Source organism: Nuphar pumila, chromosome 6, assembly GCF_984573655.1.
Source record: "Nuphar pumila chromosome 6, dmNupPumi1.hap1.1, whole genome shotgun sequence".
Classification (NCBI taxonomy): domain Eukaryota; kingdom Viridiplantae; phylum Streptophyta; class Magnoliopsida; order Nymphaeales; family Nymphaeaceae; genus Nuphar; species Nuphar pumila.
This window is the reverse complement of record NC_143254.1, coordinates 27773075-27845163: the sequence shown is the minus strand read 5'-3', so window position 1 is coordinate 27845163 and position 72089 is coordinate 27773075. Positions and strand designations below refer to the sequence as shown.

The 72089-nt window shown below is 37.7% G+C and overlaps 3 protein-coding genes and 1 non-coding gene across 4 annotated transcripts; 1 reads left to right on the top strand and 3 right to left on the bottom strand.

Annotated features, from left to right (window-relative positions):
• Positions 1 to 17043: 17043 nt before the first annotated feature.
• On the bottom strand, positions 17044 to 19122 carry LOC149834480 (uncharacterized). The gene is made up of 2 exons (XM_090010143.1): positions 18815 to 19122; positions 17044 to 17706 (listed from the first exon to the last, which is right to left on the bottom strand). The coding sequence occupies exons 1-2, from the start codon at positions 19010 to 19012 to the stop codon at positions 17212 to 17214; spliced, it is 693 nt and encodes a 230-aa protein (XP_089866269.1). The 5' UTR covers positions 19013 to 19122; the 3' UTR covers positions 17044 to 17211.
• Positions 19123 to 24245: 5123 nt separating this feature from the next.
• LOC149834479 (uncharacterized) lies at positions 24246 to 24929 on the bottom strand. Its single transcript, XM_090009374.1, has one exon. The coding sequence runs from the start codon at positions 24927 to 24929 to the stop codon at positions 24246 to 24248; it is 684 nt and encodes a 227-aa protein (XP_089865500.1).
• Positions 24930 to 54619: 29690 nt separating this feature from the next.
• Positions 54620 to 54692, bottom strand: TRNAR-CCU (transfer RNA arginine (anticodon CCU)). The gene has a single exon. It is a non-coding gene; the product is annotated as a tRNA-Arg (tRNA).
• Positions 54693 to 54899: 207 nt separating this feature from the next.
• On the top strand, positions 54900 to 58218 carry LOC149834477 (ubiquitin-NEDD8-like protein RUB1). The gene is made up of 3 exons (XM_090011435.1): positions 54900 to 55079; positions 55559 to 55818; positions 57979 to 58218. Exons 1-3 carry the CDS (start codon positions 54987 to 54989, stop codon positions 58088 to 58090), a joined length of 465 nt encoding a protein of 154 aa, XP_089867561.1. The 5' UTR covers positions 54900 to 54986; the 3' UTR covers positions 58091 to 58218.
• Positions 58219 to 72089: the final 13871 nt, after the last annotated feature.

Below are 72089 nucleotides of genomic sequence, written 5' to 3'. Positions count from 1 at the left end.
CAATGCTAGCATGATATCTATTATTATATGTGAACTCTGCTAAGCTGATATGAAAATCTCATTTCCCTTTCTAATCCAGCATGTATGCTCAAAGCATGTCCTCTAAGGTCTGGATAGTATGTTCAGACTGCCCGTCAATATGAGAATGAAAAGCGGTACTAAATTTCAACTTTGTGCCCAAAACCAGCTGAAGTTGTCCCCAAAACTTTGAGGTAAACCTTGAGGTAAACCTCAGATCACGGTCGGATATAATAGAGACTGGAACCCCATGCAGTCTCATGATCTCTCAAACATACAGGTCTGCCAAGTTGTTCAGCGACTGACCGAGACAAAAAGGCAGGAAATGTGTCAATTTTGTGAGTCTATCAACGATCACCCAAATTGCATCGTGCTTTCTCCGCGTCTTTGGCAAACCGACAATGAAATTCATGGTGATGTCCTCCCACTTTCACTATGGGATCTCTATCTGCTGCATCACCCCACTCGATCTCTGGTGCTCAATCTTGACCTATTGACATATTAAACACTCCGAGACGTACTTAGTCATATCTTGCCTCATGCTGCTCCACCAATAACATTGTTGCAGTTCTTTGAACATTTTGGTGCCTCCCGGGTGGATAGTGTACTTGGACTTATAGACTTTGGCTAGAATTTCAACCTTCAAAGTAGGGTCATTAGGAACCCAAAAGCAATCTTTGAGCCATATGCTATCTTCCTTCTCCAAATAGAAGGGAGTATCATTCTGCAATGCTTGGGCTCTCAACCCCTCGTAATGCAAGTCACCCTTTTATTTGGAAATAATCCTCACAAGTAATTCTGGTCAAACCACTAGATTCGACAAACAAATCGAGCTTGGTGATAAAGCAATTGGTTTCCAGGAAACCAACTCTTCAATTAACTTCCACCCCGCAAATAATATGTTGACCAATGCTTTGAATGACTTAAGGTTGAGGGTGTCTGCCACCACGTTCGCCTTTCTCAGGTGGTAGGAGAGAGTGAAGTCATAGACTTTAAGGAACTTAATCCACCAACGTTGTCACATGTTCAGCTCCTTCTGAGAGAAAAGGTACTTGAGGCTCTTATGGTTAGTAAAGGCCTCGAACTGCTCCTCGTACAAGTAGTATCATCATATCTTCAATGTGAAGACTATTTCGGCCAACTCTAAATTGTTTGTCAGATAATTCCTCTCATGAGGCTTGAGCTGGAGCGAGGCATATGCTATCACCCTTCCATTTTGCATAAGCACACCACCTAAGCCAGACCCCAAGGCATCGGTGAAGATTATAAACCCACCTTGGCCAGAAGGCAAGGCTAGAATAGGAGCAATTATAAGTCATTCCTTCAACAGCTGAAAACTAGCCTCACACTTGTCATCCCAAACAAACTTGGCATCTTTCTTCAGCAATTTCATCATACACTACAAGAAAAATGTTAATTAGCGACGAAAATTTATGATAGAAATAATCTGTCACAAATTTGTGATGGATTAGATAGAGAAAACTAGTTGTCTCTAAAATTAGAATTAGTTGCAGAATTACTACTCCGTCGCTAATTGGCGATGGATTATGAGACGAATTTTTTTATCACTAATCCGTCACTAATTTCCCCCGTAAAACCCTAATGTGAGCCCCTTTCTTTCCCTTTTTTTTCATTCCTCGCACGCAGTCGCCTCTCGCTGTCCTCCGCCCATCGGCCGAGTTCTTTTCTTTTGTCGCCCGTCGCTCGAGTAACTTCTTCCCTCACTTCATCTCTCTCACCGTCGTGTGCCGCCGCCGACCACCGACCCTGAACCCTCACTCACCTTCCAAGAAACCTCTCTCCTTCCACCGATCATCGTGTGCCACCATTGACCATCGTGTGCCGCCGCCGACCACCGACCTCCATGTTACTTCTTCCCTCACTTCATCTCTCTCGCTGTCGTGTGCCGCCGCCGACCACCGACCCTAAACCCTCACTCACCTTCCCCGAACCCTCTCTCCTTCTGTCGATCGTCGTGTGCCACCGCCGACCATCGACCATCGTGTTACTTCTTCCCTCACTTACATTGTCGAACCCTCTCCCTCGCTCGACTCTCATAGTCGAACCCTCATTCACCTCTCTAGATAACCTCCCACCCCCTCTCTCTTTCTCCTGTGTCTTCTTTTTTTTTTCCTTCTGTTTCTTTTCTGTCGACCGGTAGGGGCATGTCGTTCTTCCTTGCCGACAAACCTTGGCCGGCCAGCAGAGGCTAAAGCCTCTGCCAGTTTTTCTGACAGGTCAGCAGGGTAGACACCCCTTGCCGCCTATGAAAAAAAAATAACAGGGGCTTTGGCCCCTACCTGGTTTTTCTTGGGTTTGAGGGAGGGGCTCCACCCCTTCCCGTTTCTCCTTATTCATAAGGGAAGGGCCGAGACCCCCTTCCTATTGCTTGAGTTACGAGGGATGGATTCGGCCCCTCCCCCGCACCTTCTTTATTTTCATTCGGTCGACAGGGAGCAGAGCTCCCTGTCCTTGGTTCCTTCAATCAGTAGGGTGCGGAGCCCCTCCGCCTCCGGTCCACTTTGTTTCTCTGGCTAGCTGTTGTCTTTTCTCATCGGGCACTAAGGGTGAAGCCCCTACCTGAGTGGTTCTTCTGCCGATAGGGTGAGAGAGCTCTACCTCCTGTCGTGTTCTCCTTTCGTTAGGCAGGGCGTGGCGAAGTTCACTGCATGTGTCTTTATCTTTGGCTAGTAGTCTTTGTCATTGCAAGTGCATAGCAGAGCAAAATGCATAATGCTTAATGCTAAGCATCGCATGCGGCTTAAAATGTCATGCAAAAAGAAAGAAGAAAAATGCAAATACAAAAGCATGCAAATCGGGTAAATACCCATGGTGAGTAAGTGATGCATGCACATCACTTGTTATTTACTTTCTTGGATGCAACACTTTTCTGCTCACACACTCACTTAGTTGTGGATATTTAGGACTATTTTGCTGAAGTTTGGATTTTATGCTAGGCATGATAGTAGTTAGCGAGATATTGGAGTGTGTTTGCTGTAGATACATGTTCGACATTGTTGTGATATGAATGATTGAATGTATTGCAATGTTTGATGTGACTGTATACATGCTTGCATGAAGTTATTTTGGATTTGATTATGCATTCCATGTAAAATTGTATCATGAAAATATGCTTAAATTGAATGTATCACGTTTGTGAATGTGATTTCATCTTTCTAAATATCCTTGTAATTTGTATAGATATGATGTGATGGTGTTATACACGAAAATATTGAATTATCAATGCATGCATAAAAGTTCATGGAATTACATTTTATGCTAAACATGTTTGTGGTAGAGAGGGAAAGAAAATTTGTGCATTAATTGAAACAAAAAAATTGTTCACCAACAATCAGCAAACAAGAATTTTTAATAGATTCGTAAACCACATAGCATTCTTATGATTCTCTTTTAACTGGTTAGGATAATATCTGTAACATCATACGACAAAATGGATGCAAATCGTGAATGGATGTACCATAGGATAGTTGATAATGAGGTATCACTTGAATATATGGATGGTGTTGACAGTTTTATTGAATTTGCAATGACAAGTGTCAGTACAGTGGATCCCACAGGTCGGATCAGGTGCCCTTACATGATGTGTAAGAATGATCAATTTATAGAACCTCATGGCGTTAGACATCACCTATATATGAAGGGTTTTGTGAGTGATTATCAGAATTGGACGCTTTATGGTGAAGAATTTTGGAATAATTTTGATGCACTTATGGATGTGGTGCATGATAATCTATATGTGGATTTGATATTTGATGTCGCAGGACCAGAACTGGGTTCTGCTATAGGTCCTAGTGATGTACCAACTGGAATAGAGGAAGAAGCAACAAACGATGCAGTTAGTAGATTTTATGACTTACTTAGAGATGCTGATGAGCCACTTTGGAATGGTTGTGAGAGTCACACTATCTCGTCTGCAGTTTTTCAACTACTTAATTTGAAGTTAGAGTATAATTTGAGTCAATCATGTTTTGACCGTCCGTACTCTATTGTAAAGAGTATATTGCCCAAAAATGAGAAATTGTCATAAAACTTCTATCGTGTGAAGGTTATGGTCAACGCTCTAGGTATAGGGTATCAAAAGATAGATGCTTGTCCAAATCACAATATGTTGTATTTCAAAGATCAAGAAAATAACAGATCATGTCCATCATATGGGCACGGGCACCTTGGTTCAAGCCAAAGGCAAGAGGCAATGCTAGCACGAGGTCAAAAGAAGTGTCATACAAGTCGCTTTGCTACTTCCCTCTTACCTCTAAATTGCAACGATTGTATATGTCTTCGAGGACAGTTAAACACATGAGATGGCATGCAAATAAAGTTCGACATGATAAAGACAAGATCACACATCCTGTTGATGTAAAAGCTTGAAGGCACTTTGATTGTACTCATCAGACCTTCACAATGGAATTAAGAAATGTTTGGCTCGATTTATGTACAGATGGATTCAGTCTATTTAGGGGTAGATCAACTTCATACTTGTGTTGGCCGGTATTTATCACCCCATACAACCTTTCTCCAAGCTTGTGTATGAAGCATCAAAAATTTTTCTTATCTCTATTGATTCTTGGTCTGACGTCTCCGAGTCAAAATCTTGATGTATATTTAAGGTCATAGATTGATGAACTGAAAATAATGTGTGATGATGATGTTTTCATGTACGATGCCCACAAAAAATAAAACTTTATTATGAAGGCTATTGTTCTGTGGACAATTAGTGACTTCCCTGCGTATGGTATGCTATCTGGTTGGAGCACACATGGGAGGTTGGCATGTTTGTACTATATAGAGGATACATAATCTTTTAGATTGACGCATGGAAGGAAGCCATGTTGGTTTGATTGTCACTGTCAATTTCTACCCAGTAACCATCCGTTCTAACGACAAAGGAATGTGTTCTGAGCAGGCATAACTAAAATAGAAGGTCCACCTACACGGTTGCATGGCACAGAGATCTTAAGACGATTGTGATACTTTTCAAATGGACTGACAGTTGCCCGTAGTGTGATGCTCTTCCTTGGATTTGAGAAAGATCATAATTAGACAAAGAAATCTATATTTTAGGAACTACCATATTGGTCGACCTTATTGAAACAACATAATTTGGATGTGATGCATGTGGAGAAAAATGTGTTCGATAATGTATTCAATACGGTAATGAATGTCAAAGAAAAAATGAAGGATAATCTGAAGGCCCGTATTGATTTAAAAGTAATATGTAAAAGACCAGAATTGGAACTCTAAGAGTACAATGGCAAAGTACCGAAACCAAAGGCAAGGTACATGTTTGGACCAGATCAAGTAAAGCAGGTATGTTAGTGGTTGAGACAATTGAGATTTCAAGATGAATACGTCTCTAACATTGATCGAGCTGTGAAAATAGATGAGGGACAATTATATGGGTTGAAGAGCCATGATTGTCATGTCATCATGCAACAGTTGATTTCCCTAGCATTTCATGATATATTAGATAAACCTATATGGATGGTATTATCCGAGTTGAGTCAATTTTTTAAAATATTGTGTGCATCGAAAGTTATAGTAACTGAGGTAAAGAATTTCAAGAATTTTGTCATCACTATTATTTGTCAGCTAGAGAAGATATTTTCGCCAGCATTTTTCGATGTTATGGAACATGTGATGATTCACTTGCCATACGAACTTAGGGTTCGTGGTCTTGTTCAATATCGATGGATGTACCCATTTGAAAGATATATTTTTATTTATATTTTTCTATCTAATGCTATTGAGAATTTATTGTATTACGAGATATATATTGTTGACAGATGCATGTTTGACCTCAAAAAAAAGGTTCAGAATAAAGCAAAAGTGGAGGGTTCAATTTGTGAGGCATACACTTTAGAAAAAATTTCAAATTTCTCGTCTATATACTTTAAACCTCATATTCCAACATGTTACACTTGCCCATCTTGTAATGACGATGGAGAACAAGTTACTGTGGCTGACAAACTATCGATATTTAAACCACTTGGGCATGCCTTTGGCAGTTGCCGGTCAAGACTCTTGGAAGATCGAGAGTAGGACATAGCATAAATCTATATCGTTTTTAATTGCTCAGCGATCGACCCCTACATCAAGTATACTTAATATGTAACACTAAGTTCTCTACGTGCGTACATGGTTCAGTAATATAGATATTTGTTAAGTACAAACAATTTGATATGGAGTTGCGAAGAGAACTTTCACATCTCACTAATTCAGAAGTACAGAAAGAACGTGAAAATAAGTTTTTGGCATGGTTCAAAGAGTTGGTAAGGATAATGACATGCATTCTTTTTGTGTAAACAACAATATGTTACTTAATTGGTCGTGATTACAGTCATTGTTTATGTTTGTAGGTCCGCCATAGCGATGTTAATGATCAAGGAATATGTGATTTACAAAATGGTTCAACCAAAGTTGTGAAATGTTATAACAGGTACATCATAAATGGTTATTGATTCCATACAAAAGATTACAGTGTAAACAAGTCAACGATGAATAGTGGCGTGTGTCAAGGGTAGCAGTTATGATGAAAATGAACTTGACTACTACAGTGTTAGTAAAGAAATAATGGAGTTGACTAACTTAGGCATAAATAACACTAACTTTATTCAAGTGTTATTGGTTTGATCCCACAACAACAAGAGTCAACAAAGCCTCAGGCATTGTGGAGGTGAATCATAAATCAATGTTTGGAACATATGAACCATTCATATTAGCCTCGCAAGTTCAACAAGTTTACTATACTTCATATCTGAATACAAAGAAGTCGGATAGAAATGAATGGTGAGCGGTTTACAATGTGAAGTCTAAACTATACCCCGAGTATGATCAGTTATAGCAAGACAAGATTGCTAAAGAGGGTGATTAATATCAATCAAATGATATGTATGACTTCTCTTATGGTCACGATGTCACACATGGTCTGCATGTTACATCTCCATTGTCCGATGGCACACATATGGAAGAATGTGATCCAAATGATATACCAAGTGGATGAGCGCCCAATGAAGAAGAAGATGAAGAGGAGGAGGAGGAAGAAGAAGAATATGAAAGTCAAACAAGTGATGAGGAACCATATTCGAACTAGTGAAATACATCTTGTAATACATACCACATCACTTTCTCATATGCTCTTATGTTTGTATTTCGGAGACCATGCTAGTCATAGTTGTAGTTAGCGGGATATTGGAGTGTGTTTGTTGCAGGTACACGTTTGACATCGTTGTGATATGAATGATTTGAATGTATTATAATGTTTTATGTGACTGTATGCATGCTTGCATGAAGTTATTTTCGATTTGATTATGTATCCATGTTCATATAATTGCATATCATGTTACATTCTATGCATACTTAGCATGTACATGCATAGTTCATGCATAATTATAAAACGGATTCATGTAGGACCTTTAAATTTTTACATTTCATGCATATGTCATGTTCATGATAAGATCAAGAGTAATACAACTGATCCAAATAACATTTTTATTTGTTAGAATATGGTTCATGGAGGTCACAGTGGTCGAGCACCCAATGGTAGCCAGTCTCAGCCTTCGTCTTCACGGGCTGCTTCTATAGGTATATCACTTAACTAATTGTATACTTGATTAGTTTAAATGTGCATTGTGTGAATTTCTAACTCATTGTTTTGTAGATGATGTTTCCTCTGCACATGACCCACCTACACCAGTTACTCATACACATCATGAGACAACGCTGAATGTATGGTCTTCTTAGTCTGACACATGATGACTCATTCAAATATTGTATATCGATAGTCGCCCGTAAGTATTTGATTGTCACTTGTCCAATACTTATCTTATAAATAGTGTATATCGATAGTCGATTGTTAATGTGTATCAATTCATATACAACGCGAGGTTCGAGCCACAAGAAGTAATACAAGAAATTAAGAAGTCACTACTTCAACATCTACCAGTACCGATCGCTTAATGAAAAGAGTACCCAAAGGAGGTATTGAAAAGATTATGATCCTCATTCATGATATACAATCGTTTATCATAGCTAATGTGTTTCATATTTAATTTTTTATTATAGTCATATATACTAACTTTCTGAAATTATTTATAGGCTTCGAATCACTTCATGACTGCGAAGGAGGAGCAGGACGTGAGGCAGGTATGGCAGAAGGTGCCTGTCAGTCGATTTGCCGACATGCTGCACAATATGAAGACTGCATCAATAAAAGCATCTGGTGGGATAGATGATCCATTGCAGTGGAAGGGTCATGGCCCTTCTACTATTAGGACAGATTATTGGGATGCAATATGTGACAAGTGAGTGAGCCATGAATTTTGAAACCGCTCAGCAAAGGCTGCACAAAGTTGAGCGAAGGTGCCCGATGCTCATCTACACATAGGTGGATCTAGGATTTTTGGAAGCCACCAGAAGAAAATGGTAACTCATCAATATATATTGGCAAATTTATAAGTATTTCTGCTTACTTTTTAATTAATTTTTTTTATCATTTAACCTTGTAAGAAGCCGAAAAAGGAGGCATGGTGCTTTACAAGGACGTATTTGTTGAAACACATAAACGTAAGAGCACGGGAGTGTTTGTATAAAAAAAGGTGAGAGCGACAATGATATGTATTTATTGTATTAATAAATATTATAATATACAAGTTACCATGAATTACATTATCATAAACATTGTAATTCTTAATTTTTAATTCATACTGTAATCATTATTTTGTAGGAGTCATACGAGCAACAGATGGTAGAGCAATATGGCAATGACTCCACTCAGCATCCGCCGTTTGATCCTGCAGCATGGGTGAGTGCAACTGGTGAACCCAAAAAGGGTCGTATGTTCGGGTTTGGGAGTAACATGAACACCACACCAGTCGTTGCCTCCTGCAGTAAGGACTCTCAGAGTTCTCCCGCCAGCATCAACTCTCATCGTCTGATTAACCATGTTGTTTCTTGGGATGGTGTCTGCCAGCTTCTTCAAGACACAATGCATAACTTTTTACATGAAATCATTCCCAACCTTGTCCATAATGAGTTGTGCAACTTTTTTCGGGACAGGGGAACTTTGTCTGCTTTCAACATGAGCTATGGTGCCCATCTGGTATAAAGTTTTATGTCATTTGTTTCATGTCATTAGATTTTAAGCTAGTATATGCATGATTGAATACATATATGCACGATTGAATCACTATGAATTTTTATTGATAGCATTATAACGCATGTATGCATGATTGAATCACTATGAAAGTTTTTTGACAACCTTAGAACACATATATGCATGATTTCATCACTATGAAAGTTATTTGACTACCTTATAACACATATATGCATGATTGAATCACTATGAAAGTTTTTTGACAACCTTAGAACACATATAAGCATGCTTTCATCACTATGAAAGTTATTTAATTACCTTATAACACATATATGCATGATTGAATCACTATGAAAGTTTTTTGACAACCTTAGAACATATATAAGCACGATTGCATCACTATGAAAGTTATTTTACTGCCTTATAGCATATATATGCATGATTGAATCACTATGAAAGTTTTTTGACAACCTTAGAACACATATAAGCATGATTTCATCATTATGAAAGTTATTTGACTGTCTTATAACACATATATACATGATTGAATCACTATGAGAGTTTTTTTATAACTTTAGAACATATATATGCATGATTGAATCACTATGAAAGTTATTTGACTATCTTATAACACATATATGCATGATTGAATTACTCTGAAAGTTTTTTGACAACCTTAGGACATATATAAGCATGATTGCATCACTATGAAAGTTATTTGACTGCCTTATAACACATATATGTATGATTGAATCACTATGAAAGTTTTTGACAACCTTAGAACACATATAAGTATGATTTCATCACTATGAATGTTATTTGACTGCCTTATAACACATATATGCATGATTGAATCACTACGAATTTTTTTTGACAACCTTAGAACACATATAAGCATGATTGCATCACTATGAAAGTTATTTGACTGCCTTATAACACATATATGCATGATTGAATCACTATGAAAGTTTTTTGACAACCTTAGAACACATATAAGCATGATTGCATCACTATAAAAGTTATTTGACTGCCTTATAACACATATATGCATGATTGAATCACTATGAAAGTTTTTTAACAACCTTAGAACATATATAAGCATGATTGCATCACTATGAAAGTTATTTGACTGCCTTATAACACATATATGCATGATTGAATCACTATGAAAGTTTTTTGACAACCTTAGAACACATATAAGCAAGATTGCATCACTATGAAAGTTATTTGACTGCCTTATAACACATATATGTATGATTGAATCACTATAAAAAAAAATTGACAACCTTAGAACACATGTAAGAATGATTTTATCACGATGAAAGTTATTTGACTGCCTTATAACACATATATACATGATTAAATCACTATGAAGGTTTTTTGACAACCTTAGAACACATATAAGCATGATTTCATCACTATGAAAGTTATTTGACTGCCTTATAACACATATATGCATGATTGAATCACTATGAAAGTTTTTTGACAACCTTAGAACACATATAAGCAAGATTGCATCACTATGAAAGTTATTTGACTGTCTTATAACACATATATGTATGATTGAATCACTATAAAAAAGTTTTGACAACCTTAGAACACATGTAAGAATGATTTCATCACTATAAAAGTTATTTGACTACCTTATAACACATATATACATGATTAAATCACTATGAAAGTTTTTTGACAACCTTAGAACACATATAAGCATGATTTCATCACTATGAAAGTTATTTGACTGCCTTATGGCACATATATGCATGATTGAATCACTATGAAAGTTTTTTGACAACCTTAGAATACATATAAGCATGCTTACATCACTATAAAAGTTATTGCTAGTCTATGTGTCATTCAGCCATGTTACTTTGATTGCCTTATATTATGTGCATTGCATATTATTTATTTCATTATATTTTGTTTATCAATACTAATATTTCGATTCTCTTGTAGGATGCTGGAGATGATTAGCGTAGAGGAGCTAATAGAGGCATGGATGAAGGGGACAGATCGAGACAATGAAGAGGATGATATTCTGAATCTTGGCGATGATTAAATTCATGTGTTGAATTTGTTTCACGTACTTGTTGTTTCAAACAAAATTCTTTGTTTATATTCACTTGTAACTAATTAGAACTTGACGAGGATTATAGTGGGTTGTTAAATTTGTTTCACTTATAACTTGTGTTAAATTTGTTTGACCTGCATTGTATATGTATTTTTCATGTGTACTTTATTTTTTATACACAGGTTATATAAATTGTATAACGAGAAAATTTTTCTCAATATTTATATTTTAAATAAATTTTTTTATTTTTTTTTTATTTTTGCAACGGATTAGCGACGGATAATATCTGTCACTAATATCCATCGCCAATTTAGCGATGGATTAGTGACGGATATTTATCTATCTCAAAAACTGAATCAGTCGATGTTTTGCGATGAAATGTAATCCATCGCAAATCTGTCGATAAATTGGCGATGAAATTTAGCGATGGATATGTATTTGTTGTTAAATTTTAGCGACGAATTATCAACGGATATGTATCTGTCGATAATCCAAATCAGTCCTTATTTAGTGATGGATTAGTGACGGGTCATGGCATTTGTTAATCCATCGTGAATTAGCGATGAAAGTAGCGACAAATGAGTTCTATCGCTAATTAGCGACCAAGAAATTATGATGGATTCTATCCATCGGTAAGCCGTCATCAATCCGTCACTAAACGGATTTATGATGGATTATTGTCGGATAGAGTCCGTCGCTAGTCCGCAGAATTCTTATAGTGATAGGTAGAGCAATCTTGGAGAAATAGTGGATAAACCTTCAGTAATATCCAACTAGTCCAAGGAAACTCTTGATATCGCAAACATTCCTTGGTTGTTATTAATTCATCACAATATCGACCTTAGCAAGATCAACGAACACTCCTTCCTTAGAAATGATGTGTCCAAAAAATATCACCTTCTCAAGCCAAAACTCACATTTGGACAACTTGGCATACAGATGTTCCCTTTGCAGGGTCTTTAAGATAATGCTCAAGTGTTCTCGATGTTGTTCATAACTTTTTAAGTATATCAGAATATCGTCGATAAATACGATCACGAAAGTGTTCAAGAATGACTTGAACACCTTGTTCATGTGGTCCATGAAAGTTGCGAGAGCGTTTGTGAGTTCAAAGGGCATGACAGTAAACTCATAGTGCCCATATCTGGTCTGAAAGGTCGTCTTTAAAATATCACTTTGATTCTAAGTTGATAGTATCCAGATCTAAGGTCGATTTTTGAAAAAATCTTGACCTTCTGTAACTGGCCGAAAAGATCCTTATAGTTGATGCACAGCGATAGGTATTTATTCTTGATCGTGGCTTGGTTGATTATCTTATAGTCGATGCACAACTTCAAGGATTTGTCCTTATTCTCATGATGTATCCGATAATATCGTGATAGAAAGTAAAACTTAGTTGGAAGAGAGACGGATTTGTTTAGTTAAAATTCACAAGGCTATCCTTGTAATCCTTCCCAGCACCCAAAATTTACACGAAGCAGGCTTAAATTTCACTAATTTCATCTTTCTTAACTTAAAAAGGACAACTAAACTTAATACCGATAAATTAACTTTCAGCCTATTAATCCAGAAAATAAGAAGAAATCCACGTGGCAGGTCAGCAATTAATGGGGTCTAAGCAGTTAGGCTCGTTATCGTCGTCGGGTTCTAATGAGCGTTTTCCGCGATTCAATGCAGGCATTAAATGGGCGTGGGGCCCACGCTAAAAGCTTCAGTTAATGCCAGACTTGGACCGGAGCATTGATTTGGGGATGGATCCACGACGAGGCATTTAATGCTCCACCAGGGAGAGGGGCATTTTTGAAAACACTGATGGTTGCAAGGGTTTTTCTCAAGGTTCCAGCACTTGTCGTCACGAGGCATCAGAGGAGACGTCATCTCAGAGTCATTAATGGCCGTCGGATGATTACGTGCCCAGCAGGGCGGCCGTCAAAATCCAGTGTCCAACGAAACAATTATGGTAACGAATCGGGATATGGAGTTTGGACTTCGGGTGCACCTTAGGTCAGACTTCAGAGAGTTAGGGGCAAGAACGGATCGGATAAGGTCCGGATTATGTGTGACCAAAACAGAATTTACGGAAACAGGCCAGAAGCTGGATCTGAATGGGGTACAACTTGGTAGAGTCGAACATGGATCCGAATTTTATGGGGTGATAATGGTCCTAGTAAATGGCTGTAGAAAAGCAAATTACATGCCCAGGAGTCCGGTTCATATATGAATCTGCAATGTTCCAACTTCCAACCACATGAGTCTAAGGTCGACCCAAATCCATGAAAATGTACTGGATCTAGATTGGAGGTCTCATCGAATCCAAAATTGTTTGTCATAGTGTGTTTCGATGACTTCAACCGACATCTACAAAGGCGAAGACTCTTTTAGGGTTGGAGTTTTTGTGCCTCGGTTAGTCGGTACTAGGGCTGCAAACGAATTGGATATGGTCGGATATCCAACAAACTTTTTAAGAAAAAACTGAATATGGATTTGGATTTATTCAATCGGACACTTTCTGATCAATATTTTAAGTTGGATCTGATATTGATCCAAATTACAATCAGACCCAACTGCAATTTCTACATATAGATAGCTAGCTTGTCTTGTTTTAGTTTTTCAAGGATCCAGTATTACTATTACCCTATGTATTTTGGATTCAGATTCAATCTAACCTTCGGGGATATGATTCAGATTCAAATCCAAATTCATATCTACTGTTTGCATTTTGAATTCAGATTAGGATCTGACAAGATCCGGCCTGAATGAGACCAGTTTTCACCCCTGCTTGGTGGGCAAGAGATCATCGGAGTATAGCACCAGATCATGTTTAATTTCTTGCTGCCATGGGGTCAATCTGTGAACAAGGTAAACCCAATGTAATGAGAACCAAAAAAACAAACAGGTGGGTAGGCAGAAGTCGATCCAAAAAAAGCGAAGGCTCACCTTCACTTCCAAGTTCGGGGGTGAAATAAGGTATGATAGACTGGACCTGAGCATCTTCCAAGGTCCATGCCCAACGGGATTTGAATCCTAGTTCTTTATCTTGATCTCTAGGGAGCAGGAGTCATCTTATGATCATTGCCCTAGATTTTTAGGCCTGCCCGATAAGCATTCTTCGGTTGAGATCTGATCTCGCATACGATCGATTTCGAATAAGATGCATGCAGATCGCTTTTCAGAGTTTTGGATGAGATTGATGGATTTCTGAAGGTAGGGAATGAGGTCGCTGATGCGGCCGACGAGGTCATTCTTCAGTGCTCCAGCAAAAAAAGTTGAAAAATTGGGCAAGGATGATATGAGTAAGTTGTTCATGAATTATGTTAAATTTGATATTTTTTTATCTTTAATTCCTATTATCGATGTTTTCTCAATTATTTATTTTGAAGAATAGCCTTAGTTATCTTCTTGCGTTCAAGGAATTGTTTTTCACAAAGTATGCCTGAAAATCTCACATTTTTGTGTTATTTCTATGACCAATCCAACTCCCATGATTTTGAGTTCGGAGAAATGGATTCTTAGAAAAGATGCATCGCTAGTTTGCAAAAAGTAATTGTAGATACTTCGAAATGAGTTATTGCTAACTAAAAGTTATGTTAATCAAAGCATTGTGTCAAGGATCTTGATGATCGTACTAATTTGTTTTCTAAGGATCATATGATCATGGATCGAATCAAATAAAATTGACACATTTCAGAGGAAATTTTGTTATATTAGAACAAATTAGCTCTAAAAGTTTAGACTTATTTTGGTAAATGTAAGCGCAGACTTCAGTGGGTTATATTCTACTCTAAACGTGATTATTGTTTAGTTTCAATTAAGGTTCTTAATTATGAATATGATACGTCATATAAATTATATTTTTTTACTGTTCATTTGTGCCCATCCCAGCTTAAATTCTTGGCTCTGCCACCGTATCCATGTATGGCAATAAGGACATAAAAAGTACCAGCCATGAGCCATTCCTTATCAACTAAGTTTGGGGAATGTTGACAAATATCTAACCAGACCCGGTGGACTTCAGTTTAGTCACCTTCTAAATTATGTGGGTTGGCTTTGAAACTTTATTTGTCCGAACCAATGTTGTCAGTATCGGTGCGGCCTTTATCGATCCATGCATATAGTAATTAATGGCAGAAAACATATATAATTAGGCCCACTAGGTGACCCGGTTCTCGGTGAAGGTTTCTTGTCATGGACAAAAAAAAAGAAAAAAATTTATATATATATATATATATATCATCTCAACCGATCAAAACCTGATCAAAATATCCGGTCATGATTGTGCCACGGCCATTACCTGGAGTCCTGGACACAGAGGAAACCTTGAAACTGTATTCGGACCCTAGCAAACTTGATCCGGGCCAACTGCAACTTAATGAGTAATGACAGACGAAGGGATAAAAGGTGAACACCACACACACAGACCCAGGCTATCTACTACGACCGAGTGTAGTGAGTAGTGGTCAACTTCGGATCTGGTTCTGGGGCACAGACTGCTAGTTCCATCAGACCCGAGACTTTTGACTACGACGAGTTGTGTCAGGGATACGGCGTACCATCCCCCTCTGACTACGCCGTATGAATTGGATTCACGCTCGCCGGACGCCATCTTCCTCGAAATCCGACGGTCAGAGCACTGCGATGTTCAGAGCCCTTGGTACGAATCTTATCATTAATCAAATACTCAATGAAGTAATTAATCCACCAAATTACGACTATACCCATACTTTTCCTCTTTATGTACACAATAATCAATCTTGCCTTTATTATGGTGCATGTAGATTTATTACGGATTGCAACTTGTTTATTATATGACAATTAATTATGATTTTTAATAGATGGTGATAATTAATAAATGAAAACGATGCAGATGAGATGAATACGGTGTGTGTTCTTAGTTAAATGTAGATTGATTAATGCAATTAATGTAGTGTAAATGTGTACTTTTAGTATGCAGCAAAGATGCAATTAATTTTGGGGAGAGCTTTTTAATTATGGTAAATGTGAAGTTTTAGATGATGCAATTAATGAGAAAAGAGAGGTTCAACGGTAGGGGCGTTTTCCATGTGATGACATTGAGTTCAGAGAGTCTACACTACACTTCACTACTTGGCTCAAAGGTCAAGTACTCAAGTCACATGTTTGGTGGACCCCCATTTAAGTATGGGGTTGGGACCATGGCTGGAGCCTAAAAGTAGGCATTTTGATAGGTTAGAAGCCCAAGAGAATATAGGGATGTCAGTGGATCTGGGTCGGGATAAGGTCTTAACCTCTTCCCCGTCTCAAAATCCTGCCTTCCATCCTTATCTCCCCTCTCCACCTAGCTTCATCCCCCTTTCATGTCTTCCATCTCCAATTCAAACGGGGCGAGGCATGATGGGCTCCATTTTCTATCGATCCATTGCCATCCTTAAAGAAAGATTGGGAACAGGACAGAACAGGACGTGGTGTGGTGTGATGTTCCACGCAATAACTCATCATACATTTTCCATAAACAGGTTTGGTGTGACTCAACCAACCAAAGCAAAGCAAGTAGGTTCGTGTCAAAATCGAAAAGTGCCTCATTGAAATAGACCAGTCAAGTTTTTCCACACAACAAAACCAACGGGGCTCAGCTTGTCTGGTAGGAGCAGCTAGTGCACGTCACCTTTGTTGGGATGTTTCAGGTTCAAAACCCAATGGCATAATTGTATAACTGGTAGGGGGCTGCCTAACCCCAGCTTGCCTTTCAAAAAACAAAAAAGCCCACGCAACAACCCCAACTTCAACCAAAAATAGAAATAAATAAACAAATCCAGAAATTTCTGATACATAAAAGGAGTGATATTGCACTATGAAGAACAATATATACACAATAAGAATACATATTCCCATTTTACTATCATTTAACTAAATGTTTATCACAAAACGCAATGGCATCAATTTCCCATAACAAAATCAAGAACCAAAAATTAATTCCTATGTTTTATCATTTTTTTGGGGTTTGGAGAGAGAGAGAGAGAGAGTTTTTAGTTGTTTAGATTACAGAAGAGTTGAGGTCCAAGCGAGGCTTCTTGGTGGCGGAGGAGGAGGGCAAGGGCACGACGGCGTCGCAGCGAGGACACTTTGGGTTCCGGCCGGAGATGAGGACGTAGAGTAGGCAGCTGGGACACCCCGCCGCGAACATAGCGCCGCCGGAGGTTGGCTCCTCTGCTTTCTTCTCGCCGAATTTCTCCGAGGAGGCGGAGGAGGGAGATGATGCCGGAGAGGGCGAGCCCTCCGGCCGTTTCAGGTTGCGCTCGACCCGCTCCAAGGCCGACCTGACCTTCTCGAGGGTGCAGACGCTGTGGTTGCGGGGGACGGAGGGGAGGTTGAGCGTCAGGTCCAGGGTCCCCGCCGGTAGGCACTCGGGGCCGTCCGGCTTCGACGATGAGGAGGAGGGCGTCGGTGGGGGAAAGTTGAGGTCCTGCTGCACCTTCTTGTTGCTCTCGATGACGAGGGGCGCGCACCTCTGAAGGTAGACTTCACCAGACTGTGTACAAAAAGAGAGAGAGGAAAAGAACGCCATTACTTTGTGAACCAGAGGAATTAAAAATACGTTCTTTATGTATCTTTTTCTCCCATAAAGGGAGTCTGATACCCCGAAAACAAACAAAAAATTATGAAAATTTTGAGATGCGAAGAGAAGGAATACTTTAAAAAAATATTTAATGTAAGAACTCGGAAGGGAATTGGGCGACACGGGAACAAGGAATTTAGCTTTAGATGATCATGAAGGGAATCAGGTTTCTTCAATTTTGAAATGAATTACGGCTCAAAAGTGTAGAATTCCACGAAAAAATCATGAAAGGGATTGAGATTTTCGGAATTTTAAAATTTTCAAATTCTGGGATTTAGTAAAAATACTATTTCTTTTTTGGATATAAGATCAAAACGAGGAGCGACATAGATAATTCACACAGTACTCTGATCACTCTTCGTATTATACAGAAATTCTTCTGTAAAGGTTGCGATTTTCAGCTTCGATTATCAGGAAGAGGAACACTGGGAACTAATGCGCTTGCTCTTTGTGAAATTCTCGAGAAACACGGGATTTTCCTAATAGAACAGACAGAATCAGGGATTTCTCGAAATCCGGGAACTTCCTGTTCTTTTGGGTAAATGCGTGGAAGGGATTTTTTTTTTTGCTGAAATTGCCCAGATAAAGCGAAATTTGTATTGGCAATAATAACTATTAAAAAAATCTTCCCTGAATTCATTGAAACAGTCACCACACATACAGATATTAAAAAAAGCATTTGGGCAAATTTTTAAAAATCACAAAACAATATAATAACAGCAAAGAAATCATTTTTTTTTATTAAATTCCATGGAAGGACAAAAGAAAATCCTCAACATCACTGCCCGTTTTCACTGACTGCACTATCAGTATTCAGTAAAACCATATAAAATATTCACAAAAGGAAACTGACTGGGCTATCAGTAACCAGAAAAACTGAATAAAAAATAAAATTCCAATCTTCTTCTTCTTAAAACTGTTAGAATTCGATGAAGAGCTTCCCCTCTCTCTCTCAGAGACGAAAAAGCCACAACCAAAAGAAAAGGAATTACTGGAGAAAAGAAAAAAGGGGAGGACATACCGCCATATCGAGCCGCTTCTCCCAGCCAAAAGGCACCTTTAAATCCAGATCCAATTCCTTGGACACAATCTGAGAAGAGCAACCCCCGAGCAGATCCCTGGTGACCAGAGAATGAGATCCACCAGCCGCCTTGACCGCCTCCTCCTTCCCGTTCTTACTCATCATCATCCGCAGCACATAGCTCACCTCCGCCGCCATTCTCGGTCGATCTGCGTCTCCTTCACAAACCGCTAACGGACTAGGAGAGAGAGAGAGAGAGAGAGGCAATCAATCGCAGCTATTGGGGTTCAGAAGAAGAGAGAGAGAGAGGGTTCGAACTTTGAAAAGGAGCAATAATTACAAAGGGAAGAGCTTTTAAATGAAATCCGTTAGGAAGGGGGGGAGTAGACAAATAAGGGCTGTGTGTTGGCTTTTGTGTGTGCGTGAGAGAGCGAGAGAGTCGTGATGGTGCAATTAATGACCCATTTAATGCCCCCATCGTTGCTGATAATGGTTCTTCTGTGTGAAATGGCCATTTTGGTCCTAGTAGTAAGGATGTCAATGGGTCGGGTTTGACCCGGATCCGACCCTTATCAAAACCTTATAAAGTCTGGTGATAAATAAGAAGGTACAATTAGAATATGGGTAGGACCTGGAAGGTCCTATTAATATATGGATCCGGTGTGATTTATAAACTTTTATACCAGACCTGAAACCGACCCAAGTTACAACAAAGATTAGGTATTTTTTAATGTAAAAAGGATAAAAAACTTTATTTTATTGGGTATGGTTCGGGTTTAGTTCATGTACTCTTTATAGGATCAGGGTATGGTTTCCGTTATAGTGAGTTTGATTGGACCTGGGTAGGGACCCTGTACTAGCATCTCAAATCAAGTTTGGGTCTGATTTTACTTGGATCTAAACCAAACCCGATCCATTGACACCCCTACCTAGTAGTAGGTGGAAGGGCTGCACAACGAGCCAAGCTAGCTGGAGCTCGGCTTGGGCTCGACTCGTTTAAACCCGACTTGGACTCGTCCGAGTAAGTAAATGAGCCGAGCTTGATCGGGCATTTAAGCTTGATTAAGTTTGATTAGCTTGATTAAGCTCGTCTAATTGTGTTATATGGCGACTAATTTTAGGACATGTATTGTTTTTGTTGATTTATAATTACAAAACCTGCTTTTAGATATGTATACCTTGAATGCATGAGATCTTGGACTAAAATCCTGCCATTTATGCAATTGTTTTTTAAGTGTAAGTTAATGCGGCTTGAGCCAAGTCGAGCCAGACACAAGCTGAGTTTGTACACAACTTCTCAAGTTCGGCTCAATTCGAGCTAGGCTTTTTTAGATCGAGAATGGCTTGTGTGCATCCCTAGTAGGCAGTAGTCATCTGTTCTTCTTTGCTACGCATTCGTCCTTGGAAAATTACTCGACGAAGTTCAGACTCTGGTGCTAGCTAAGTTTTGGTCGAAACCTGTTGATCTAGTTCCATGTGAGCCATAAACGGGGCCAAAGCCATATCCAACTGAATCCGAGCCAGTTTAGTTGGACTCAGTAAGCAAAACCAAATCTAAATGATAATTGGACTCAAATTTGATTTAAGCCTTTTCTCATTCGAGTACAAATATGAAAATAGTAGAAGAGTGGATTTGACGCACTCAGTTATGGTGCACAGAAAAACTACATTGTATTTTCACTAATGGTGAATCATTAAATACATGTGTTTTATATACAGTAACAGAACAATAACTATACACTGGTTTTAACTAACTTGTTTTTCCTGGTTTGTAGGCTTTACTTGTGAACCGACTCAAACTCGAATTTGAATTCAAGTTTGAATTCAAATTCGATTTATTCTCTGTAGGCTGACTTGATTTGTTTCCCTGATTCGTAGGCTGAATTTGTGAGCTGATATTTGAATTTGAATACTCCCCCTCAAGTTGAGTGTGTGGGTCATACACACCCAACTTGGTCTTAAGTTTCGAAAACGCTGGTTGGTGGAGTGCCTTGGTGAATATATCAGCTAGCTGAGATGAAGTAGGAACATAATACGTTTGGATGAAACCATTTTGAATCTTGTCTCGAACAAGGTGACAATCGAGCTCGATGTGTTTTGTTCGTTCATGAAACACAGGGTTTGTAGCGATATGTAGAGCTACTTGATTGTCACAATATAACCACATTGGTTGAATATGATTGACATCCAAATCAGAGAGAAGATATTTCAGCCAAGTAAGCTTGCAACTGGTGGTGGCCATGGACCAATATTCAGCTTCAACTGAAGATCGGGAGACTGTGGTCGGTTTCTTGGTTTGCCAAGACAATAGACTTGTGTCGAGCATCGTGCAAAATCTAGTTGTGGAACGTTGGGTTATTGGGCATGTGGCCCAATCAGAATCGCAATAACCAATGAGTTGTAGAGGACTTGTGCTAGATAAAAGAATTCCTTGCCCTGGAGTATTCTTTAAATATCTAACAAGACGAAGAGCTGCATCCATATGTGATTGTCGAGGTGTGCCCATAAATTGACTTAGATTATGCACCACATACATTATATCTGGTCTGGTTATTGTAAGGTAAATAAGCTTCCCAACGAGTCTTCTATATGCACTCTCATCTTGAAGTTGGCGTCCAACATCAGTAGTAAGTTTGTGGAGAGGATCCATGGGAACGTACGTTGGTCGAGCATCTAGATAACCAACTTGATTAATGATGTCAAGGGTATATTTGCGTTGAGATATAAATATTCCTTTTTTGCAACCATGCCATTTCAATACCAAGAAAATATTTCAACACTCCAAGATCTTTGAGTTGAAACTGATGGTTGATATTGGCCTTGAGAAGCTGGATGTAATTGAGATCATTTCCAGCTAAAATAATGTCGTCGACATATATTAAGACCAATGTAATTGAAACACCTCTTTTGAATGAAAATAGTGAATAATCAGCCTTGGATTGCGTAAATCCTAATTTGATCAAATAGCATGATAACTTGGAAAACCAGTTGCGGGATGATTCCTTGAGACCGTATATAGACTTGTGTAGTCTACAAACAAGGTTCTCTCCCTTTCGTGAAAAACCTGGTGGAACTTGCATATATACTTCTTCATGTAAATCTCCATGGAGGAATGCGTTATTCACATCGATCTGATAGAGGTGCCAATTCTGTATGGCTGCGACGACAAGAAGGCACCTGACAGTGGTGATTTTGGCAACTGGCGCATATGTGTCATGATAGTCCAGTCTATAAATTTGCGTGAATCCTCGCACTACTAGTCGAGCCTTGTGACGTTCAATAGACCTGTCTGATTTATATTTCGTTTTGTAGACCCATTTACAACTTATGGCTTGTTTGTCTGGAGGCAGTGGGACCAACAACAAAGTGTGATTGTCTTCCAGAGCACGAATTTCCTTTGCCATTGTGTCTTGCCAATATTGGTGTTTTATGGCTTGGGTGAAACTCTTGGGATCTGAGGTTTGAGTGATGGCTGCAAGAAAGACTTGATGGAATGGTGAGAATCTATTGTATCTGAGATAATTGAAAATTGGATAACGAGTACCTTTCAGAGTTTCACTTGAATTCGTTGATTGTGAGTGAGTAGTAGCATAACTACATATATAATCAGAGAGATATGGTGGAGGGTTGTGATGACGTGCAGACCAGTGGGATTGAGTTGTGGTTGAATCACGATGAGAAATATGGTTGGTGGGTTCAGGGGAATAATCGGGACTTGGTGAATCTCATATGGTGACTGGATTAGGCCTCATTTCAGTTGAATCTGGTAAAGGTTTAGGAATGACATACACATCATTGTTGGAGTCACATTTATTTTGAAATGGAAAATTGTTTTCATAAAATTTTACATCACGGCTTATAAAAATATTTTGGTTGTCGAGATCATATAACTTATAACCCTTTTGACCATAAGGATATCCAATAAATATGCATTTTCAGGCATGGGCATCGAATTTGTGAGATGCGTGTATATTGTGCGCATGACATAAGCATCCGAATATCCTAAGGTGGTTGTAATTTGGCAATTTTTTGTATAAGATCTCATATGGTGATTTTTCATTGAGTGGTTGTGATGGAATTCGATTTATGAGGTAGGTTGCGGTCAGTATACATTCTCCCCAAAACTTGATGGATAAATTTCCTTGAAATCTTAACGCACGAGCAATGTTAAGCAAATCTTTATGTTTGCGTTCAATGACCCCATTTTGTTGAGGCGTTGCAACACAATTATGCTGGTGATTGATCCCCTTTTTGGCCAAAAACATAATCATTTCATTCGAAAAAAAATATTTTCCATTGTAGGATTGAATGTTTGAAACTTGAGTTTGAAATTGTGTCAAAATGAGGGAAATGAAACGTTAGATAAAACCAAACGTTTCAGATTTGTAACGCATCAAATATATCCAAGTGCTTCGACTAAAATCATTGACAATAGTGAGAAAATATCGTGCCCCATCTGTGGATGATGTGTGATATGGTCCCCAAACATCACAATGAATCAATTGAAAAGATTTAAGGGAGGATATCGAACTTTGAGGAAAAGGTAATCTAGATTGTTTAGCCTTGTGACAAATGGAACAAGGATCATGAATGATACCAGCTGAAATTTTATTTGAATTAATCAAGATACTAATTCTAAAATTTGACAAGTGTCCAAGTCTGAAGTGCCAAAGAGCTGATGAATTAACATTCAAAGCAACTTTACCATTCATCTAAAAAATATATAGTCCATTATGCATCCTACCTGCTCCAATCTTCGTCTTCAAGTGAGGGTTCTGCAAAATACAATGATCTTTCATGAATACGACTTCACAGTTATTATCTCGAATAAGTTTGCTGACAGATATTAGATTGAATTGAAAGTTTGGAATGCATAAGACATTGGATAGGATGATAACTCGACATTGCCAAAATGTGTGACTTGACTGGTCAAACCATTAGGCATACCTGCAGGTGGACATTTGGATGGTACAGGAGAGATTAGGTTGTGAATATTGTTGGTCATATGGTCAGTTGCACCAGTATCTATGACCCATATTTGGCTTGTGGACAAAAACATAAATTTGGGTTGAGAAGAGATTATACCTACAAGATTTGCTATGGGGTTTGGGTTACCTTGGCTTATGAGAGCCATGATTTTCGCATACTGATCTGGAGTGAATTGCGATTGGAGTTTCTCAACATTGACATTGGCGACGTTGGCGTAGGCTTGTGTCGAAGAAGATTCTCCTTGGCGTGGTGGGAATCCATGAATAAAGAAGCATTTTGCCTTGATATGACCGAGTTTCCCACAATGTTCGCATTTTGGCCTAGGGCGATTTTGATGTCCTCTATTATTAACTTCTCGGTTGGGAAACGTTTTAGTGGCAACTGCAATTTCAGTCAGTGCACCAATTGATTCAGACATTGATATACTTCTTACATCACGTTGTCACTCTTCTTGAATAACTAGTACATATGCCTTGGCGACGGAAGGCATGGGCTCTATGAGAAGGAGTTGGATGTGAATGGCACTGAAGCTATCATTGAGTCCCATAAGAAATTGAATGAGACGTTCTTGTTGTTGTATGTCATTCAAAAGTTTCATGGCTCCACATGAACATGTGGATATCAGAATGTACGTGGATAACTCATCCCACATTCCCTTGAGTTTATTGAAGTATGTGGATACGGAGCTTTGCATTTGCTTATGATTGATTATCTCGTGCTGGATCTGATAAATTCGAGGGCCAGTTGACTGAGAGAATCGTTCTCCGAGTTCATTCCAGACTTCCACTGCGGTTTCGGCATATATCACGCTTGTCGCAAGGTCCTTGTGAATAGCATTGAGGATCCACAAAAGCACCATGTTGTTGCATCTTTTCCAGGAAGCTACATCGGGCGAGGATGAGTCGGGCTTTGGAATAGATCCATCAACAAAGCCGAGTTTATTCTTCGCACTGGGCGCCATATACATGGCCCAATGCCATATAGGAAAGTTTTCTCCAATAAGTGGTTGTGAGACCAGACTAGTTCCAGGGCTATCAGATGGGTGAAGATAGAACGATGAATCTAAGCTCGTCAAAGACATTGATGAAGTTGAATTGTTGTAGGAAAATGTTGTGCTTGACGCCATTGATAATGCTCAACTATCGATACACTCTGATACCATGAAAATAGTAGAAGAGCGGATTTGACGCACTCAGTTATGGTGCGCAGAAAAACTACATTGTATATTCACTAATGGTGAATCATTAAATACATGTGTTTTACATACAGTAACAGAATAGTAACTATACACTAATTTTAACTAACTTGTTTTTCCTGGTTTGTAGGCTTTACTTGTGAACCGACTCAAACTCGAATTTGAATTCAAGTTTGAATTCAAATTCGATTTATTCTGTGTAGGCTGGCTTGATTTGTTTCCCTGATTCATAGGCTGAACTTGTGAGCTGATATTTGAATTTGAATAAAATCCAAATTTGAGCCCGAGTTATACTTCAATAATGTACAACATGATATTAATTGGATCCAGATTTTGTAAAGCCTCTATTCGTTTGAGTCTGACTCTGAAGCCCATTACGTTGATTGTATCAGATAGTCACACCCGTTTACTTCCCTACCTGGGTCGTGGAAGCAATTGTATCTCACAAACTTTGTTCTTTGTTCGTGAATGAAAACTTAGTTGACCAGAACCTGAATTCCGTTATTCCAACCCAGATCCATCTCTTTCTTGAGATCGCACGAGAAGATGAACTAAACAATGATTTTGCCCAATAGGGTTTGGAACTCAGATGCATGTTGGTTTGGACTTAGATAAAGCTGCACACTTTTGAAATTGTATTAAGATCTGGTATGAATCTCTCTAAACCGTATCTAGATAGTTCTGACGCATGAGGTGGCGTTTCACTTTCACCCATCCTTCGGCCCAAATCCACAAAAACAACATTTAACTTGCATATGTTAAGCATATAGCTTGTGTCCATTCTGAATCAGGATCAAATCTTGATTTTGAGGTAGATTGGGCCTTGATGAGATCTTTCTTGTTAGATCATTCACTTTTTATTCATATGAAAGTATAGAAAGTTCGATAGCCCACCAAATCCATTTAATCCATCTGGGTGCAGTGTTACCAATTGTTCGGCCACAAACTACTCTCTTCAATGTTCACAATCCTGGACATTACCTAATTGGGTCAGTTAATTGAACTGATAAACAAGTCCTTATAAGCAGAGATAATGGTGGGTTTTGACCCATTCTGACACATCATAGGAAAATACCTATGTCTCAAGATTTATAAGTTCATTTGACAAAAGAGTGTGTTGGAAAGCTAACATCCACTTCTACAATTGGTCTTCATGGCTTGTCACTAAATTCGATGGTTTGAAATGTTAAGATTGCCCTAAAAGTGGGCTTTACTTTCTAAAGAATTTATTTTTTATTAAAAATAACTATGATAAAAATAATGTTTAAAAAAAAACTCACTATTTGTCAAAATTTGCCAATAACCAAAACCACAAATATTGGGCATCAAAATGACTATTTTAACTTTCACTTGTGTCGACCTCTTGAGGATATACAAATTTCTTCTATAACAGACTTTACTATTGATTTTTTGCCAAGAAATTGAAGGATTTTATAGAAATATAGAAAAGAATAATAAAACTAAACAAAAATACCTTTTCAAGGACATCTAAATCACTGAAAAATGATGAATGAGTGTTGAGATACATCCTCGATAACGTTCTGAAAAAAGATGAACATGCACAGTTGTCCCAAACCTGATTATTATGCGTGCACCAAAAATCTAGAAAAATGATAAAAAAAGACAGACAGATCGACGATTTAGCTTTTTAATGCGACCAAGATCACCTTGATCTGATGAGCAGTTTAAGAGAAACATCCTTTGAAAGATAGACTTTTCGACTACATCATACTCTCTGACTAAAAGGTAAATTCACATGATTTTTTCGCAGACTCGACAAAGTTCACATAAAATATAAGAAAAAATAACCAATATTTGCAAGGATGACGAGGTTTGCATATATTTCATCCATGGATGAGGAGGTCTACATATATTTTATGAGGAAGACCACACAAAGTTTGCATAAAATATATGTAAACATTCACAAATTTTTATAAAATATATGTGAACTTCCTCATTCTCGCATAAAATATATGTGGCATTTCTCATATTTACATAAAATATATGTGAACTTTCTCATCCTCATCCTTGTGAAGTTTCTCATCCTCTTAAATATTGATTATTTTTTGCTTATATTTTATACAGACTTTATGAGGTTCGCAAAAAAAATCGTGTGAATCTACCTTTTTGTTAGAGGGTGCACTACAGTAAAAAAATCTATATTCTAGAGGACGTTTCTCACAAACCATTCATTAGATCAAGGCAATCTCGGTGGCATTAAAAAGATAAAGCATTGATCTATCTGCTTTTTTTATTGTTTTTCTATATTTTTATGGATGTGGCCAAAAAATAAAATAGAATAACTGAGCTTGGCATAACTGCACCTGTTTATCTTTTTTTTTTTCAGAACATTGTCAGGGATGTATCTCAGCACTTGTTTATTATTTTTCAGTGATTTAGATGTCATTGAAAACAATGTTGTGAGAGGCGTACGCCTCAATACCTAAAGCATACGCCTTAGACGCGAAGCGCACGCTCAAAGTATTGAAGCGTTGCAGTGAAGCGTTTCAGGCTTGAAACGCACGCTTCACTCATGTGAAGCGCATGCCTCAAGTCGAAACACGCTTTGCTTCTAAGGCATGCACATCAATGCAATTTGTGAAGGGGAAAAGAGTATAACCTTCAGCTTGTAGGGGTTGGGTGGCCTCGGCTTAGCCTCCTCGCCGTCGTCTTCGTCAGAGTGACTATCGTCGTCGATTCTTTGTGAGGGAAGGCGTGGTCGCCTCCGCCACCATGGAATTGATGGTTGACCTCCACTCTTCATCGTCGTCCTCCTCGCCATTGCTGTTGTCGTCCCTCATGGCGCCTCTCTCTCTCTCCCTGCTTTTTTTGTTGGTTTCTTTTTTTTTGTTTTTTTCTTCAATGTCAATGCTTGATGGGTGATGCCTTTCTTGTTTCCATTGTTTTTTCTTGGGTGAATGCATGAGTTGGTCGTGTTTTTTTTGTTTAGAAAATGATGGTGTATGTGGTATTTGCGTGCTTGTGGACAAGGTTGCATGACATTGGAAATGCTGGATGTTTTTTTTTCTCTTTTGATGGTTATGGGTTTCCTTTATTCTTTGCTTTTTCTTTTCTGTTCTTCTTTTTTGGTTGTGGTCTTCTTTTGTTATGTTGGTTCCACGATATGGGTGTTTATGTTGGATTACAATGTGTTTTGTTGACCATTATTTGTTGTTTTTGAAGAGAAAAATCTCTGTTTTTAAAGGGTTATATAGTTTTAGCTCCTGCATGAATGCTCCATCGCATGAATGGTGCAGTTAATCAGACACTTCCTCATGCATGATGTTGTTTATTGGTTGCTGTCTGGAGGTCAACCTTTTACCTTTCTCCTTTTTTGCGTACAAGTGTTCATTTTTTGTTCTTATTAGATCATATACATATCATATTAGAGTTGGTACCTGATTTCTTATGTTTTGGGTATTTATTGTACCTTCCTTTTTCTGTTAAAATGGTTCATGAATGTCCTTTTTTTGTCATGCTTTCTGTGGGAATCGATTTTATGTTGAGATATATCAGAGTGATTCAGCCACAATTTGGAGGATTATCTTGACAAAATTTGCTTCTCCATTGACATGGTGTCTTATAATACATTGTGGTTGTTGCACCACTACAATTAATAGCATTGTATTTGGAAAAAAATAAGCCTTTTTAGTATAATATCTTTCAGTACAATAAAGGCTTCAAGCAACTTATTGCAAGATGCCTTGAAATGAATAGTGTGATTCAAACAAGCAACCAACTTGTCCAATTCGACTCAAGAAAATGAACAAGAAATCCGGATTTGTTCTTTTGCTTAGTTATGCCATCTGAAATGCAGAGCACTCAACAGAATGAACATGCTGCAAATTCCTACTTGTCCTACGGAATTAATTCATCCGTTTGGTTTGCCCGAGTGATCTAGTGTCTGTTTAAGACTTTCAACTTCAAGTGAAGTCAATGTGATAGTTTCATTCGTGTTTAGTTCTAATATTTGGATATTTCCCCCTTTTAAGCATTCTCTGAATCAGATAAGCAGAACTAGTGGTCATGAGGCCCAATAGAGCTTGTCTAAGTGAAAGGGAAATCAATGGCTTCACATAGTTAAATTCTGGAGTTTGTGGATCCTTGAAGTACCTTTTCTATTACGCAAACTTATCTTCTATCTGGTTTATTGAACAAATTATTTTATACTGCACAATTTCATTAATTTTTGAATGTCTCATTAGCTACCAAATCTTTATTTCATGTCTTCTAGTTTTTAATTGATGTTGTTCTGGAAGATGGTACTAAAAATTCTACAGAATGTCAAGGAAAAAAATATTTTTTGTTTTAGTCTATATCTTGAGTTCTTGATTATCGTTAGATTGCAAATGTGGGGATTCTTTAAACTAATGTTGGGCTTATGCCTCTAGGTTTTGTTCTTGATCCTTCAAAATGTAGCAAGCTGACCATGGAAGAAAAACAAGAGGTAGTGTATGAACTCTCAAAATGGCCAGAAGGTTCTACAATCATGGAGCCGACGAGAGCTCCTGGAGGTGATTTGTGCTGTCATGGGGAAAGAAAGGAAATATACGGGCCTACCAAAATCTAAAATGATAGAACGCCTGCTTAGGGTAGTATCTGAAAAAAGAACTGGACATAATGATGAGAGTGCACAATCTAGAGCACCTCCAATACTGCCAAGTACTCAAAGTACTCTGAAAAGGCAGAGGAAGACTGACAATCCTTCCCGATTAGCAATTGACACTAGAAGGAGTTGCATCCTCATCTTGGTGATGTCATTTATTAGTAGTTTTTATTTAAAATTTTTATTATTTTATTAATATTATATATTTTATTATTTTGATCATGAAGCTTACGCTTCAACGCCTCGAGGCTTACGCCTCGCTTCGCCTCATCACATTTAACAACCTTGGTTGAAAATGTATTTTTTTAGTTTCTTTGTTATTTTTTGTGTTTTTCTAAATCTTTTATTTTTTGAGTCAAAACATTATCTAAAAGATAGACTGCTTGGTTGTTTCAATCTACAAAGTATGATGATATTCTAGTTTTGAAACTCAGAAATGAAAATTCTAAAGGAGTTTTAGGTTCCAACTCAAAATAGAAAAGTTATAGGCATATGTCTTAGCTTTCCAACAACTATAAAAATATAAGTTTTTGATGTCAGATCAGAGAAATACGAATATGTTAAAATAAACTATTCTATAAAAAATAATCACATATTTTGAGAGAAAATTCACATATATTTAAGAAATTCGTATGGACTTTTAAAAATCAAATATTTGCGATTTTGGACATGAGGAGAATAGTAAAAATTGTAGGGCATTTTGAGAAACATAATATTTTTTCCATACAGTATGGTCATTTTTATGTATTTTTTAAACCAAAAACATGTTTTGGATATAACTTTTCACTATGATATTGGATCAAAGTAAATTTTAATTTGTTGAAAAGCTATGTTTTTAACTGAATTATCTTTTAAAAGACCCAAGAACAATAAAAACCTTTGAAAATATTCTTTGAAAAACACTATCAAATGAGATTTAAAAAAAAATATCCTTTAAAATGTTTGAATGTGCTTGAATATGTTTGGTACGCCTCGCAACAACTTCCTTCCTTTCAAAAATGCTCACACGTAGTCCTCTTGAGTGTGAACAGGCATCTCATTTTCAACAAGTCATGTTATTGACTTCGCAATGGGTAAACACTAATGTTGGTTGAGAACCTTGAGTGTCAACAATAATATACTTGCATATATTAATAACGAAATGTATACACTTTGTATATGTAATATGTATTATATGAAACAATTAGAAATATACATATTTTATAGTAAATATAAAGGAATCACCACTCAGCCAAATCATGAGTCAATCCATGCACCATTGAGATGCGAATCACTCAGTTTTTAAACTATGCAATGATGACCTTTGTTTTAGTTTCAATAAGTGTACATTATATCAAGCTTGAATTAAATAAGGTGTGTTTGATTGCACATTCCACTTGCCATGCCAAATGCTGGAGGGAGAATGGTGAAACATCATTCCACCCCGGAATGGAACGGTGGTAACACGCTCTAAAAAAAAATAGGGTGAAGGTGGGAAGGGGGTATTCCCTAACTCCCCCTCATTCCTCTCTCTCTCTAATTAGCGTTTGAATTAGGGCATTTTGATTTAGGGTTTCAAATTAAGGTTTTTTGAACTATGGTTTGAATTAAATATAAAAGCTAAGAAATTACTTTGATTAGGACATTGAATCACATTTCTTTAATTAAGGTTTTTTATGTTTAATTTGATTAAAGTTTTTTTTCTTTGTTTAGGGTTTGAAATATGGCTTTTTATATTTAATTTTATAGTTTTTTTATTTAATGGTTTATTTTTCTTGTAGCTTAGGATTTTTTATTTATGTATGATTTATTTTCTTGCATTTTAGGGTTTATGTTTTATTTTTTTATAATTTATTTATTTTTAAATAGAAAAATATGATTTTCTATTTGAGTCTAAACAAACACTGGAGAACAATCGTTACAAAATAGATAGAACGTGTCTGTCTGTTTTGTTTAACTATTTTGTCCAATCTTGGACAAGAAATCAAACACAACTTTATATATTTATGTAAAATATACTTGTATATATAGTCACTAGAATATGAGAATTGGAAATATGAGAATGGCCGTGTGAATTGAGATTTTCATGGATTTTTAATCTTTTCTCTTAAATCAAACCATATGGATGTGGTCTAAGATTTGTTTTATAAGGACAAGCTTTTGAATCATCCTATTATGATGGATAAACGAGATCTTTTAAGGCTTTAAAATTAATGACTCATAACCTTCATAAATATTTAAGCATTCAAAAATCACATTTTTTTCATAAAAATACATGATCCAACATTTGATTCCTAGCAAATTCACCATGCCGGACACATTCACATGGTTGGATTTACAAAAAAAATGTCAGAAATGCTTGTATTACTGGTTTTCATATTCTAGTGACTATATATATATTTATTTATATATGAGCAAGGATAGGAAAGATACAACTAAATCTCAGGCACCAGCAGCATGTTCGAGCTTGACCCAAACATTTGACTATGGGATGCCTCCTTTTTTATTTTTTATTTTGGATAATCCACCCCTCCCTATCATCCACGAATCAGGATCGGGTGCAATCACATGGCACAAAATTTGTGCATTAAGCATGTGATCGCCCTCTATCAGGCCTTGGGCACCACAACTGATAGACCCTGTGCTTAATGCATACATATTTGTGCAATCATATTGCACATGATCTTTTCACATCATCGACTGCACATTGGCTGGCATTCAGTTGGTAAAACCCTTAAGGTCTTCCCTGCCTGCCAGTGAGTACACCCAACTTCGACCTTGTGCCATGCCACCCATGGGGTTTGGACTCGGGACATTCCTTCAACTTGGTGACATTCACATGTCGCCGAACCATATGTGGGGATGGCAGTGAACCAAGGCGGGGGACAAGGTCTCCACCACAACCTCGTCTCAAAATCTTGCCTTCCATCCTCGCCTCCATCTCCACACGGGTCTTGATTTTAACCTCCATCCCTGGTCCAAACGAGGTGACGTGGGGGCGGGGCCCCATTTCCCCTCAGTCCACTGACATCCCTAAAGAAGGACAGGGACGGGGAGGGGCGGAGAAAAGCATAAGTCCATTCCCGCACAGGTTTTGATTTAAACCTCCATCCCCGCCTCCATCCTCATTTTATGTCCTACATCCCCGGTCCAAACGGGGTGAGGCGGGGCAGGGCCCCATTTTCCCCTCTCTCTAACCATATGAATGGAGCCCTTGTGGGACTTTTGGAATTATTGACTAATATGGGAATATAGGTCTCGTCTTCAACAAGGTGAATATACGACATGAAGATTGTGGTAAATAAGCATAATTTTCTCTTACTTGAAGAAAGGGTGACTTCAAGGATGGACGGAAGGTGAAGCAGGTTCAGATTGGTCAAAGAGGTTAAGCATTTAGCCATGTGGATTAGTATGAGGAACCATTGTCTAAAACGTCACCTAGTCGAACTGGTGACTCAGTTGGACATGGCCATTTACTGGGTCAACCCAATGAATGACTCAAGATTTAACAAAACTTGGCCAAGTGATGGGCTCACTCACTTAGCCATAAGTAGAATCGGTCAAGTCAGCTAAGTTTTGGTATGACTCATTTGTGTTACACACATATATATACATATAAGTGTAACATTTTCAAAATTCTTGATGTTTTTGTTGATCAGACCATAGATATGATCTCCATCCATTTTTAGTAGAAAACAAGCTTTAGATCTCGTGATTATGATGTGCATGTAGTTTTTTTAAGATCTTTAAAAATTAATGGCCCACAATATACCAAAATTGATGACTTAAAAAAGTCTTGTTTTTATATCCAAAGAACTGACCCAAGGGATGATTCTTATCAGATAAACCATGCTGAATGCATCTATGAAGTTTGATTGAGAAGATGCAACCTACACCTATGGTTTCTACCCAAGGGGGGGGGGGGGGGGGGGGGGGGGGGGGGGGGGCGCAGTAGGAGCTGTTAGTGCCCGTCACTTTGTGTTGGGGCGTTGCAAGTTCAAAACCCCATCGTATGATTGTAGAACTGGTGGGTGCCTAACCCCCCAGCTTGCCTATCAAAAAAAAAAAAGACGCTATAAACCCCATGCAAGGTCATTAACATTCCTGTACATTACTGCCTTGATAAACTTAGTTTTCAATGTAAACTATACATAGACCTCAGTATGCTCTCTCATGTCAGTTTGATTTTAGATGAAGCACCGAGGGATTAACTTTTTAGTTCTTTCTACCTCCAATATCTATAACAATGTTATGATCATTTTTCTTCCAAAAAAAGATGTTGAATGAAGGTAGAGATAAGATAAGGTTTGGAGTCTTCAATTAGAAATTCTGATTAATTATTTTTTATTATATCACTTTTTCTATATAAATGCTTCTAGGTAATGTATGGCACCTTTATTGAGAACAACACTTGTTAACTTGCGAGTGAATCGAGGCAAGAATTTCCTTGAATTGATTCTCTTCTAAGAGCTAGCTGTTTGATCAGCTGCTCCTATTGTAGATCTTTTGATTCACTTGGTTTCAAATAGATATAGCAAGTCTCTATTGGGCATCCTTAATGATAGGTTTATTTATTTCCTTTGATTGATGACATGGTAAAAAAGTGGACTCAAGTGCAATTGAGTTTAGTAATCAACTCATAACAATTTTGTGATTCAATTTTCTAATTAATAGATTAATTAAATCATTTTATTTTTAAGTAATCACATATTGCATCTTAAGATTCTACAAAAAAATAGTAATTAATTAGCTTTAACCTTTGATTTGATTTGATTTTTTGATTATTCCTGCATTTATAGCTCACCTAATAATGATAGAAAGTAAGTTGATTTCTTTCTAATTGAATCACATGAGAGCTATCCCATGTATGTCAAAACTGTTACTCAAACAATTCAAGTATAATTCCCAAGACTGTCTATCTACCTACCCCCTGTCAGTACACAAAGCATCCAGATAGGGATGCCCACCAAACCGAGCTGGCTCGGGCTCGGCTCGGTTAAAGCTTGGCTCAGGCTCGTCTTCTTCGTAAATGAGTCAAGCTTGAAAACGAGCTATCGAGCCGAGCTTGAACGAGGCTGAGCAGGCTCGATAACGCTTGATTCATTGCAAACCCCATATATATAATATCTTTGCAAAGAAATTTAGAACTACATTGTTACTGCAATGGGTAGGGCGTTAGTCTTTATTAAGAACATGTTGGGTTTAAATCCCGCCTTTTGCGGATTTTTTGCTGAGAATTTTTAGTATGTATAGAAGTTTTTCTGTAATAATAATCAAAAGACATGTTTTGGCTTAATGATAGGTCCCTTAGTTAATGTTAAAGGAGTTTGGGGGATCAAATCCCTTCTCTGCAAAACTTTCTTTTAATAAATCTTGTTTAAGCTCCACTCGGCTCGAACTCGGCATGTGTGCATCCTTACTTCCAGCTATCACCCTATCGGTCTATTCCCTTAACCCCTACTTAGTTGTTAACTAGAAACTCTGTCAACCTAACTTCATAAGTTTACTTATTACGCTACCACTGCCTCTTGAAGATCCTGTAGAGTAGAGTTCACATTTCAAGCCTTAAGCAACAACTGTGTAAGTGTACATTTGCATCTACAAAAGGTGCTTATGAGATATATCAGAGACCTGCCTCTCTACAGTTCCAGAAACTATAGCTCAAAAGGTTTATTTATTTGCTACATCAAAACAGGTTTCTGATAGTTTGAGCACATCTTGTTATTTGTAATTCAATGGCAAGCACACTGCTTGCCCATTTTTCAACCTTGTCTTTTGTATTTGGGGAAAGGGGCACACTAACACCTACAACACTTCCAATGCTGTTCTAGGGCTAAAAGTAATAAATTAGCTACAGTACTCTGTTTTCTTTGCAAAGTCATTCAAAAGTGTCGAACCCATATCCTTAGATTTGACAATGTTATGCTTAAAAGATGTTAAAAAATAGAACTTCACCTAGGCTTATCAAGGGTTTCAATTGAATGGTAGTTCCAATAATGCAAAATCCTAGCATATGCTGCTACTCCTATTAGTCTAGTTGTGCCATGAGACCCTAATCAGTGTCAAGTTGTATATATTTCTCTAGAGTCCGGATCAGGTGCAATATGATTGCACAAATATTTGTGCATTAAGCACCTGATTGCCCTCTATCAGGCCTTGGGCCACTGTCCCCAAGATGGAGGATGAACAGCTGCTTAATGCACAAATATTTGTGCAATCATATTGCACCTGATCTTTTCACATTTCTCCATGTGCATCACACCAGATATACATTATCCCAAAGGGTATTCTTGGTTGATTTATGTTGAATTGAAGATTAAATATATATGTTTTGCCATTATACTATATCATATCCTTGTTTGATTCTTTTTTCAATAATCACCTTTACTACATTTAAACAACAATTCATGCATGTCTATCTAGGGCTTAGCTTTTACTAAGAATCTTAGGTTAAGCTTATTATATTGCATCAGTCTCATCAACCATTCTTAATGTTTCTAAATACAAAGAGCCCAAAAGTAAATTAGAGCAATAACCTTACACAAGTTCAATAATAAATTTCTTACATTTAATTCGTAAGATGTGCTTAAATGAATCTAGTGAAAGTTTTTGTCACGACTACTGTATTGATCTAAAAAACCACCTTGTGAGAATCAATTGCCACAGAATTGGAATGGAGTGGCTAGGAAAATGCTAAAAAAAAATATTCAGTTAACTTGCAGTTTAAATATGTTGAAAGTCACCTAATTCTAGACTAAAAGCTTCAATTTTTCTTTCTAATTTTTTTTTGAAATAAACTGACCATAGAATTGGAATGGAGTGGCTAGAAATAACTCAATTAAACCAAATGTCATTTGTTCAAATCCTTCCTAGTGTCCAAGTGTTTAAACAACAGACTTATCACAACCATGGGTAGCAGCATGCAAACAAAAATTCATTACAAAATGATAATTAAAAAAGGAAAAATAATATATATGGATTTAATTTTATCATAATTTTGTAATATAATATAAAAATAAACATATTGATATATATGCAACATTTTCATGGATAAGTATACAATCCATACTAGTTATTTCATGAATCTAAACTTCTGATTCACATTGATAGCATGCCCATAAAACAACATATAAATGTATCATCAATGCATCAACACATAATTACCAGATGCATATTCAAACTATACGCAACAACGAAACAACTATATATATATATATATATATATATATATATATATATATATATATATATATATATATATATATATATATATATATATATATATATATATATATATATATATATATATAGTTTCAGCATTTTATCCAGCCATGGTTACCACCCATGGCTGAGCATATGTATCGACATACATATGCCTGTAATAGGGTTGTATGTAAGTGCATCGGGGCACCTTGCACACACTATCATGAACAAGTTCCTACCTCAATTCAGACTGGAGGCACCATGCGGTTCAGCAAGGTATGCAGGTAGGTCAATCCCCTACAAGTTCGGTTGCAGTCTTTCAGCAGTCGTGACTCTTCATCAACCAACATCTTCTTTCAGTTGAAGTCCTCCCCAATTGTGTGGGAGGAATAGTGGAGAGGAGGAAGGGGAGAGAAGAGGGGTCACGAGAGAGAGGGTGATAGAGGGGTTAGTTATAGGGGATAAACTGGAGTGGGGGCGTGAGAGAGAATCTCTTTCCTAAAAAAGTTGTTTGTTTTCCACTATTTTAGCTAACTCCCCCTCATCCCAATTGACTAGGACTCCACCCTTTAGAGGCATCTCTCCTAAAATCATGTGGGAGAGATACCATAACCAACCGACCACTCACTTTTCTAAAACTTACTACCTTTTTATTTTCTCTTTTCCAAACATAACTACCTACTTACCATTTTATCTTTTATCCTCTCATTTTTAGTAACTCATCTTTTAACCTCTCCTTTTCATTAACTCATCTTTTAACCTCTATTTAATTTAAAAATTACTTTCTCTTTACTATTTACTTAGTATCCTATCTATCTATCTATCTATCTATATATATATATATATATATATATATAATTAGGTGGGGGACATCCCACACTACTTGGGTTTTTTCCTAAACACAAGTAATTGGATCTATACAATGAGGATCGAGGATCCCTTTATAATTTTTAAAATTTCTATTGGAACTATCTTGAACCATATAAAGATCCAAATCTTTCTGAAAACCAATCTCCGAGATTCAATATTGGAGATCCAATATTAGAGTTCCAGACTTTGAAATCCAATCTCAGAGATTCGATATAAGAGATCTAATCAGAGCCGTACCTGTGTTTCATGGGGCCTGAGGCGGAGGGAAAAAATGGGCTCCCTATTAATAGTGAGTTCCGGGGCAGTGCCTCCGAATCAAAAAAACAATAAAATTTGCATTCATGTTAAACAAATATAATATTTCAAATAGTTATATTATATTAAATAAAAATATATAAAATATTTATATAAACTACCTAGACAATACTCATTCGTCTTAAAAATGGGCCCCTAAAATTTTTTTGGGCCAGGGGCCCTCAGGCCCAAGCCTCATTGGCCTCTTTACAGGTCCGGCTCTGGATCTAATCTCTAAAATCCAATATTAGAGATCCAAATCAAATTCCAATATAAAAATACACACAAATAAGAATTCCGACCATATTTAAATCAAAATTTACTTTTTATTCGTAGTAGAATTATAGAAAAAATCACAGGCATTACATTCACGACTTTGATACCCATGGGTATAGTTTTACAACAAGTACGGGTCTGCCTAACCCTAACTTGCTTATCAAAAAAAACAAAGAAAAAAAAAATCAGCCCTATTCAATGTGGAACATTGTCAAGGAGATGTAGCTCAAAATCTCTAATATTTGAACCTAATATTATATTAACAAAAAGAATCCTCTTCCAAATTTTGAACACAAGGAAGAAAAAATCTCCCAAAAATTTGAGAACCAAAAGTCCCTTCACAATTATAATGTTTATCATTATCCATTAAGAGATGGTAGATCTCTACATGCTTATCAGCCATTGTCATCTTTGTACCAAAAGTCCATTCACAATTATAATCTTTCTCCATTAAAAGGTGGTAGTGAGCAAACTATTTATTTTTAAAATCTGATGATTGTGCAATATTCAAATACCCTTACAAGAAGGTGTTGTTCACATTTAACTGATGAATTTTCCAGCTTCTACAAACACCAATGGCAAGCATTAATTGTTCTTTTCATGGTTGGCTTCACTACATAACCATAGGTCTCAAAATAGACTACCCCTTCTTCACTGTAACCCTTATCAACTAATCAAACCTTGAACAAAACAATACTACCATCAGCGTGACTTTTTTATATGGTAAATCTACTTACACCCAACCAAATTATGAGTCATTGGGAGAAACCAGGATCCAAGTTTGATCTTTGTATGATTCCTCTATTTCTTCCTTCATAGTTGTAACCCACTTAGTTTCATTTTAAGCTTGGCCAAAATTCCTTGGGTCATTTCACAAACTAAGGCTTCAGGAATCATATATCTAATGCTACAAAAGTTTTGGGTTTACAAGTTCCATCTTGTGATCTCGTAATCATATGATAGGTTCTAACTGGGTATATATTGAGCGGACAAGTCTGCTACAAGGTTTATTCCTGAAGGTTGATCTAAAGAATAGTCAGTATCAATGGATTCTTTTTTTTTTTTGATAGGCAAGCTGGGGTTAAGCATACCCCTACCAGATATCTCTTAAGCCCCATGTGGCAGAGGGATTCGAACCTGGGCCTTCAGCTTGGCACAGGACCCCGATTATCACATGGGATACCACCTCTGTGGTACCGCAACAAAATATTGTTGAACATAAGCATTGCTACATTGTGGGAATGGGATTAAGCTTACTTACTTATGCCTCTATTTAAATGATTTTTGGGGTAGATGTCTTCAGAGTCACGATTCATACTATAAACAAATTGCCAAACAAAAAATTGAGAAATAAATCCATGTTTTGAGTCGATTTTTAAAAGAGTTTCTCAACATGATTTCTTTAGTCTTTTGGTGCACTTGTTACCCGTATCGTCTCTTACAATCACACTAAGTGATTGTCAAAAATCATAACCATGTGTTTTTATTGACTATCAGACATGCCATAAAGGCTATTTATGTTTTGAGCCTCTTACAGAGAGGGTTTTTATATCTCAGCATGTTATATTAGATTACCTTTCTCTCTGTTGGAAATGGAGTTCCTATGACAGAAAAATGCTTTTAAATGGCTTTATAACCAGGGATCTAAAGTTGTGAAATCTGATTCAGCTATACCCATTATACCTATTGATAATTCTTCCTATGACCCAAAATTTTCTTGTATCGATGTTTCCAACACCAATGGGTTAAAATTTCTGTAGTGGACTACTTGCCAGCCACCAACCTCTTTGGCCTCTCCTCCCCTCAGCACGCCATGTCCTATCCAAACTTGATAACTCTTAACACTTTGTTCAGAGTGAGGAATGTGCTGCAAAATTGACTGCCAAACTTGTAATTCACGAATAACAAAGCTGACCTGAGGAAATTGACCAACCCATCAGCAGAGATCATGTAGAGGAGTCACGAATAACAAAGCTGACCTGCCAGTGATATGTAAACATAGAGTAAGTGGAAAGTGATAGCCATCCAGAGTTGGGCAGAGTCCATTGATTAGCAAAGAGCCACCTCTGAAAAATTATCCGTGTCATGGCCTAAAATGGGAAGATTTCTCTCACGGACTGCACTTAAAGCATCAATCTGAAACTTTAAAGAGGAAGAGCGTCAATTATCAAAGAGAATATCGTTCTGATAATCCCAAATAGATCTGACAGTTATTTGATAGTAAATAACCAACACCGAGATATGTGCTTTTCCAGAAACTTGTATCCGGACCACTGCTTAAAATGAGTAAGAAAAATGTGAGACTTATGCCATTGTCTGCCAAAAAATTGAGCTATTTGGAACCAAATAGGAGCAACCATCGCACAAGATGTAAAGAGATGGTCTTGTGATTCTTCCTGAGTTTGGCATAAGTACCATCGGTATGCTAATGCAATCCCAATTAACTGAAGACATTGTTGAGTTACGAGCCTGTTGCTTAAGGCCAATCTGAGGGTAAGCGCCACACGTGAACCATGTCCCCGGAGCCATATGACAGAACTGAAGTCAAAATGTTCTCCTTTAGTCCGTACCTCAATCCAAGCTAGGTTAGTAGAGATTTGAGTTGAGGCTTTCCAGTTTAGCACATTAGATTGGTTGGAGAATGGAATGTTTGGAGGAATGGAATTGATGATCTGAATCCTGCCCTGCAATGAAATGAAATGTAAAGGCAGTCTCGAACACTTTGAGGCAAAGTGGTAACCGCCTCCTAAACAGAAATAAAACAAAGCTGCTTGTAGCAAATAGATGACAGAGGAGTCTCTAAACACCAACCAATGGGTAATCACCAAACCAAGAATCAAACCAGAATTCAACAGTGCGACCATGACCAATTTGCCATTTGGCATGGGTTCCAATGATGTTAATGCCCGATTTATTGCTGCGACATCCGTGCGAGCCTTGTAATCGAGTGACAGGAGTCCATAGATATGTGTGAGATAAATATTTTGCTTGCATAAGATGACACCACGCATTGTCCAAACCAGTACCAAGGTTGAAGGCAGATTTAGTCAACAAGGCACTATTAACATCTTGTAGTCTTTTAAGAGCGAACCTGCCTTCAGAGTGAGGTTTACAGACGAACCCATCTGGACCTGGTGCACTGTGAGGATTGATACCAAAAATAGCCTGTTGGACTTCGTCTGGAGTCACAGGGGCTAGATGTAAATTTTCTTGAACTATAACACAAGGCGTATCGATCCCTAATCACTGAGATTTACCGATTGTCAAGTGAAGAGGTCTTCAGAAAACTTGTGGATGCCTGCAAGATAGTAGATGTATCATGTATACGATGGCCATCTAAATCCTCCAAGAAGGGAATGTGTTGTCGTTGCATATGACGTTTAAATTGCACATGAAAATAGGTGGTATTTAGATCGCCCTCTGTTATCCACCTGCATCTGGCTTTTTGTGACCTCCTGCATTTGCAATAGAGAGGAAAGATTATGGTTCAGATGCTGGCATGTCTCTATAAAGCAAGGTTGTCCAGCATCCAAAGCTTGTTCAGCTTGCAGTAGTTGTTGACGAATCTCAGCAGTCCGATGATGTATATTCCCTAAGGAAGAGCGAATCCAAAATCTCAACTGCTGCTTCATAGCATCGAGCTTAGAAACAACTTATACATAGGACAACCAAATATCCTTTGTTGGCATGTGTCAAGTACAATTTGTCGACAAGCAGGTTGCTGAAGCCACATATTGAAAAATCTAAAGGGAGAGTAAGAGTGCTGCTGTTGCAAAGAAACTAGAACAGAGTCCAATATCGAAGAGTGGACTAGTAACAATTTGCAGGGAAGAGTTAGGAAAAGAGTTCAGCCAAGACTGAGTTATGAAGGCCTTGTCAATTTTAGTAGCACAAAAAATTGCTCCCGCTTGATTATTATGTCACGTGAAATTCCTGACTAAATTATGGAGTTCAAACAACCTGCAATCTTCAATAACCTGATTGAATTCGTTCATTGGTAAATGATGATAGCCCCAGCCCATCATGAGGGTATCTTACAATATTCCAATCACCCAATAACTAAGGAAGATGAAGTTGGTGAGACCGCACACTTTACCATAGTGTTAGCCGCTCAAAATATGAATGGTATGTAAAAAAAAGTTTCAAAATATAGTATATTTGTAAAGTTTGTGGTGATTTATTGTTTCCCACTAAAAGTGCTTTGAAAATGTTTTGTCCCATATCTAAGAAGGAAAATTTTTTATGGTGGTTTAAATAGAGTTTATTCTCTAGTCTTTATTTTGGTAAACCATGTGTATTAGGGTGACTTGTGGACGTTGCAGTGCAAGGGCGCTTGAGGCGCAATGTGGGGTTTTGATGGCGCACTTTGCACGCTCTCAACGGCGCGAGGAGCATGTGAGGTGCTAAGGTCTGCTTTGACCAAGCCATCTTTTGACTTTTCATTTTTTGAATAGTTTGGCCATTTGAAAGACTTTAAAAATGTATTTATATAGCATTTATGGGGCATTGTGATTGTTGGACGGTTTTAGAGGTCCTTGATTGTGAGGTGCTAAGGTCCGTTTTGACCAAGTCATCTTTTGACTTTTCGTTTTTCAAATGGTTTGACCGTTTGAAAGACTTTAAAAATGCATTTATATAGTGCTTATGGAGCATTGTGATTGTTGGACGGTTTTGGAGGTCCTTGATCGTTAGTCAAAGATGGGTGACCATTTAAAGTTGTTTTCGTTCAATTTTTAAACCGTTGGATTTATGATCTTTAATTTCGTTTATAACAAAAACGTATTGGCTTTTTTAAAGTATAGATTTCTTCATTTTTCGTCTTTTGAATCATTAGGTTTTCTAATTCTTAAGCTTTCTCTTTCTTTTCTTTTGTTCTCGATTTGGCTTACCAAGTTCAAATGTGGGAGAGGTCACCTGATCTTGCGAAGCAGTGACTCTCTTGAAGTTCAAGCCTAGTTGTATCCTGGGAACTCAGTCATGAACAAACCTTTTTCGTATCTTAAAAATTCTTGAAATGAGGCGATTGAAATTCTAAAGATAGCGATCTTAAGAACCTAATTCTAGGTTTGAGATCTTGATTTTCCTAAATCTTGTTTTCGGTCACCGATTGTTCCAACATTGTATTCACGTATACCATAAACAAAGAATTGATTCTTCCCATCATCAACTAATATTGTAAGGCATGAGGTGGAAGAAATTACTTGATCTGTCCTAATGGACAGGGGACTCCATAAGCAAATAATGTGAGATGGACCAACACCATCGCATTTTAGTCTCCAACCAAAAATGAGAGATTTGCAATATAGCAGGATGAGAGATTTTTGTCTCCAACAAAAAATGTGACTTGTACCCCGAGCTTCCTTAATGTGTGATTGATCTCAGAGCGGTCCGATTTACGTCCCAAACCATGAATATTCCATGCAACAAACTTCATAGATATTTGTTAGACTTAGAACACTAATGCAAGAAAGGAAGCACATAAAATTTTTTAGACATAGAAATATTCTCGGTTGATGAACTTACCAGCTTCATTATTATAAGGCAACAGAGGTTATTTGACCACCTGACCAAGTGGAGAGTGCATCGACTCCTGTGGTGAGTCCATACGTGAGAGAGTGAGCAAAAGTGTGGATCCGTAAGAGAGGAATTGCCTTCATGAATCCTTTTACGAGTTTTTGTCTCTCTGGCCGAATGTACTACTGAATGAGAGAGTTTTTTATTCTTCCCTATAGTTGACAAAACTTGAAACTAATAATTGGAATGAAACTAGATGTGGTCAGAGGAACGAAAGAGCTCTCGAATTTGAAGTTGGAATAGGCAGAAGAAAAAAACTGTGTGGTTTTCTCTAAAGTAAAACCTGGGGGAGTAGCTGGTTCTACAGATTCCAGCAGAGTGCTATATTTCCCAGCTGACATTGATGGCCTGCACAAATGAAGGCATGATTGTAGATGAATCTGACATCATTCTGTTTTGTTGTTGCACTACTTGGAAACGGTTTGACTGATTGTCCATCTTTTGAATGGGAGGCTTACAATGAATGGGCTGAGCAAATTTGACATTTTCCCATGAATCTTCCAGAACTGGATAAGACTGTGAAGAAGATGGTCGAGACTAACAAAAGGAATCTGAATGTCTCACATAGCCACAAAAATTACGGAACCGAAAATGGCCCTAATAAATAACGTCTTGATAGAACATTCGGTCCTTTTTTAATATATAGCCACCTTAATCGAAGATGATGGTGTAAAGTTGAGTGGTAAATCTACTTGTATGCGAGCGTATTCAAGACACGAGCCATTCCTTGAAAGAACTGTTTGTTCCAAAGTTCTTTCGAAAGATCGGGCAGTCTTATCCAAAGAGGAACCAGAGTAGTGAGATCCAATTTTAAGTCAATACCTGGTACCTATCTTTGAGCAACCAGAGTCCTACCTGCTACTCGCCATGCTCCTCGCTTAGAGATGAGGTTAAAACTAGTCTCATTTGATACTCAAATGAAAAAGAAACAATTCTTCAGAGTAGAAAACTTCAGCACCTTGACAGATGTCCAAAAGGCCCAGAGTTTTTCAAAGGCATATCAAAACTCTAGAGCTTTACTCGTCAGTCCCCCTGTGAACCCAGCAAGGGCTGTCCACTGAAAGGGAGAAATCATACGATCATAAGAAGTAGAGGGAATAACTAGCTCAGGTTCATCATCCGAGCCTCCTATGCGAAGATCGTCATCCATAAATATAGACATAGGATTACTCTCGTCTATATCCTCCCAGCTAAGGCTGGAAGTAGAAGCACCAGAAGAGCCTTCAACTTCCATTGAGAAAGAGAGAGAATCTGAGTGTTTCGCTTGTCTGGTTTGGTTCCAATTTTCTGTCGAGAGATTACGATGGAACTTGTTTTATTATTATTACTCACAAATACTGTCACAAGCCTATTTTTTCAATAGGTCAGCGCGACACGACAGCCCTTCCTTATCGCCACAAGCTTTTCGATCGCTCGTTTGCTGCTTGCGGAAGCTTAGATAACTCAGAGTGCAAGAGAGTGAAAGAAGAGATAGGAAGAAAATTGTAATAACTTGAAAGTAATCATAATGAGGGTGAACAAAAGAAATCTTAATGCATTTGCATTCATTTACAATTTTGCCTGCAGGTTCATTACAGTTTAGATCTATGGGCTAACCCTTCAGGGTATTGATCAACCTGAACCAAAGTACAAGGGTGGCCTGAAAAGAGTTGCAAGTGACTCGATACTTTACATCAAGACTCAACCAAAACAAAACAGACTCTAGACACAACTGTACAAAGTAGGTCACAGGAGAACATGCTTCCCCCTTCAAATCATGCGCCACCCTCGACGCCATCTGTTTCATGGTAGGCTCTGACTTCATCTAGATAGTGGCTCTTCATCTAGAATGTTGGATCCCACACCGACTCTATTGTCTCTTTCCATTGCACAAAATATTTCTTCGCTTCACCCAAGTAGTTGACCTTGTGGTGAAAGATCTTGTTGAGACGCTTCTCGGCTCGTTGTGCTGTTGGGGTCCTTTGCAGAATAACAGTGTATTGTGGCACGCTACGTTTCGGATCTCCCTCATTCGCATAGAACAGTTTTAGGTTGCACACGTAAAACACCGAGTGTACCTTAAAGTCTGGAGGTAGGTCCAGCTTGTACGCTAGATTGCCCACTTTCTTGATAATGGTGAATGGTCCCTCGTATTTCTTGATCAGTCTACGGTGCCGCCCATGAAAGATGTTTGTGCAATCCGAGTAAAGCTTCACAAACACTTAGTCTCCAACACGAAACTCAGCAGGCCGATGATGCTTGTCCACCTACTTCTTCATTCTCTTAGTTGCCTTATGCAGAAACGCCTTCGCCAATTCGGTCTGCTCGTGCCAGTCTCGAACAAACTGATAGGCGAATGATGACTTTCACTTCTCCTATGCGGCTAGAGTATGCGAGGTCAGCGGTTGTTGTCCCGTAACTATCTCGAATGGGCTGTGACCTGAAAACTCACTCTTCTGAATATTGTAGCAGAATTGGGCCACGTCTAGGAGCTTCACCCAGTCTTTCTGATTGGCACTAATAAAGTGTCTGAAGTACTGCTCTAATAGTTCGTTGATGCACTCTATCTGTTCATCGGTCTGTGAGTAAAAACTTGTTGAAAATAGCAGATTAGAGCCAAGTAACCAAAATACTTCACACAAGGATTTGCCTATGAAGCAAGTATCGCGATCGCTCACAATGCTTCTTGGTACACCCCAATGCTTCATAATATGCTTGATGAATAGCTCTACAGACTTCTCTATGAGGCACTCTTTGGAAGCTGAGATAAAGATGACATATTTAGAGAAACGATTCACCACCACCAAGATGGAGCTAAAACCATCTACCTTTGACAGACTAACAATGAAGTCCATGAAAATGCTCTCTCAAGGACGTTTTGGAAAAGGTAGAGGTTCAAGGAAGCCGACAATTTTCTAGTTAGTTTTCTTGTCTTGCTGGCAAATGAGGCACGTTCACACATACTCCTCCATATTGTCTCTCATCTGCGGTCAATAGTAGCCGCGCTAAAAGAGTGCTAAGGTCTGCTCTTGACCTGCATGACCGACCCATAATGTAATATGGCACTCCTTAAGTAATTTGCGGCAAAGACTTTCCCACCGCGATACGAAGACGCATTCCCCTTTAGTCACAAGGAGGTTGTTCCGTAGCCAGAATCAACGAGTCTTTCTCGCTTGTGCTAGAGAAACAAGGTGTTGCATTTTTGTGTCCTACTGCATTCCTTCGCGGATGTGGTTCAACAACGCACCCTCCAAGTGAACTTTGAAAGGCATCATTTGTGCAGTCGTCAATTCTACCTTGTGACTCAGGGTGTCAGCAACAACATTGGTCTTTCCCACTTTATACTCTAAAGCGAAGTCAAACTCAACTAGGGACATTTGTCATTGAGCTTGCTTGGGTGTCAGCTTCTTCTGTATTTGAAAATAGCTTGTGGCTATATTGTTCATCTTGATGATGAACTGGGCACTGATGGTTATTTATAAGTGCTTATTCTAAACATTATTTTATCATTGAAATATTTTGGAAAATCACTCATCAAGTAATAATAAACCGACTTTCCACGAATATGGCGAGTACGAGACGAATCCACAGGGAACGGGATACATTCGCATTAAAATCAAAAACTTCAATTTATTAATATCACAAAGGTTTACAACTACGTTAGCATTACAATTCTAGCTAAATGACAATCTAAAAATGAAAATGAACTGAAACATGGTTGCTAAGTCTTCTCCGGATCACCAGGGGTAATTCTATCTTTTCACCACACGTGCATCTGCACTTCGCATTGTAAATACACATGTAGATCTGTCTCTAACTTATCAACCTAAAACAACGAAAATAAAGAGTAAGTAAATAATCACTAATTGATTCTAAGTTACATCTACAATTATTTCTGAACTAATTATTAAATTAAACTATAATTAAAAACCAAGAAAACAAAAACTATAATTTCTAACTAAACAAACTAATTAAATACATTCTAACTAGTCTAACTGCTGTTAATTCACTAACTACATGCTAGAAAATACTAAAAACTACGTAAAATCGAGCAACTAGCTAAATGACTGTTTTGTCCCTAAATAGTGCAAAATCAAATTCAAAGAGGTTTTCACAAATAGGACGTATGAAGGGGCAGACTAAGTATGATTCTACATATTTCTCTTTTGTTCTCTTTTTGACAGACTCAAGAGTCTGTCGGACTTTACGGAATTAAAAAACTCATCCGGAAACTCCAGATACAAGCGTTTCAAGTTTGATCAAAATTCTAGAACCGTTTGACCCGAAATCTAAAATCACAAAAAACCTAATTTTGCAGAACGCTTAAAAGGAAAACCAAATCAACTTGAAATGAGTTGACTTTTGGTTTGCAAACAGTTAACACACTAATGAATAGCATAGAATAGAAATTTTGAGAAAACTCAGAATAATGTACGTAAGGTAACGAGCGAAAATCAATGCAAAAACTGGGTTTCTACTTCAGTACACTATTCACTTGAATGAATGTGATGTTTGCACTATTGCTTAAAACACCTGTGCTTACAGTCATTTACAGTGCTAAAACTAACTAAATATCAGTACATCAATTCAATCATATTAAGGGAAGGAAACATCAAGTAACTATCTATGTTAATTAACATAACTAACAAGGAATTACTTCTAAGCAATGCTCAGGTTAGGGTTAAACTAACTATAGCTAATTTAGATTACCTAGACTACTTAGTTTCTTCTCCACTAGCTATTAAGCAACCAAAGCATGCTAGAAACAACTCACTAACAACTATTAGTCTACTATACAATGCTAATATCGGTTACTCATACAAACCAGCCTAATCAATGCGAACACACCAATTAAACATGCTTGTGAATATCATTCAGCCCATAAACCAATGCTACTATCGAATCCACGCACTACTGAACAAAAAAGACTACTAAACATTATTGCTAAAACGGCAAACACACAGCAGACAATAACCTATGTTAGAATTTGCAAAACGCTCAATCGGGTGGAAGCTTCTACTCGAATTTGGGCATTATAGCTGCAATAAGTTTTTAATACAATTCTTTCAACTAACTACAACTACTATATAGAAATTAAATCACGAATTGAATCTACTGCTAGAAATCGACAACACAACGAATTAAGACCTATATAAATCAAAACATAAAAATCGGGTAGAATCAATCTACCCGATTTATACTAATTGAAAATACCTAATAACCAAACGACATTCATATGCCTTGTATACCTCTATAGAATTAAAACAGAAACTGGACACATGGAAACAAGTTACTCTTAAACAAATCTAACAAGCTTCAGCCCTAAAACCAAAGCACTTCAGCCGGTTAGAGCACAATTGGGGAAATCGGTTCCACCAATGCTGAAAATGCAATTAACACAAAATTAACACTAAACAATGCCTAAGATCGACTTAGGTGCTGGCTTATGCACCGACTTTACACACTAAGGCTGAAACAAAACAAAAATTGCAGACAACTCAAAATAAAAACCAAAAACCACACAAAATTGGGGGTTTTATCTAAAAGAAGGGGAAAAGAAGAAGACGTACCTCAATCTGGACGTCCGGCGAATGGAGGGGTAGTGGGTGAGCGGAATTTGCCTTGAATTTGCACCAAGAGATCCCTCGTTGATGCTATCTAATGCCTCTTTGCTGCAGATTTGTTGGAAGTGGCAGAATGGAGGTACTTCAAGTGTGGCATGCTGGAAAATGGCGAAGAAGGCTGGATGGAGGTAGAGTCGGCTAGCTGTGAAGGGGTAGACAACACCCCTTCCACAGTTGGTGCCTCCACGTTGCTGCTAGCTGCAAACAAGAAGACATGGGCCATTAGTTTCAGCAAGGGGCGAAGAAGGAAATGTGTGAAGGAAGAGAAATGGGAGGAAAAAGGGGGCGGCGACTTCCATGGAGATGCTTGGAATTCCTTGCAAAACCAAGGAAGAAGGAGAAATGGGAGTGAGGGTGGCTGAGGAAGACAATATGGGAAGGAGAATCGGGATTTTAGGGCACAGAACCCACGGCAAAGACATGAGGTAGGGTTTTAAAACTTGCTTTTATAGGCAAAACCCCCTTTTTCGCTATTTCCAAATGAAAGATTAAAATAGAAAATATTGTTGGGCGCCCTTTTTGAGGGGGGTTTTAGCAATTATTTTAAAAAATCGTGAATGGGCTGGAATGAGGTTGGATTGTGGACTTTTTGATCCAGATCCAAGGTCCAGATGGGCCAATTTGATCCGTTTTGCCCAATTTCGCCCTGAGGTCCGACCCGTTTCACTAAAAATGCAATATCTCTCTCGTTTAAGTCTGATTTGAACGAAATTCAAATAGTAGCTCAATGACATCTATATGCATCTAAGTGTGGGTTCTAAACCTATAAATGATGCGTTTATACAATAAAAATGTATTATGATTATGGGTAATTTACGCATCATCAGGCACCTAGAAGATAATGTTGTCAGGTCCTGAGGCAGTGCACGATGGTCGTTATCTCACACTCGTGCACAATGTAGCATCTCTCTGCATTCTTTAGCTTTCGACTCTCGTAAGCAATCAGACGTCCTTCCTGTATGATAACTCCACCGACAACGAAATCTGAAGCATATATGTGGACTTTGGGTCTTGTGTGGTCCGACAACTACAACAATGGTTCCCTCACTAGGGCCTTCTTCAAGCCATCAAAAGCATCTTAGCAGGCTCTTGTCCAAAGCCATACCCGATTCTTCTTCAGCAAATTTGTGAGGGGCGCAACAATGAGTGTGTATCCTTCAATGAATCGATGATAATAGTTTGCCAAGCCAAGGAATGACCGCAACTCTGGCACCTTGGTCAACGAATTTCATTTCTGGATGGCTCTTATCTTTTGCCCATCCATGCGTAGCAAACCACGCCCCACGACGTGGCCAAGAAAGTAGATCTCCTTCTGCTCGAGGCAACATTTCTCTCACTTGACGTAGAGGTCATTCACCTTCAGCATCTGAAACACTGTTTGCAAGTGCTCAACATGTTCCTCGATGCTGTTGTGGTAGATCACGATGTCGCCGAGATAAACTACTACAAACTTGTCTATGTAAGGGTCGAAGATTTTGTTTATCAGTGTCATGAATATGGTCGACGCATTAGTCAACTCAAATGGCATCATTAGAAATTCGTATGCACCATAGTGAGTGACGCAAGTCGTCTTAGTTTCATCACCATCAACAATCCTCACCTACCAGTAATCCGATCACAAATATAGCTTTAAAAAGATGCGAGCACTGCCTAGCTGGTTGAACAAATTCGCTATCAGTGCCAACGAATACTTGTTCTTTATCGTGACCTTGTTCAATGCACGGTAATCTACATATAGCCTTTTGGAACCATCAAGTTTCACCTGAAAGAGCATAGGGGTGCAAAAGGGTGCTTTAGAAGGATGAATAATGCATGCCTCCAGCATCTTATCCAGCTGCTTGCGTAACTTCTTCAATTCAGTCAGCCCCATGCGATAAGAGATCATGTCAGGGGGCTTTGCTCTAGGGGTCAACTCAATCTTGTGGTCAACCTCACATCTTGGTGACAAATGCTTCGACAGTTCCGGGGGCATCACTCTTCAAAATTCAACTAACAGTGGGGCAATGGTTGGTGGCACTACTGCTTTCACGTTTCCTTCTTCAGTACACACGACAACTAGGAATGTCTGCTCTCCCCGCTTGATATATTTCTTTAATTGCATAGCTGATTGCATTAAAGACATGCCTCCAAGAGTAAGACATTGTACCGTGTGTGAAGAGTTTAGCCCCATGATCATTAATAAGTTAACCTTCAGCATCAGTATCATATTATGACTGCGAAGAAACTTCATGCCCAAAATCATCCTGAAATCGTCTAGGGATACCACTGAGAAGTGGGATTTGCCGACCCAACTCCTAATTTGGATAGCCATATCCCTTGCTTCACCAAGAATTGGCTTGGCCTCAGAGTCCACTGTCTTGATGGTCTTCTACTTTGGCTCGAGCTTCAAGAACAATCGTTCTGCCTCTTCTCGCAAGACGAAGTTATGCATGACTCGGGAGTCTACCATTGCCATAATAAACTTTTCATTCACAATGACTTCCAAATACATGAGTTCTTTGCTAACTTGTCCCATCAACAATTTTACCTACTCTTGCAGGCATGTCACCTCGTCTTTCAGTCCTCTGAACAACTCAATTGTACATAAAATCGCTTTCTCGTGTGAAGTCATATCAACGACCAGTCTGTTGACAGTCTCAGCTATCTACTCATGGCCCCGAGGTGAACCCATCTCCTTGGCTTCGGCAACTACCTTACCTTTGGTGCTACACAAGTTGTATCAGAGTGCCATGATGTCTTGTCGGTGTGTCTTTCGACACCGACTCCTGAGTTCCTTTCTCAGCTCGAGAACGGACTCTGATACCACTTATCACAGGCCTATTTTTTCAATAGGTCAATGCGGTGTGACAATCTTTTCTTATCGCCGCAAGTCTTTCGATTGCTTACTTGCCGTTGCGAAAGCTTTGATAGTTGAGAGTGCAAGAAAGAGATAAAATAAATAGAGAGAAAAATTACAATCACTCAAAAGCAATCACAACGAGGATGAACAAAAGAAAGCTCTTCGCATTTGCATTCATTCACAATTTTGCCCGTAAGCTCATTACAGTTTAGATCTATGAGCTAACCCTTTAAGGTATTGATCAATCTGAATCAAAGTACAAGAGTGACCTGAAAAAAATTACATGTGACTTGACACCTTATAGCATGACTCAACCAAAGCAAAACAAACTCTAGACACAACTATACAAAGTAAAGAGAATTGTATAAAGGAAATGACTTTTGTTTTGCTAACCACTTCATACACAAATGCCATCACAAAACCTTTTTCAAAGGATGTGTGTTTTTGGACCTTTGATAATGGATCCAATATCAAAAAATGAAATCCATTTTTGAAATCCCAAACGTGTGTATGTTTCGAGTTCAGTCCACACTTGAAACCAGACCCATGCCTATAAAAACGAATCCAAAAGTGGTTTTGCATTGGTCCGGACTGGTTATGACCCGTTCCTATCCCTATCTGTGCAGTGGAGATTGGACATCTGTGAATTGGTTATATACAATCTGACATGATCTGCCCTGATTTGGGCTTCAGTCCGTGGTCCAACTGTAACCAAGTTAAAAAAAAAAATTTGTTGGCCTCCCTTGCACTTCTTGATCGAAATCCTGTTCCAACAAAATACAACCCTTTGACACTCGATCTACACGTAAGGTGGGGAGATTCTATCCTTTTCTTGGTGGGTGTGCCACCTTTCACTTTTTATCAATCATATTGCCACTAATGCACCCTAAAATTATGGCAAAAAGGTGACTAATTATGAGAGCATAGATTTGCAGCCAGCTGAATCCAATGTAATAAAGGAGCCATGGTATCACAAATATAAATATTGTCTATTATATGCATAAAAAAATCAGTAATAAATTTAACATAGCTTTACATATTGACATAAGAATATACTATGACCTACTGCTATGATCAGTAATAACTTAAGGTCAATAAATTTTATATGCATAAAGAAATCATTAATAATTTAAGGTCAATAAATTTTATATGCATAAAGAAATCATTAATAATTTAAGGTCAATAAATTTTAATAACACTTCTTTGCATTTTATTCCCATCCAAGCCCTCTACTGCTATGATCCATATCCGTATATCTGATGGCAACAGAATTGAAGGCAGATCCATATCCAAATTTAGACATCCGACTAGGTAGGTCTCTCAACTTGTAGGGTTTTTGTGTGTTCAGGGTTTCACCTGAACCCACTCAAATTCCAAACAGTCAGGTTCAGGTAACCAACACAGATTGGGTAGAGTTCCGGCGAATAATATCTTTTTTATTTGAAAAGCAAGCTGGGGTTAGGCAGACCCCTACCAGTTACACAACGATACCATTGAGATTCGAACTTGTGACGCCCCAACACAACGTGACGTGCACTAGCTGCTCCTACCAGAAGCGGAGCCCCAGTTGGAATATCGGGTCAACCAACTTGGTGAAATTTACAAGTCCCTCTCCTAAAAAAAATGAGCTAAGCTTTTGTGAGCGTGTTTTTTTCTTTTCTTTTCTTTTCTTGCCATCCAAAATAGTTAATCCTAGAAAGAACAACTCAATTTGCATTTAGAAGCAGGAGTTGGTGACATATCAATAGGGATGTAAACAGAATGGGTTTGGGCCGATCGAACCGAACCCATTTACTCGTGTTTGATAGGAAACTTAAGAACTGATTAATAATCGTGTGCGGGTTTGATTTTGAGTTTTGCATTCAAACCCGAATCTGACAAAACCCGAAACCCTATTAAAACCTGATCTGATTAAGTGTAAATGTTGGGTTTTAAGCTTGTTGGTTCCAGATTTGGTTTTATCTAATTCCATCCAAACCCCAATTTTCAACCGAATCCAATTAAGTTAGACTTGATAATGCCTAAACATGACCTGAGTCCGACCAGTTTACATCCCTACATATCAAGTCCACAGACAAAGCTTTGCCACGGTAAAAGAGAAAGTTGGAGACAGTTTTACTCTATAGGGGTAACGCGCAGAATGCAAACTAAAAACTCAGCAATTATCTCGGTTTGTAAACCAGGATAATGTAATTTTTGATTGGCAGTAGAAAATAAAGAAAAATGCCACATTTTAAAAAATATTTAGCAACACGAAACAAGGCTCAAGATGTTGGTTGATTGGTAAACAGAAAGCCTTTTTTTGAAAAGATAAGAATAAGCCAGGAAAAAATATATGGCACAAAAGTGAAAAAATATATGACACAAAAAGTAGCAGCGCGCCAGGTAGGGGTCGAACCTACGACTTTCTGCTTAGGAAACAGACGCTCTATCCACTGAGCTACAGGCGCTTTGATGCTAAGAGTCACCATGTACATTTTATTACATCTTAGAAAAAAATAAACATTCAGCTTTGATTTGCATGGGATTTGTTGCAAGCCCCACACCTCCGAGCACTAATCGGTGGGATTCAGAGTTGAGAGACTTTTCTTCAAACGAGGGAGATTTTGTTCCTCAAAATAAATAAGAGCCCCCATTGAAAATTCGGGGTTCTGTGTTTCCTTGTTTCCTGCTCCTCTGAGAGAGAGAGAGAGAGAGAGAGAGAGAGAGAGAGAGAGAGAGAGAGAGAGAGAGAGAGAGAGAGGATGCAGATATTTGTGAAGACCCTAACGGGGAAGACGATCACTTTGGAGGTCGAAAGCAGCGATATCATCGACAACGTCAAGGCCAAGATTCAGGTTGCAACCGAATCCCGTCCTCTTCCCATATCTCTTCTCTTTTCTTCTTTTTCTCGTTCTTTCGGTTTTATGGGTATTGATGTTTTTTGGTCGTGAATTAAGGTTTTGGTTTCTAAGGGTATTTTTCTATTTTCTTTGCGATCGGAAAAGTTTTCACCAAAATCCATGTGTAGCTCTCCTTTTAAGTGAATCGGTGGTTTTTTCTTCATAAACACTTTGCATCGATTGTCTTTGTTGGGTTTTTTCCAACACGGCAGTTTTAATGAGGGTTCATCCTTTAGTTCCGATTCTAGCAGATTAGATCTTTGGTTGGTGTAGAATCAAGACTTTCTTTTAATTTTGTTTAGTTTTTAGTTTTTTTGGGTCTTTTAGTTGTGCTCTCTCTCTCTCTCTCTCTCTCTCTCTCTGTTTTGATTTTCTTGTATTGGTCTTCTGGGCGATCGCCTAAATAGCGAATGTGGACATTATTACTGTTGCAGGATAAGGAGGGCATTCCCCCGGATCAGCAGAGGCTAATATTTGCTGGGAAGCAGTTGGAAGATGGAAGGACCCTTGCTGATTACAACATCCAGAAGGAGTCCACCCTTCACTTGGTTTTGAGGCTTAGGGGTGGGACCATGATCAAGGTGAAGACGCTTACCGGCAAGGAAATCGAGATCGATATTGAACCGACTGATACTATCGACAGGATCAAGGAACGTATTGAAGAGAAGGAAGGGATCCCACCAGTGCAGCAGAGGTATAGTCTCTGTGGTTTTTTTTAGGACTTAGATGTATTTGATCATCTACTTTGCAGTAAATAAGTTCTTTTCTTTGTTGAGCAATCCAACATTGAGATTTAGTTTTTAGTCCCCTTCCTGATTTGTCATCCTATTACTTGATTTTACATTACTTATTTTATGTGGACTTTGAAGTGCTCTACTTAATCTTTAATTGATCTGCTAGAATATGCATATCTTGAATTGTTAGTGCTCCTGCAGTTATCTGTTTGGTGTTTTTTTTCCTAATGGGCATTTCATATTTTTATTTATTTTCATGGTCACCATCATTTACGTTATTACTTTTATCATTCCCTTTTCTATGTTCAAGCACAGCCAGAGGCGGAGCTGGGGGGTGGTGGTGGCCTCCCGAAACAGTTAATTTTTTTTTTTAAAAGCCCAGTCCTAGCCCAGCCCTGATTCCATATGAAATAGATTTTTATCCATTTTTTTAGCCCAGTCCAGGATCCTAGCCCAGCCCTGACTGCAGCAAATAGTTTGATTTGTCCATATGAAATAGATTTTTATTAATAATTGTAGCCATTTTTTATTTTATCTCAAAAAAAAAAATCGGGGGCACTGCCCCCGAACCCCCGACTATCACACCAAGTTTTTTTTTCTGTTACACCCCTGTTTGCGCCCCCCTCACATGCATCCTAGCTACGCCACTGAGCACAGCGATAGCCCCCAGCAAGATTCGAACCCAGGACACCTTGGCTACTGCAGTGCAACCTTTTCCTAGTCTAGTTATCGCTGTAATCAGCTGGTATCTATACATTTGATGACCCAGGAATCTTGGATTATTGTTCACTGAATTTTCAGTTACAGGAGCAACAATTATGTTAAAATGTCAATCTTACTTTCCCTTTGTATGCTTGTCTTTAGTATAAGCTCTTTCTTTAATTTGAATTATATTAAACATTTTTTCAACAAAGAGGTTGTCCTAATTTTTGGAACATCCACGTGCTTGTTTTCGATAGTGCCTTAAGAGAAAAGAGAAGAATGTTACCTTGCTATTTTTATGTTAGAAATGTGGGATACTTCCTTTTTTTTATTCCCATGGGTATCGCCCCTCTGTGCAAGCCGACATAGGCCCCGAGGATGGGGGTCCTAGCCTCAGAGTTTTACGCTGCCAGCACGAGGACTGTAGGTATGGCAGGCTGAGCCAGTCCAACCAGTCTTTCTGCTGGGTGCGGTTTCTTTGGGTTATAAATAGAAAAAAAAATCGAATAAATGTGGGACACTTCCTTTGTTTAAATGACTGTTTAATGTGAACTGTTTATCTGATATTATCGGTCGAGTTCTGTTAACTGTAAGTTTGGATGCTTGTTTATAAACTAATAATATTTGTTTTTATTTACTTTTGAATTCCTTTTCATTTTTTTCCTGTAATGTTATTGTAGATAGCTGATCTGGTTAGCAAGTTTTGGTGCAATTTACATTGTTTTCCCACTCCTATTTTTCTAAATTGTTGTTGTATCTTTGCAAAATAGGATGCAGTAGATATTGAGTTGCTTGTGCAAGAATCATCTTATTTGTTTCCTAAACTTGCTGGTACCATAGTGAACTGTATCTCAGCTGGTTCTCACAATTATATAATAAAATCTTAAGGATAAATCTCTCTAATCTTGTAGTGGATTTCTCTGGCATTTCTAATATGTTTTGATGAAGACTTGGTAGACCAAGTATGAGATGACCTTGGAAGTTTTGTTGTGCCTCTTGAAGATTGATTGAATGGTGCAATTTTCACAAACTCTTCAATCTTCCTTAGCTTGGAGGCATGTCACAAATTTTCGATGTGATTGCTGTGGTTTATTTAGCGCTCAACATGCTTTAGTTTTCATCATATTGCTGTATGGGTAGAGAATTGTAATGCCAGAGATTCCTCTGACATTACCTCAAAGAGTAAACCTTGTTAACCAGTGTGTTATTTGCATTTGCTTCGAAACATATTGTTCATTTTAGTGATCATAGTTGCTATTGCAGTGTAAGAAGTCCACAAATAGTGGATTTTTTCTCCATTGAACATGCAACTTTGTTTCTCTTGCAGTGTAAGAAGTCCACAAATAGTGGATTTTTTCTCCATTGAACATGCATCTTTGTTTCTCTAGCAGTGTTAAAACTAACTGCTGCATGCACAGGCTGATCTATGCTGGCAAACAACTGGCTGATGACAAAACGGCTCGTGAATATAACATTGAGGGTGGTTCGGTTCTTCATCTTGTGCTTGCTCTTCGTGGTGGTCACGAGTGAAGATGCCATTCTTCTATTCAGACAAAACAATTAAATGTAGCAAATCTGTACTATCTTTGCATGCTTTTGGTGATTTGCCTTTATATAGATAAACATATGATTTATTAAACCTTCAAGTTACAGGCAAATGAATCCGAGGGTGTTGCCTGATGAAAGTTTGATTCTGCTGTTTCCTAAATTGACGGATTGATTGCTGATTTCTACTTTATTTTCAAATTGAAGATGTTTGTTCAGTACCTTGACTATACTGCTTAATTGTCAACATGGCCATCTTCTCTGTGTTCCCCTGCCACAAAATCATCTTCACTGAGATTTTGAACTTACAGAACAATTTTTTTTTATCTTTTGTCTGGGTCAATTGAAACTACCCCCAATCAACGGCTGCACTTTGGTAGTTCTTTGGTTGGTAAAACCCTTGAGGTCCTCCTTACTCACCGAGGAATACACCCAGCTTTGATGTTGCACGAAGGGATGCCCTCCATAGGGCTCAATCCCGTGGACATGCCATGTCAAGTGACAAACCAAGGTCTACCCTAGCTAGGAAGGCAGAACCCTTGTCATCCATGATAAATTTTATATATAAATTCTTGTGCTTTAAAAGACATTTTTTTGTTTATTTAAATTTTGAATTTTTAAATATAATATTTTACTGATATTTTTGAAAAAACAATTTTTGTCACCTATAACAAAATTTTCTCTTGCCAATCCTGAACAATAGTGGCAAAAGTCTAAATGACAATTGAATAATCAGCAATTTTCTGTGAGTTCAAATTTTTCATATTTCTTGTGTTTTTATTGGCAAAGAATTAGCAAAAATAAATAAATTTAAAGTATTTGAAAATATAAGTAGAAAATAATAAAAATTAAATATATATTAGAAAACAATGAGCATTTTACTTTAAATGTTGATAAAACCACAAATGTTATGATAATTTTGTGATTTTTTTCATTTAAATCATGTATTTCCAAAATATAGAGATATTTGTATACTTAAGATGGGTGAAAATATCATGATATTGTTTCTATGGCTCAACCTTGAGAGTTGTAACCATCTCTACGTATGGTAAGGTGCTTGGGATTTCTCATGAGGTTGAGGGGAGAATAGGCTTGCCTACATGGATGAAATCTGTTATTGACAAATTAGAATTTAGATTCTGTGTTTCATGTAAACTTGCCTGTGGTACAAGATTCCAACAAATGGTTTCTTTCAGTGGTCATGCAAGGCCTAAAGGGTGTCTTCTGAGTTTTGATGAACCCACTTACGTAGAAAAGAGTAGAGCATTGTTTTGTACCTGTGCTTCCCAATGCACAGCTTATCTGGCAATGCCCTACCCCGCTCTTCTGATGATTGCTCTCTCTTCCCTTACCTGTCCGCTACCCCTTCAACTTCTCGGGGGGGTTGGTGGGTTTGCCTGTCACCAATGGGCTCTTGAATGCTCCATTGATCAGGCTTTCTCCTCTTTGGGGGGGCGAGATTCCCTTAGAGCTTCTTGCTCTCTTACCGACCTTTGTGCAATCAAGAAGCTGACGTTTTCTCTAGTGTCATCTTCTCCTGGTCTTCACCGATCCTTCATGAGGCTTAGGGCTCCCTGCACGTTCCAACCATGAAGTTTACCTTCTGAAACACTAAGAGCTTAAACTTCCCCAATAAACAGACCATCTCAATTTGATCTGACAAATGGAGTTGGATCCCAATAAACAGGCATAGGGTTCCCTTGACCACGTTCGATGGTCTGTGGGGACTTTTAACTGTGTTCTCTATCAGCATGACTACAATAAAAATGATGAACTTTTGTTTAGTGCTATTGCGGATTCTGAAGGTTCCTCTTCGAGTCACTTGTCGCCTTGCCCACGGGTAGGGACCCGTTCACATGGTCGAATAAGCCCCTTGTGTCTCCCTCCTTCCTTGATTGTTGTCAAGATGTCTCTGGTTTTGTTCCCCCTCAAACGTTTTCTGATCACAATCCGCTTTTGGTGTGCTGGTTTTCAGTAGTCTAGGAGGTATCCGTTTGAATGTTGGTGGTTGCGAGATGGCTCCTTGGACTTCACCCATTCAAGCCTTTATAAGGGTTGGATTTACCTTATCTCATAAACTCAGCCTTCTAAAAAGAAATATACTCTCTTGTTGCAAGTAGTGGCTTCATGGGAGCTTCTGTCCCCTATGTAAATGTTAATATTAACTAATAAAATGTAGTTTAATCAGGGGTTACCATGTACTTTCCCGAAATACCCAAAACGGCGTTCTTTGGAAGTGTTAAAATGGGAAGCACACTCCTAGTCTCCTAATAATGGTGGATCATTATACCCTTAACAGTATATTTTTTATAAAAAAAAAAATAAAAGAACCAGTAGTGAAATACCCTTTTTTAAAGTGTATAATGGTCATTATGCAACTATAAAAGGGCCCAAATCTCTCTCTCTCTCTCGACCTCCGACGACCAATGAACTTTGGGCACTTTCAGTGACCTCCGGTGACTTTCAGCAGGCTTCCGCGACCTCCGATGGTGATGGGTGTGTTCAGTTCTCTCGCTTTTTCTCTTGCTATCTCTCTCTCTCACTCTTTATTGCTCTCTTGCTATCTCTGTCTCTCACTCTTCCTCTTCCTGTCTCTTCCTCTCCCTCGCTATTTCTATCTCGGTCTCTCTTGCTATTTTTGTCTCTCACTCTTCCTCTTTCTGTCTGTCTCTTGCTATCTCCCTGTCTCCCACTCTTTCTCCGTCTATCACTGTCTCTGTCTCTCTCCCTCCCTCTGTAATTGTTTCCTGTCTCTCTTTTATCTTTTTTTCTTTTTCCTTCTTTTTGGGGCTCCTTGGCATGTCTTGGGCTTGTTGGGCTATCCGGTAGGTTCAATGTTGGTTGAACCTGTTTTTCGTAATGTTGATGGTTATAGTTCGACTCTCCCTCCCTCTGTCTCTCCCTCTCCCTCTTTCTTCGTCTCCCTCTCTCTCTAAACTTCTCTCTCTTTCTCCCCGTCTCTCACTCTCTCTGTCTCTTTCTCTCACTCTGACTCTCCTCTCCCTCTCTCTGTCAGTCTCCTTTTTTGGTTTTGAATATTGTTACTGTTGTATTTGTATAAGTGAAGATCATGCTTAGATATTTTGTTTGAGTAACCGAATGTTGTGTGCATCCTTCACCAAGCATTTCCACTTTTCATAAATCTTATTTGTTTACCGTGGTGTGCTCTAGTTATCTCCCTATGATGGTTTGTTTGTATCACTACCGAAGCCTTTTTATGATGATTTCTACACTTTTTTTGCTCAGGTTTTTTGCTCACTGCTGCAATAAGCTTTACTTTCTTTCTTTATGAAATTCTACATGCTTACTGTCCTGAATATTGTAATGAATTTAAACCATTCTTGATCAGATTTCGCTAACTTTTTGCTCCTTGTATGATGTCCTTAGTCCTTACCTAGCGTTGCATGTTATTTTCTTTTTCCTGTTGTATTATTCTCAAGATTTGGTGACTACATGCCTAAATTGATGGTTCTATAGTCTATAGAATCTATTCTCTATATTCTACACTTCTATTTTAGAAAATCTTGGTAATAGTATAGGATATTTTCAGTATGTTGAAGATATATGTGCTAAAGGTGTTAATTGGTGTGTGCTTTTTGGCTTTTTACTTGTAGAAGTAAGAAAATTAAAAAATTATTTGTTTATGTCACTAACATTCCATGAATACAATGTAAATTGGGAATCGAATAATCAATGCATATATGTTCAACGAGAACTTTTTTTATAGTTGCAATTTGCAAATGTGATTAGTTTATAGATTTATGGTTGCTTCTTCACACAAACACACACACACACACACACACACATATATATATATATTAGTTTATAGTATACTTTATAGATTTGTGGTTTGCTTTGTGTGTGGTCATTGTTTGCTTTTAATTTGTCCAAATGAACCATTCACCATCATTTGGATTTCATCACTGGTTATCTTATATAGTTTGCAACTTTGCTTGTGTTGGTTTTTCTTTTGTGTGGAATTGCCATGGTCAATGCCCACAAAGACATTTACCATCTTGTTGTGCTCATGTTATATGGTTTCACTTCTATCTACATCTTAATTCTTGACAAACTTTAGTTTAGACTGATGCATGCACTTTTGTGATGCAAGCATATTTGTTTTTTTTTTGCTTTACTAATGACTTTTACAAAGTTACATTGACAAGGACGATTCTCTTTGCAATTTAGATCATGAATCTACTAGTGGTATTGACAATGACAAAAATGATAAGGGAGCCTTATTGTCCATATGAGTTAGGGGAAGGAGATAAGATTGTTTGAATGAAAAAGATGAAGAAGAATATGATATAGATGGGTACTATGAAGATGACCCAGAACCACCTAACATGTATAAAACAACAATGTTATGACAATATGTATAGAAACAAAAGAAAATGAGTAAGGCAAGTAAGGTGAAACTTATATTTTTATATTTAGACATTGCAAAACTATTTATTATGGGTTATATACTCAAGTTTTTGCACCTCTCATGCGAGTTTCAAAAGGAAAGAATGTTGGGATTGTCTTTTGTCCTATAGTTGCAAAATATAAAGAGTTGACAAAAAAAATTAAGAGGCAAGTTCAATGAGTGAAAGCTTCATCAGGCATATTTCAGTTGAAAAGATTAAGAATAGATAAATTGAGGCCTATGACTCATTCTATATCTTCTCTTGCCATTAGTGAAAGCATTATTGATATTTGTGATACCTTTAAAAGGGTCAAAAGAGATAATGTAGATCATAAAGTTATTAGATTTTTGTAAACAAATGACATACTTTTTAATGTGCTTTGATCACCATATTGAGAATAGATGATATCAATAGATAGTAAAGTACATAGATATAAGCCCTCATCATATGAAAAAACCCGAACAACGTTGCTTGACAATGAAGAGTGTATTTACTGATAGTTAAGTGAATTTCGAGAAAAGTTTAAGGAGTTTGAAATTTCTATTGTTTTTTATGGTCAGACATATAAAAAATGAACACCTGATAAATATATTTGCATCAAATTGATTTGAGTTGATGTTCTTATATGCAAGTGACATTTCTGATATGCAATAGGCAACTACAAATATTGACAAGTTTTTTAATACTGGATTTAAAATAGTGGGGTCTTCTAATATAGTGCAAGTGATTACAGATAATGCAAAAAATTGCATGGTGAAGAATTGAGGCAAATATACAAGTATATTTTCTAGTCATTTTATGTTGTGCACACCCTAAATTTGATCTTCAAAAAATTGACATGTGAGTTTTATTGGTTAATTTATAGAGTAAAAAAGTTGTGAAGTATATCATAAATCATTCAAAAGCATTAGCAATCTTTAAAAGCAATGAAAAATTGAAGCTAATAAGATTGCAAAGACAAGGTTTGCTTCAAATTACACAACTCGGAAGTGCTTGCTTGATGTGCGAAAGAGCTTGAGGCTTATTGTCATATCAGATAGATGTAGTGAGTGAAAATAATCATGCATTGATGAGACTATGAAAATAAGGGCTATTATGACAGAAAAAATTGTTCTTGATAAAAAAATATTGAGATTTTGTTCATTTAACATTATTGATCATAAAACTCATCTATAAAATGATCAAATTTTGTGATCAAGAAAGCCCTATAATTGGTAAAGTTTATGAAGGCATGGACAATATGTTGAGGGAGATAAAAAACAATCTAAAATGGACAACTAGATTTGTATGAAAAGATTCATATGATTGTCTCAAATAGATGAGATAGAATAAACGTGCCCCTCCATAGTTTAGCCCATATGCTTAGTCTGAAATATTATGAGTCAGAGTATCTCAAGATCCCAACACCATGAGGGGTCAAACGAGTTTCTCCTAATAAAGATTTTATTTTATCTATTTGATAAAATTTAAAATTTAAAGTTTAATGATTTAATTATTTTATTTTTTCATTTACATTTTCTTGTTATAGCTAAACAATCATTTTCTTTTCTCCATAAAAAGAAAATGATATTTTAGATGGTGCAATGCTCACGCTTGATATCATATATGGTGGAAATCAATAACTCTCTTCACTTTAGAGGTCATAACTTGTGGCATTTACATCGAGAAGTAGAAGATTTAGTCGAAATTCTGCAAGAATGGATGCATTGAATCCTACAATGTTGATCTTTAATTGGTGGCATTTTTGTGGTGGTGATACGCTCGAGTTGAAAGCATTAACTATTAAGGTTTTATCTCAACCAATCAGCACATCTTCTCCCAAAATAGTGTGGGGCACCTATAACTATATTCATAATGTTAACAAAATAAACTCAATGAAGATTGTGTTGATACCTTGGTGTATATCCATTCAAATCTTTGATTGAATGACATGTATAATTAAAGTATTTTATACTTTTGTTTTAATATCTTATAAAATATTTATCTATTATTGATTAGTTAGCATTTATATTTTGTATTCTTGTTATAAAAATGGTGCAACAATCGCTACAAAAAAGGACCTAGTTGAAAATGAGATATCAATCCAGAAATTTCTATTGTAGAAGAAAATACGTTGAAATTAGAGGGCATGCACTAGATAGACTTGAATGATAGTGTAAAAAAATCAAGCACTATTTCCAAAACAAACAATGCACAATCAAAAGCTCTATTGCCTCCGATAATCACACGTAGAAATGAGGTTGAAGAGGATTCCGATCAATCAAATAACGCTAGGTATAGCAGAACTAGTAATATACAAGAGCAATTGTCAGTTCCCCAGAGCTAGATTGATCATTTCTTTAGCAATAGACCTAGGTGAGGTATGCATTATGTATCTTGTGTTTTTTTTATTTGTTCACTTTCTTCGCTATATGTATTTTTATATTTTAAATTAAGATTTTTTAACATTTTAAGTTTTTAACGTGTTCATTAGAGGAAATGAAAGAAGTGAAAGGAATGGAGCGCATGCAACACGTGGAGAGGTAGGAAGTTTCCCCAGATCTATTGCTGACCTGAAGGAGAAGAGAAAGATGATAAATTATTTATTATTGACTATGAAATGAACTCTTGAATCTTGATTATTTATTTTAATTATATAGCTAGAGTAGTCCAACTTGAAAGCTCTTATGTTGATTTGGCCGTTTGGTGGTGACTTTTTTGTCATAGACTTGCAATATTTTGTTGGTTTGATTTTGGTGTTTTGAAGTTTGCATGTTGAAGTAAAGTAGTGAATTATGTTAATTTTAAAGTTTATACTTTAAACTTTGAAATGCTTGAAATTAAATTATGGTTTTTAGTGCTTAAATGCATAATTTGTTTTGAGCATTTAAAAATTTAACCATATCTCCATGTAATCTTTTAATTTATTGATTTTTCTATCTTGTAGATATCATAATTTCAAATAACAAGTTATTTGATTCATTTCTTACACTTCTTAATCAAATTTATTAGTTTTCTTGATGTATTATTGATTAAATGTTTATATGATTTTGTTAAATGGTTGCAACAAGAATATGAATTATGAATTTTTCTTGATGTATTATTTATTAAATGCTTGCAACAAGAATATGAATTATGACTTTTTCTTGATGTATTATTTATTAAATGCTTGCAACAAGATGCATTTGTTAAATAATTGCAATAGAAATATGAATTATGAATTTTCTTGCTATATTATTTATTAAATGCTTGCAACATGATGCATTTGTTAAATGGTTACAACAGGAATATGAATTGTGATTTTTTTTTTATGTATTATTTATTAAATGCTTGCAACAAGATGCATTTGTTAACTCCGCCTGTGTAGTTATACATTGCCGGTCCCAAGCCCGGATAAAGGAGGAGGGTTGCGGTAGGCCTGTGACAGCCAACATAAAAACTTTGTCATATCCTATGAAAATGAACCAATATGAGAATTTCGTTGGGGCGTTCCCTACTGAGCGACGCGCTGTACTCTCTAGGCCCGGAGGCAGTGATAAATGTGCAAGGGTTGCTAGGTCGTCGCCCAGAAGCGACGCGTCACACCGGCGCCCGGGTGTGGTGTCAAATAGGCAAGGGTTCCCTCACTTTGTTGGACGGGTGGGGGTAAAGAAGTTAGTCCAAGACCATAAAATTAGGTTAGCCACTTGGAACATAGGGTCTTTAAATGGTAAGTTGGTAGAGTTAGTAGATGTTATGTGTAGGAGAAAGATTGATATTTTATGTCTTCAAGAGACCAAATGGGTAGGTGAGAAAGCTAAAGTGATAGAACCTTGGGGATATAAGATTTGGTATACAGGAATAAATAGGAATAGGAATGGAGTAGGGATTGTTATGAGTCGTCAGTTTATAGATAATGTAGTTGAGGTCCGTAGGAAGGGTGATAGAATTTTACTTATTAAATTAGTATTAGGTACGGATATTATTAATATTATTAGTGTTTATGCACCTCAAGTAGGTTTAGATGATTCCATTAAGCATCAATTTTGGGAAGATTTAGATGGAGTAGTACAAGAGACATCTTATGGAGAAAAGCTTTTCATCGGCGGTGACCTTAATGGACATGTAGGCATTAGTAGGGATGTATTTGAGAATATCCATGGAGGCTATGGTATAGGAGAAAGAAATGAAAGTGGAGAAAGGATTTTAGATTTTTGTTTGTCCTATGATATGATCTTAGCAAACACCTGGTTTAGGAAGAGGGAGTCTCACCTAGTAACATTTAAAAGTGGGGTTAATACGAGTCAGATAGATTTTTTCCTACTTAGAAAGAGAGATAGGGGTTGTTGCATCGATTGTAAGGTTATACCAGGAGAAAGTGTAGCTACACAACATAGAGTCTTAATTTTAGATCTTAGAATTAGACAATGCCGCAAAAGGGATAGACATAGGATAGATCCTAGAATTAAGTGGTGGGCACTGAAAGGAGCTAAACAAGGAATGTTTGTAGAGCAGGTAGTTAAGGAAGTTGATTGGTGTCTCGAGGAGGATTCAAAATCAATGTGGAATAAGATAGCGGGTGGTATGAGAAAAGTAGCTAAGGAGGTATTGGGTGAGTCTAAAGGCGGTGCACCACTAGGTAAGGATACATCATGGTGGAATGAGGATGTCAAATTAGCTATTAAGGTTAAAAGAGAGTGTTATAGAAATCTAAGTAAGAGTCGTGATAATGAGAATTTGGAGAAGTATATGATAGCAAAGAAGGAAGCTAAAAAAGTTGTTCGAAACGCGAGGGCTAAGGTATATAAGGAGGTTTATGACAAGTTGGATACCAAAGAAGGCGAGAAGGATATTTATAGGCTTGCAAAGATGAGAGATAGGAAATTGAAGGATTTGGGTATGGTTAGATGTATCAAAGATGAAACGCAAAGGGTTTTAGTCAAAGATGAGGAGATTAAGGAGAGATGGAAAGATTATTTTGATAAGCTATTTAATGATAGTCATGCTCAAGATCTTGGAGACTTCTCCATTCCTTTTCATGAGATAAATCGTGACTTCATGCGCAAGATTCAAAAGAAAGAAATTGCAGAGGTTTTGAAGAAAATGAAATCAAGAAGGGCAGTTGGCCCAGATGGTATACCTATCGAGGCTTGGAAATGCTTGGGAGAGAAAGGTTTAGAATGGTTGACAAATCTTTTTAATTTGATTTGGCGAACAAATAAGATGCCTAATGAGTGGAGGAAGAGTACTTTGGTGCCTTTATATAAGAATAAGGGTGATATACAAGATTGCACAAACTATCGTGGTATAAAACTCATGAGTCATACTATGAAACTTTGGGAGAGGGTGATTGAGTCTAGGTTGAGGAAGGTTGTCATGATATCGGAGAATCAATTTGGTTTTATGCCTGGAAGATCAACTATGGAAGCTATACATCTTCTTAGACAACTTATTGAAAGATATAGAGAGAGGAACACAGATTTGCATATGGTTTTTATTGATTTAGAGAAGGCATACGATAGAGTACCTAGGGACGTTCTCTGGTGGACAATGATGAAGAAAGGTGTTTCTCTCAAGTACATTAGTATAATTAAAGATATGTATGAAGGAGTAGTAACCAATGTCCGCACTTGTGGAGGGGTGTCAACCAATTTTCCGATAACGGTTGGGTTACATCAAGGATCTGCTTTAAGCCCTTTCCTATTTGCGATAGTGATGGATGAGCTTACGAGATCAATTCAAGAAAATGTACCGTGGTGTATGTTGTTTGCTGATGATATTGTTTTGATTGATGAGTCTAGAGCTGGGGTTAATGCTAAGTTAGAATTATGGAGACAGACATTGGAAGCTAGAGGTTTTAAGTTGAGTAAGAGTAAGACTGAATATATGGAATGTCGGTTTAGTAAGCAACGAAGTAGTGATGGGAGTGTAGTGAAGCTTGGTGAGCAAGATATACCGGTGAATGATTATTTCAAATATTTGGGATCCATCATTCAAAAGTATGGAGAAATTGATGGAGATGTAAATCATAGGATAAAGGTTGGGTGGATGAAATAGAAAAGTGCTACTGGAGTGCTGTGCGATCGTAGAATGCCATTGCGGTTGAAGGGAAAGTTTTATAGGACGACTATTAGACCCGCTTTACTATATGGTACGGAATGTTGGGCTGCCAAGAGACATCATATTCAAAAAATGAGTGTAGCTGAGATGCGGATGCTTAGATGGATGTGTGGAAATACAATAAAAGATAAGATTCGGAACGAAGAGATACGTAAGAAGGTAGGTGTTGCACCCATTGAAAATAAGATGCGAGAGAATCGTTTACGGTGGTTTGGACATATTCGGCGAAGGCCTAATGATGCTCCAGTTAGAAGGTTGGAGAAATGGGAAAATATATTAGTTAAAAGAGGTCGGGGTAGGCCTAGGAAGACTTGGATGAAGATGATAGGAAAGGATATGAATGCTTTGAACCTCACCGAGGACATGGCGTTGGATAGAAATGATTGGAGGAAAAGGATTCATGTGGAAGACCCAAAATGAATTTCTTTTTTGGTTCATATCGCTGACCCCAATTGTTTTGGGATGAAGGCGTAGTTGTTGTTGTTGTTGTTGTTGTTGAACAAGATGCATTTGTTAAATAATTTCACTTGCATATATGATTTGGTTTTGAGATTGATAAATCAACTTTAATGTTATCTATTCATGTTTTATTTTATTAATGATAACATAAATCTTATATTTTGATAAATTTAAAAAATATAGTTACATTTTGCTTTCCTTTCGATTCCTATTCTTTTTTCACTCGAATCTTAGGTCACTTTTCTCTTTGTTTCTTCTTCAAATCTTGATTCGCTTCTAGTTTGATTCTTAGGCCACTTTCGGTTCGCTTCTCTTCTAGCTTTCGAGATAATTTCTGGTTTGCTTCTAAGTTGTTCTGTGCTTCTTACTTCTTAAAATTTTCTAAGTGTCTTAGCTTTGCTTCCCACTACCACTTTCTTAATTGGCAACTCTGGTCTATACACTATTGTTTAGAAGCAGCTTAAAAAAAAATGGTGCATCCTTCTTTAATGGTGGTGTAATAAACTCAGTTACTCTCCCTGAAAAAAAAGAAAAAATAGTCACCCTATAGTTCCCTGTTTATAGAGATGACCAATGTTGTCAGCTCAAATTGAATCAGCTGAATTGGTTCTTAGTCAATTTTCTAAAAATTGATCGAATTGGTTTTGTATTTTTTATTATAGTTTTATAATAATTTTAATATTTATAGGCTACTTGATTATTTGGGCATTAAATGCATACTTTAAAATTTGATTTGACCCTGTAAGTCATTATTTACTTTATTTTTGCATTTTAATAAATTCTCTTAGTTTTTAAAATTTTTATTTTTTAACCATTTTTTTAAAAAGTCATATAAAACCAACAGGCAAGCTTGTTATAAAAAAGTTATAATTCTCTAATATATGCGAAACAGAAGTGACCAGTGAGAAAAAAAAAACAAGAGAGAAACATTAAGAATATGAAAGGGAATCAATTTGGGAAACTAAAAGGAAGCGAGCTTCTCACTAAAGGAAATCGAGTTTCACATGTTTCGAAAGGGGGGTCCTCAAAGCTTTCCCTCCTCCTGAGCAAGTAAGGAGTTTTTCACTTCCAAAGCAAGCTTTCCCATGCAGCATAAAGCTTCCGGTAACTAGGGGTGTGACTATTAATAAATAAAGATTATCAGATACAAGCATGCATGCCCTTAATTTTTGCAACACCATCAAAACATGTGCGACCTTTGGCTTCAACTCAATATATTTTTTTTTATGACAAGGAACCTTGTCGAGAATCAGGTCTTTTAATGGGCCCATTCCCCACTGAGGTAAACCCTAGGTGGTGTCGCCAACACCCAAGCCCTTTAGGGAGCCCACCAGTTAAAGGCACCCACATACTTGGTGGGAGTCAGAACTTGGAATTAAGGGTCAACACTAGGGGTGGCAATCTGGTCGGGTTGGCGGGTCAGCATACCTCAACCCGAACCCGACCCGTTTACTAAAACGGGTCGGCTGTGGCAAACATGAACCCGACCCGTTTAATAAATGGGTAACCCGACACGACCCACCAACCCATTTAATAAATGGGTTGGGTCGGGTAAACGGGTTCTCAGGTTCGTGGGTCAGGTTGGCGGGTTGACGGGTCGGGTTGGCAGACGAGTTGGCGGGTTGACCCACCCGCTTAACCCGTTTATTAAACGGGTCAGGCGGGTTGGCATACCCCTAACACGAACCCGACCCGTTTAATAAACGGGTTAGTCGGGTCGACCCGTTTATTAAACAGGTTCATTTTTTCCAAACCCGAACCCGCCTAAGAGGCGGGTTGGCGGGTCGTGCCAGGTTTTGCCACCCCTAGTCAACACCTTCTCCCTAGGCTCAGTGCCACTAGGGCGACCCGGATGGGTGTGCCTCAACACGAATTGATCCCTTATTCATCAAGACAAATACATCAACAAGGAACCAAAATCAAATTCAAAAGAAAGAGATACATGGCATCTACGTTCTATATACTTGGAATGTGAAAAGTCTACAGCTGTTGATTTTGTAGGCACATGAATGAAGAGAAAAGCAATTGAAGTACAAAAATATCACTTAGTACCGATTGTAACATTATCAACTAGCAAAAAAATAAAAGTGAAACCCCACCCAAAATCCAAATTTGCCATAAGTAGGTCTCAATCGGTAGGAGTTTGGTTACAATTGTCACTGGCTTAATCCATTAGTCAAATTTGGTATAAGCTTCTAAACCTTAAATCCAGATAGTTAATTGTGTTGGATTTGGTTTTAGGGGTCTAAACCTTAAATCTGAGTCCAGCTTTTGATCCGAGTATAATTTGATCCGATTACAAGTAAAAGCAGATCCAATTAGTGAAAATGGCTAACCGAATCTGAATTCAACTCCAGATCTAATTAACGAATTCAAACCCAATTCAATCAGTCTACATCCCTATAATTGAAACTGATTCCAAACCATCTAACAGCTCTCTCTCTCTCTTACATGTAGCTGAGATAGAGAAGTGAATTGAGAAGCAAGTGAAAAGCGTGCTTCCCATAAATGATAAACAAGTTTCCCTCACAATTTTTCCTTTAGACCTTTAGATGGCAGAGGCAAAGCCAGATTTGTCAAAAACCTGGTTTTGCCTCAAAACCAGGTTTTTAGCTAACCTGGTTTGCCAAAAACCAATCAAGCAAATGTTTGGAAAACCTAGAAACCAGGTTTTTTGGTCACCAAAAATTATAAAAAAACAAAAAACAAAAGAAACAAAGGCTAGTCATTTTTCAAACACCAATCAGCTAGAAAATGGTTGAGATGGTGCCGCCCTTTCCCGTCTATTTTTCTACTGGTGAGTGGCTGGAAAATGGTTGAATGTTGTAAGAAACCAAAAAAACAAACTGAAAAAAGGTGGTGGGCCATTTTCTAGCTATCTAGTGTCCGAGAAGAGGCGGACATGATACCAATGAGGGCTCCGCTTGTCTGGTTGGAGCAGCTAGTGTGCGTCACCTTGTGTTGGGACGTTGCAAGTTCAAATCCCAATGGTATCATTGTATAATTATTGTATAATTGGTAAAGGTTTGCCTAACCTC

Bases quoted from the DNA above. Each gene is read 5' to 3' on its own strand.
- LOC149834480 (XM_090010143.1), bottom strand. From the start codon at position 19,012: ATGGCGGCGGAGGTGAGCTATGTGCTGCGGATGATGATGAGTAAGAAC. The intron at 17,707-18,814 runs GTATGTCCTCCC...TTTTGTACACAG, and splicing joins AGAAGCGGCTCGATATGGCG to TCTGGTGAAGTCTACCTTCA.
- LOC149834479 (XM_090009374.1), bottom strand. From the start codon at position 24,929: ATGGCGTCAAGCACAACATTTTCCTACAACAATTCAACTTCATCAATG.
- LOC149834477 (XM_090011435.1), top strand. From the start codon at position 54,987: ATGCAGATATTTGTGAAGACCCTAACGGGGAAGACGATCACTTTGGAG. The intron at 55,080-55,558 runs GTTGCAACCGAA...TTACTGTTGCAG, and splicing joins ACGTCAAGGCCAAGATTCAG to GATAAGGAGGGCATTCCCCC. The intron at 55,819-57,978 runs GTATAGTCTCTG...CTGCATGCACAG, and splicing joins ATCCCACCAGTGCAGCAGAG to GCTGATCTATGCTGGCAAAC.